The following is a 72,089-nucleotide window of genomic DNA, read 5'->3' on the forward strand; positions in this document are numbered from 1 at the left end:
TCTTGTCATCTTCTCTTATTGGCAGGAAGTGTGCTGATTTGGTGAGACGATCAACTATTACCCAAATAGTATCAAAACCACTTGCAGTCCTTGGCAATTTAGTGATGAAATCCATGGTAATGTTTTCCCATTTCCATTCTGGGATTTCGGGTTGTTGAAGTAGACCTGATGGTTTCTGATTCTCAGCTTTGACCTTAGAACACGTCAAACATTCTCTTACGTATTTAGCAACATCGGCTTTCATACCCGGCCACCAAAAATGTTTCTTGAGATCCTTGTACATCTTCCCCGTTCCAGGATGTATTGAGTATCTGGTTTTATGAGCTTCTCTAAGTACCATTTCTCTCATATCTCCAAATTTTGGTACCCAAATCCTTTCAGCCCTATACCGGGTTCCGTCTTCTCGAATATTAAGATGCTTCTCCGATCCTTTGGGTATTTCATCCTTTAAATTTCCCTCTTTTAAAACTCCTTGTTGCGCCTCCTTTATTTGAGTAGTAAGGTTATTATGAATCATTATATTCATAGATTTTACTCGAATGGGTTCTCTGTCCTTCCTGCTCAAGGCATCGGCTACCACATTTGCCTTCCCCGGGTGGTAACGAATTTCAAAGTCGTAATCATTCAATAATTCAATCCACCTACGCTGCCTCATATTCAGTTGTTTCTGATTAAATATGTGTTGAAGACTTTTGAGGTCGGTATATATAATACTTTTGACCCCATATAAGTAGTGCCTCCAAGTCTTTAATGCAAAAACAACCGCGCCTAATTCCAAATCATGCGTCGTATAATTTTGTTCGTGAATCTTCAATTGTCTAGACGCATAAGCAATCACCTTCGTTCGTTGCATTAATACACAACCGAGACCTTGCTTTGATGCGTCACAATAAATCACAAAATCATCATTCCCTTCAGGCAATGACAATATAGGTGCCGTAGTTAGCTTTTTCTTCAATAACTGAAACGCTTTCTCTTGTTCATCATTCCATTCAAATTTCTTCCCTTTATGCGTTAATGCAATCAAGGGTTTTGCTATTCTGGAAAAGTCTTGGATGAACCTTCTGTAGTAACCAGCTAGTCCTAAAAATTGGCGTATGTGTTTCGGAGTTTTCGGGGTTTCCCACTTTTCAACAGTTTCTATCTTTGCCGGATCCACCATACCTTCTTTGTTCACTATGTGACCGAGGAATTGAACTTCTTCCAACCAAAATGCACACTTTGAAAACTTAGCGTACAATTCTTCCTTCCTCAATACTTCTAACACCTTTCTCAAATGTTCATCGTGTTCTTGGTCATTCTTTGAGTAAATAAGTATGTCATCAATGAAAACAATGACAAACTTGTCAAGGTATGGTCCACACACTCGGTTCATAAGGTCCATGAACACATCTGGTGCATTAGTTAAACCAAACGGCATGACCATAAACTCGTAATGACCGTAACGTGTTCTGAAAGCAGTCTTTGGAATATCATCTTCTTTCACCCGCATTTGATGATACCCGGAACGTAAGTCAATCTTTGAATAAACAGACGAGCCTTGTAGTTGATCAAATAAGTCGTCGATTCTCGGTAGTGGGTAGCGGTTCTTGATGGTAAGTTTATTCAACTCTCGGTAGTCGATACACAACCTGAATGTACCATCTTTCTTCTTGACAAACAAAACAGGAGCTCCCCACGGTGATGTGCTTGGTCGAATGAAACCACGCTCTAAAAGTTCTTGTAATTGGCTTTGCAGTTCTTTCATCTCGCTGGGTGCGAGTCTGTAAGGAGCACGAGCTATTGGTGCAGCTCCTGGTACAAGATCTATTTGAAATTCAATGGATCGATGTGGGGGTAATCCCGGTAATTCTTTCGGAAATACATCGGGAATTTCTTTTGCAATGGGAACATCATTGATGCTCTTTTCTTCAGTTTGTACTTTCTCGACGTGTGCTAGAACAGCATAGCAACCTTTTCTTATTAGTTTTTGTGCCTTCAAATTACTAATAAGATGTAGCTTCGTGTTGCCCTTTTCTCCGTACACCATTAAGGGTTTTCCTTTTTCTCGTATAATGCGAATTGCATTTTTGTAACAAACGATCTCTGCTTTCACTTCTTTCAACCAGTCCATACCGATTATCACATCAAAACTCCCTAACTCTACTGGTATCAAATCAATCTTAAATGTTTCGCTAACCAGTTTAATTTCTCGATTCCGACATATATTATCTGCTGAAATTAATTTACCATTTGCTAATTCGAGTAAAAATTTACTATCCAAAGGCGTCAATGGACAACTTAATTTAGCACAAAAATCTCTACTCATATAGCTTCTATCCGCACCCGAATCAAATAAAACGTAAGCAGATTTATTGTCAATAAGAAACGTACCCGTAACAAGCTCCGGGTCTTCCTGTGCCTCTGCCGCATTAATATTGAAAACTCTTCCGCGGCCTTGTCCATTCGTGTTCTCCTGGTTCGGGCAATTTCTAATAATGTGGCCCGGTTTTCCACATTTATAACAAACTACATTGGCATAACTTGCTCCGACACTACTTGCTCTGCCATTACTCGTTCCAACACCATTTGTTCCTTTCGTTCTATTAACCCCTGGTCCGTAGACCTCACACTTCGCCGCGCTATGACCATTTCTTTTACACTTGTTGCAAAATTTGGTGCAGAACCCCGAGTGATACTTTTCACACCTTTGGCATAGCTGCTTCTGATTGTTGTTGTTGTTGCGGTTATTATTGTTGTTGGGATGATTGTTGTAGTTGCTGTTGTTATTGTTGTTGTTGTTGTTGTTGGGCCGTTTGTTGTAGTTGCGATTGATGTTGCGATTGCTGGGATAATTGTTGCGATTATTGTTGTAATTGCTGTTGTTGTTGTATTGGTGATTCTTATCACCGTTTTCCTCCCACTTTCTTTTGACTTGCTTCACATTGGTCTCTTCAGCAGTCTGTTCTTTAATTCTTTCTTCAATCTGGTTCACTAGTTTATGAGCCATTCTACATGCCTGTTGTATGGAGGCGGGCTCGTGTGAACTTATATCTTCTTGGATTCTTTCCGGTAATCCTTTCACAAACGCGTCGATCTTCTCTTCCTCATCTTCGAATGCTCCCGGACACAATAGGCACAATTCTGTGAATCGTCTTTCGTATGTGGTAATATCAAATCCTTGGGTTCGTAACCCTCTAAGTTCTGTCTTGAGCTTATTGACCTCGGTTCTGGGACGGTACTTCTCGTTCATCAAGTGCTTGAATGCTGACCACGGTAGTGCGTACGCATCGTCTTGTCCCACTTGCTCTAGATAGGTATTCCACCATGTTAACGCAGAACCTGTAAAGGTATGCGTAGCGTACTTCACTTTGTCCTCTTCAGTACACTTACTTATGGCAAACACCGATTCGACCTTCTCGGTCCACCGTTTCAATCCGATCGGTCCTTCGGTTCCATCAAATTCCAAAGGTTTGCAGGCAGTGAATTCTTTGTAGGTGCATCCTACACGATTTCCTGTACTGCTAGATCCAAGGTTATTGTTGGTATGTAGCGCAGCCTGTACTACGGCTATGTTTGAAGCTAGAAAAGTACGGAATTCGTCTTCATTCATATTCACGGTGTGTCGAGTAGTCGGTGCCATTTCCTTCAAAATAGTCAAATGGAACAAGTTAATCATACAGAATATTAAGAGTAGTTAATAGTATTTTGTAGCATAATATGAACTCATTTATAAAAGCTTTTTCTTCATATTAGCGTTTTATAAGTTTAAATTCGGGTAGTACCTACCCGTTAAGTTCATACTTAGTAGCTAATATACAATTCAACTACTACAATTCTATATGAAAAACTGATTATAATAATATTTCGCGTTCAAACTTTTATACAATATTTTACAAACTTACAATACCGCTTATTTTACATAAAGCATAAAATATAGCACACAATAACTTTGATACAAGATAGTTGTGAAGATAATTCTAGCTAGTACACAAGTCGTTCAGCAAAGGCAATAAAGACACGTAATTCATACGTCCAGAAACAAGTCATGCATTCTGGTTTTACTAGGACTACTTCCCATCCTTGGTCTTGTGGAACATAACCGTTATGGCCGTTGATAAGACAGCGTGTTGTAACGTCGTCAAAGGGACGAGGGTTACGTAATGTCCAACAGTCCCGTAACAATCTAAAAATCTCATTTCTTACCCCAATTACCGACTCCGTCACTTGTGGGAACGTTTTGTTTAATAGTTGTAGCCCGATGTTCTTGTTCTCACTTTGGTGAGAAGCGAACATTATTAATCCGTAAGCATAACATGCTTCTTTATGTTGCATGTTAGCAGCTTTTTCTAAATCACGAAGTCCAATATTCGGATATATTGAGTCAAAATAATTTCTTAACCCATTGCGTAAAATAGCATTTGGGTTCCCCGCAATATATGCGTCAAAGTAAACACATCGTAACTTATGGATTTCCCAATGTGATATCCCCCATCTTTCGAACGAAAGCCTTTTATAAACCAAGGCATTCTTGGAACGTTCTTCAAATGTCTTACAAACTGATCTCGCCTTAAATAGTTGTGCCGAAGAATTCTGACCGACTCTAGACAAGATTTCATCAATCATGTCTCCGGGTAGGTCTCTTAAAATATTGGGTTGTCTATCCATTTTGTGTTTTTATACTGTAAAATAGACAAGAGTTAGATTCATAAAAAAAAATACTTATTAATACAAGCAATTTTTACATATATCATAAAGCATAAGCACACTATATTACATATATTACACCACACGAATACAACTATCTTATTCCGACTCGCTTGTTTCTTCTTCTTCGGTTTTGGTTCGTTTTGCCAAGTTTCTAGGGATATATGATGTTCCCCTAATACGAGCCGTAATTTTCCACATTGGTTTAGAAAAACCTGGTGGTTTAGAGGTTCCCGGGTCATTGTTACAACTTAAGGACTTCGGGGGTTGACGATACATATAAAGTTCATCGGGGTTGGAATTAGATTTCTCTATTTTTATACCCTTTCCCTTATTATTTTCTTTTGCCTTTTTAAATTCAGTTGGGGTAATTTCTATAACATCATCAGAATTCTCGTCGGAATCCGATTCATCGGAGAATTGGTAATCCTCCCAATATTTTGCTTCCTTGGCGGAAACACCATTGACCATAATTAACCTTGGTCGGTTGGTTGAGGATTTTCTTTTACTTAATCGTTTTATTATTTCCCCCACCGGTTCTATTTCTTCATCCAGTTCCGATTCTTCTTCCGGTTCTGATTCTTCTTCCGGTTCCGACTCTTCTTCCGGTTCCTCTTCGGGAACTTGTGAATCAGTCCACGAATCATTCCAATTTATATTTGACTCTTCATTATTATTAGGTGAGTCAATGGGACTTGTTCTAGAGGTAGACATCTATCACATAATATCAAACGCGTTAAGAGATTAATATATCACATAATATTCACATGTTAAAAATATATAGTTTCCAACAAAATTTGTTAAGCAATCATTTTTCAAGTAAACACGGTCGAAGTCCAGACTCACTAATGCATCCTAACAAACTCGATAAGACACACTAATGCAAAATTCTGGTTCTCTAAGACCAACGCTCGGATACCAACTGAAATGTCCCATTCTTATTGATTAAAAACGTTCCATATTAATTGATTTCGTTGCGAGGTTTTGACCGCTATATGAGATGTTTTTCAAATACTGCATTCATTTTAAAACAAACCATAACCTTTATTTCATCAATAAAGGTTTAAAAAGCTTTACGTAGATTATCAAATAATGATAATCTAAAATATCCTGTTTACACACGACCATTACATAATGGTTTACAATACAAATATGTTACAACAAAATAAGTTTCTTGAATGCAGTTTTTACACAATATCATACAAGCATGGACTCCAAATCTCGTCCTTATTTAAGTATGCGACAGCGGAAGCTCTTAATAATCACCTGAGAATAAACATGTTTAAAACGTCAACAAAAATGTTGGTGAGTTATAGGTTTAACCTATATATATCAAATCATAATAATAGACCACAAGATTTCATATTTCAATACACATCCCATACATAGAGATAAAAATCATTCATATGGTGAACACCTGGTAACCGACATTAACAAGATGCATAAATAAGAATATCCCCATCATTCCGGGACACCCTTCGGATATGATATAAATTTCAAAGTACTAAAGCATCCGGTACTTTGGATAGGGCTTGTTGGGACCGATAGATCTATCTTTAGGATTCGCGTCAATTAGGGTGTCTGTTCCCTAATTCTTAGATTACCAGACTTAATAAAAAGGGGCATATTCGATTTCGATAATTCAACCATAGAATGTAGTTTCACGTACTTGTGTCTATTTTGTAAATCATTTATAAAACCTGCATGTATTCTCATCCCAAAAATATTAGATTTTAAAAGTGGGACTATAACTCACTTTCACAGATCTTTACTTCGTCGGGAAGTAAGACTTGGCCACTGGTTGATTCACGAACCTATAACAATATATACATATATATCAAAGTATGTTCAAAATATATTTACAACACTTTTAATATATTTTGATGTTTTAAGTTTATTAAGTCAGCTGTCCTTGTTAGTAACCTACAACTAGTTGTCCACAGTTAGATGTACAGAAATAAATCGATAAATATTATCTTGAATCAATCCACGACCCAATGTATACGTATCTCAGTATTGATCACAACTCAAACTATATATATTTTGGAATCAACCTCAACCCTGTATAGCTAACTCCAACATTCACATATAGAGTGTCTATGGTTGTTCCAAAATATATATAGATGTGTCGACATGATAGGTCGAAACATTGTATACGTGTCTATGGTATCTCAAGATTACATAATATACAATACAAGTTGATTAAGTTATGGTTGGAATAGATTTGTTACCAATTTTCACGTAGCTAAAATGAGAAAAATTATCCAATCTTGTTTTACCCATAACTTCTTCATTTTAAATCCGTTTTGAGTGAATAAAATTGCTATGGTTTCATATTGAACTCTATTTTATGAATCTAAACAGAAAAAGTATAGGTTTATAGTCGGAAAAATAAGTTACAAGTCGTTTTTGTAAAGGTAGTCATTTCAGTCGAAAGAACGACGTCTAGATGACCATTTTAGAAAACATACTTCCACTTTGAGTTTAACCATAATTTTTGGATATAGTTTCATGTTCATAATAAAAATCATTTTCTCAGAATAACAACTTTTAAATCAAAGTTTATCATAGGTTTTAATTAACTAACCCAAAACAGCCCGCGGTGTTACTACGACGGCGTAAATCCGGTTTTACGGTATTTTTCGTGTTTCCAGGTTTTAAATCATTAAGTTAGCATATCATATAGATATAGAACATGTGTTTAGTTGATTTTTAAAGTCAAGTTAGAAGGATTAACTTTTGTTTGCGAACAAGTTTAGAATTAACTAAACTATGTTCTAGTGATTACAAGTTTAAACCTTCGAATAAGATAGCTTTATATGTATGAATCGAATGATGTTATGAACATCATTACTACCTTAAGTTCCTTGGATAAACCTACTGGAAAAGAGAAAAATGGATCTAGCTTCAAAGGATCCTTGGATGGCTCGAAGTTCTTGAAGCAGAATCATGACACGAAAACAAGTTCAAGTAAGATCATCACTTGAAATAAGATTGTTATAGTTATAGAAATTGAACCAAAGTTTGAATATGATTATTACCTTATATTAGAATGATAACCTACTGTAAGAAAAAAAGATTTCTTGAGGTTGGATGATCACCTTACAAGATTGGAAGTGAGCTAGCAAACTTGAAAGTATTCTTGATTTTATGTAACTAGAACTTGTAGAATATATGAAGAACACTTAGAACTTGAAGATAGAACTTGAGAGAGATCAATTAGATGAAGAAAATTGAAGAATGAAAGTGTTTGTAGGTGTTTTTGGTCGTTGGTGTATGGATTAGATATAAAGGATATGTAATTTTGTTTTCATGTAAATAAGTCATGAATGATTACTCATATTTTTGTAATTTTATGAGATATTTCATGCTAGTTGCCAAATGATGGTTCCCACATGTGTTAGGTGACTCACATGGGCTGCTAAGAGCTGATCATTGGAGTGTATATACCAATAGTACATACATCTAAAAGCTGTGTATTGTACGAGTACGAATACGGGTGCATACGAGTAGAATTGTTGATGAAACTGAACGAGGATGTAATTGTAAGCATTTTTGTTAAGTAGAAGTATTTTTATAAGTGTATTGAAGTCTTTCAAAAGTGTATAAATACATATTAAAACACTACATGTATATACATTTTAACTGAGTCGTTAAGTCATCGTTAGTCGTTACATGTAAGTGTTGTTTTGAAACCTTTAGGTTAACGATCTTGTTAAATGTTGTTAACCCAATATTTATAATATCAAATGAGATTTTAAATTATTATATTATCATGATATTATCATGTATGAATATCTCTTAATATGATATATATACATTAAATGTCTTTACAACGATAATCGTTACATATATGTCTCGTTTAAAAATCATTAAGTTAGTAGTCTTGTTTTTACATATGTAGTTCATTGTTAATATACTTAATGATATGTTTACTTATCATAGTATCATGTTAACTATATATATATCCATATATATGTCATCATATAGTTTTTACAAGTTTTAACGTTCGTGAATCACCGGTCAACTTGGGTGGTCAATTGTCTATATGAAACATATTTCAATTAATCAAGTCTTAACAAGTTTGATTGCTTAACATGTTGGAAACATTTAATCATGTAAATATCAATCTCAATTAATATATATAAACATGGAAAAGTTCGGGTCACTACAAATATGCCCCTTTTTATTAAGTCTGGTAATCTAAGAATTAGGGAACAGACACCCTAATTGACGCGAATCCTAAAGATAGATCTATCGGGCCCAACAAGCCCCATCCAAAGTACCGGATGCTTTAGTACTTCGAAATTTATATCATATCCGAAGGGTGTCCCGGAATGATGGGGATATTCTTATATATGCATCTTGTTAATGTCGGTTACCAGGTGTTCACCATATGAATGATTTTTATCTCTATGTATGGGATGTGTATTGAAATATGAAATCTTGTGGTCTATTATTATGATTTGATATATATAGGTTAAACCTATAACTCACCAACATTTTTGTTGACGTTTTAAGCATGTTTATTCTCAGGTGATTATTAAGAGCTTCCGCTGTCGTATACTTAAATAAGGACGAGATTTGGAGTCCATGCTTGTATGATATTGTGTAAAAACTGCATTCAAGAAACTTATTTTGTTGTAACATATTTGTATTGTAAACCATTATGTAATGGTCGTGTGTAAACAGGATATTTTAGATTATCATTATTTGATAATCTACGTAAAGCTTTTTAAACCTTTATTGATGAAATAAAGGTTATGGTTTGTTTTAAAATGAATGCAGTCTTTGAAAAACGTCTCATATAGAGGTCAAAACCTCGCAACGAAATCAATTAATATGGAACGTTTTTAATCAATAAGAACGGGACATTTCAGTTGGTATCCGAGCGTTGGTCTTAGAGAACCAGAATTTTGCATTAGTGTGTCTTATCGAGTTTGTTAGGATGCATTAGTGAGTCTGGACTTCGACCGTGTTTACTTGAAAAATGATTGCTTAACAAATTTTGTTGGAAACTATATATTTTTAACATGTGAATATTATGTGATATATTAATCTCTTAACGCGTTTGATATTATGTGATAGATGTCTACCTCTAGAACAAGTCCCATTGACTCACCTAATAATAATGAAGAGTCAAATGTAAATTGGAATGATTCGTGGACTGATTCACAAGTTCCCGAAGAGGAACCGGAAGAAGAGTCGGAACCAGAAGAAGAATCGGAACCGGAAGAAGAATCGGAACCGGATGAAGAAATAGAACCGGTGGGGGAAATAATAAAACGGTTAAGTAAAAGAAAATCCTCAACTAACCGACCAAGGTTAATTATGGTCAATGGTGTTTCCGCTAAGGAAGCAAAATATTGGGAGGATTACCAATTTTCCGATGAATCGGATTCTGACGAGAATTTCGATGATGTTATAGAAATTACCCCAACTGAATTTAAAAAGGCAAAAGAAAATAATAAGGGAAAGGGCATAAAAATAGAGAAATCTAATTCCAACCCCGATGAACTTTATATGTATCGTCAACCCCCGAAGTCCTTAAGTTGTAACAATGACCCGGGAACCTCTAAACCACCAGGTTTTTCTAAACCAATGTGGAAAATAACGGCTCGTATTAGGGGAACATCATATATCCCTAGAAACTTGGCAAAACGAACCAAAACCGAAGAAGAAGAAACAAGCGAGTCGGAATAAGATAGTTGTATTCGTGTGGTGTAATATAGTGTGCTTATGCTTTATGATATATGTAAAAATTGCTTGTATTAATAAGTATTTTTTTTTTTTTATGAATCTAACTCTTGTCTATTTTACAGTATAAAAACACAAAATGGATAGACAACCCAATATTTTAAGAGACCTATCCGGAGACATGATTGATGAAATCTTGTCTAAAGTCGGTCAGAATTCTTCAGCACAACTATTTAAGGCGAGATCAGTTTGTAAGACATTCGAAGAACGTTCCAAGAATGCCTTGGTTTATAAAAGGCTTTCGTTCGAAAGATGGGGGATATCACATTGGGAAATCCATAAGTTACGATGTGTTTACTTTGACGCATATATTGCGGGGAACCCAAATGCTATTTTACGCAATGGGTTAAGAAATTATTTTGACTCAATATATCCGAATATTGGACTTCGTGATTTAGAAAAAGCGGCTAACATGCAACATAAAGAAGCATGTTATGCTTACGGATTAGTAATGTTCGCCTCTCACCAAAGTGAGAACAAGAACATCGGCCTACAACTATTAAACAAAACGTTACCACAAGTGACGGAGTCGGTAATTAGGGTAAGAAATGAGGTTTTTAGATTGTTACGGGACTGTTGGACATTACGTAACCCTCGTCCCTTTGACGGCGTTACAACACGCTGTCTTATCAACGGCCATAACGGTTATGTTCCACAAGACCAAGGATGGGAAGTAGTCCTAGTAAAACCAGAATGCATGACTTGTTTCTGGACGTATGAATTACGTGTCTTTATTGCCTTTGCTGAACGACTTGTGTACTAGCTAGAATTATCTTCACAACTATCTTGTATTAAAGTTATTGTGTGCTATATTTCATGCTTTATGTAAAATAAGCGGTATTGTAAGTTTGTAAAATATTGTATAAAAGTTTGAACGCGAAATATTATTATAATCAGTTTTTCATATAGAATTGTAGTAGTTGAATTGTATATTAGCTACTAAGTATGAACTTAACGGGTAGGTACTACCCGAATTTAAACTTATAAAACGCTAATATGAAGAAAAAGCTTTTATAAATGAGTTCATATTATGCTACGAAATACTATTAACTACTCTTAATATTCTGTATGATTAACTTGTTCCATTTGACTATTTTGAAGGAAATGGCACCGACTACTCGACACACCGTGAATATGAATGAAGAGGAATTCCGTACTTTTCTAGCTTCAAACATAGCCGCAGTACAGGCTGCTCTACATACCAACAATAACCTTGGATCTAGCAGTACAGGAAATCGTGTAGGATGCACCTACAAAGAATTCACTACCTGCAAACCTTTGGAATTTGATGGAACCGAAGTACCGATCGGATTGAAACGGTGGACCGAGAAGGTCGAATCGGTGTTTGCCATAAGTAAGTGTACTGAAGAGGACAAAGTAAAGTACGCTACGCATACCTTCACAGGTTCTGCGTTAACATGGTGGAATACTTATCTAGAGCAAGTGGGACAAGATGATGCTTACGCACTACCGTGGTCAGCATTCAAGCACTTAATGAACGAGAAGTACCGTCCCAGAACTGAGGTCAATAAGCTCAAGACAGAACTTAGAGGGTTACGAACCCAAGGATTTGATATTACCACGTACGAAATACGATTCACAGAATTATGCCTATTGTGTCCGGGAGCGTTCGAAGATGAGGAAGAGAAGATCGACGCGTTTGTGAAAGGATTACCGGAAAGAATCCAAGAAGATATAAGTTCACACGAGCCCGCCTCCATACAACAGGCATGTAGAATGGCTCACAAACTAGTGAACCAGATTGAAGAAAGAATTAAAGAACAGACTGCTGAAGAGGCCAATGTGAAGCAAGTCAAAAGAAAGTGGGAGGAAAACGGTGATAAGAATCACCAATACAACAACAACAGCAATTACAACAATAATCGCAACAATTATCCCAACAATCGCAATATCAATCGCAACTACAACAAACGGCCCAACAACAACAACAACAACAACAACAACAACAACAACAGCAACTACAACAATCATCCCAACAACAATAATAACCGCAACAACAACAACAATCAGAAGCAGCTATGCCAAAGGTGTGAAAAGTATCACTCGGGGTTCTGCACCAAATTTTGCAACAAGTGTAAAAGAAATGGTCATAGCACGGCGAAGTGTGAGGTTTACGGACCAGGGGTTAATAGAACGAAAGGAACAAATGGTGTCTGAACGAGTAATGGCGGAGCAAGTAGTGTCGGAGCAAGTTATGCCAATGTAGTTTGTTATAAATGTGGAAAATCGGGCCACATTATTAGAAATTGCCCGAACCAGGAGAACACGAATGGACAAGGCCGCGTAAGAGTTTTCAATATTAATGCGGCAGAGGCACAGGAAGACCCGGAGCTTGTTACGGGTACGTTTCTTATTGACAATAAATCTGCTTACGTTTTATTTGATTCGGGTGCGGATAGAAGCTATATGAGTAGAGATTTTTGTGCTAAATTAAGTTGTCCATTGACGCCTTTGGATAGTAAATTTTTACTCGAATTAGCAAATGGTAAATTAATTTCAGCAGATAATATATGTCGGAATCGAGAAATTAAACTGGTTAGCGAAACATTTAAGATTGACTTGATACCAGTAGAGTTAGGGAGTTTTGATTTAATAATCGGTATGGACTGGTTGAAAGAAGTGAAAGCAGAGATCGTTTGTTACAAAAATGCAATTCGCATTATACGAGAAAAAGGAAAACCCTTAATGGTGTACGGAGAAAAGGGCAACACGAAGCTACATCTTATTAGTAATTTGAAGGCACAAAAACTAATAAGAAAAGGTTGCTATGCTGTTCTAGCACACGTCGAGAAAGTACAAACTGAAGAAAAGAGCATCAATGATGTTCCTATTGCAAAAGAATTTCCCGATCTATTTCCGAAAGAATTACCGGGATTACCCCCACATCGATCCGTTGAATTTCAAATAGATCTTGTACCAGGAGCTGCACCAATAGCTCGTGCTCCTTACAGACTCGCACCCAGCGAGATGAAAGAACTGCAAAGCTAATTACAAGAACTTTTAGAGCGTGGTTTCATTCGACCAAGCACATCACCGTGGGGAGCTCCTGTTTTGTTTGTCAAGACGAAAGATGGTACATTCAGGTTGTGTATCAACTACCGAGAGTTGAACAAACTTACCATCAAGAACCGCTACCTACTACCAAGAATCGACGACTTATTTGATCAACTACAAGGCTCGACTATTTATTCAAAGATTGACTTACGTTCCGGGTATCATCAAATGCGGGTGAAAGAAGATGATATTCCAAAGACTGCTTTCAGAACACGTTACGGTCATTACGAGTTTATGGTCATGCCATTTGGTTTAACTAATGCACCAGCTGTGTTCATGGACCTTATGAACCGAGTGTGTGGACCATACCTTGACAAGTTTGTCATTGTTTTCATAGATGACATACTTATTTACTCAAAGAATGACCAAGAACACGGTGAACATTTGAGAAAGGTGTTAGAAGTATTGAGGAAGGAAGAATTGTACGCTAAATTTTCAAAGTGTGCATTTTGGTTGGAAGAAGTTCAATTCCTCGGTCACATAGTGAACAAAGAAGGTATTAAGGTGGATCCGGCAAAGATAGAAACTGTTGAAAAGTGGGAAACCCCGAAAACTCCGAAACACATACGCCAATTTTTAGGACTAGCTGGTTACTATAGAAGGTTCATCCAAGACTTTTCCAGAATAGCAAAACCCTTGACTGCATTAACGCATAAAGGGAAGAAATTTGAATGGAATGATGAACAAGAGAAAGCGTTTCAGTTATTGAAGAAAAAGCTAACTACGGCACCTATATTGTCATTGCCTGAAGGGAATGATGATTTTGTGATTTATTGTGACGCATCAAAGCAAGGTCTCGGTTGTGTATTAATGCAACGAACGAAGGTGATTGCTTATGCGTCTAGACAATTGAAGATTCACGAACAAAATTATACGACGCATGATTTGGAATTAGGCGCGGTTGTTTTTGCATTAAAGACTTGGAGGCACTACTTATATGGGGTCAAAAGTATTATATATACCGACCACAAAAGTCTTCAACACATATTTAATCAGAAACAACTGAATATGAGGCAGCGTAGGTGGATTGAATTATTGAATGATTACGACTTTGAGATTCGTTACCACCCGGGGAAGGCAAATGTGGTAGCCGATGCCTTGAGCAGGAAGGACAGAGAACCCATTCGAGTAAAATCTATGAATATAATGATTCATAATAACCTTACTACTCAAATAAGGGAGACGCAACAAGGAGTTTTAAAAGAGGGAAATTTAAAGGATGAAATACCCAAAGGATCGGAGAAGCATCTTAATATTCGGGAAGAAGGAACCCGGTATAGGGCTGAAAGGATTTGGGTACCAAAATTTGGAGATATGAGAGAAATGGTACTTAGAGAAGCTCATAAAACCAGATACTCAATACATCCTGGAACGGGGAAGATGTACAAGGATCTCAAGAAACATTTTTGGTGGCCGGGTATGAAAGCCGATGTTGCTAAATACGTAGGAGAATGTTTGACATGTTCTAAGGTCAAAGCTGAGCATCAGAAACCATCAGGTCTACTTCAACAACCCAAAATCCCAGAATGGAAATGGGAAAATATTACCATGGATTTCATCACTAAATTGCCAAGGACTGCAAGTGGTTTTGATACTATTTGGGTAATAGTTGATCGTCTCACCAAATCAGCACACTTCCTGCCAATAAGAGAAGATGACAAGATGGAGAAGTTAGCACGACTGTATTTGAAGGAAGTCGTCTCCAGACATGGAATACCAATCTCTATTATCTCTGATAGGGATGGCAGATTTATTTCAAGATTCTGGCAGACATTACAGCAAGCATTAGGAACTCGTCTAGACATGAGTACTGCCTATCATCCACAAACTGATGGGCAGAGCGAAAGGACGATACAAACGCTTGAAGACATGCTACGAGCATGTGTTATTGATTTCGGAAACAGTTGGGATCGACATCTACCGTTAGCAGAATTTTCCTACAACAACAGCTACCATTCAAGCATTGAGATGGCGCCGTTTGAAGCACTTTATGGTAGAAAGTGCAGGTCTCCGATTTGTTGGAGTGAAGTGGGGGATAGACAGATTACGGGTCCGGAGATTATACAAGAAACTACCGAGAAGATCATCCAAATTCAACAACGGTTGAAAACCGCCCAAAGTCGACAAAAGAGCTACGCTGACATTAAAAGAAAAGATATAGAATTTGAAATTGGAGAGATGGTCATGCTTAAAGTTGCACCTTGGAAAGGCGTTGTTCGATTTGGTAAACGAGGGAAATTAAATCCAAGGTATATTGGACCATTCAAGATTATTGATCGTGTCGGACCAGTAGCTTACCGACTTGAGTTACCTCAACAACTCGCGGCTGTACATAACACTTTCCACGTCTCGAATTTGAAGAAATGTTTTGCTAGAGAAGATCTCACTATTCCGTTAGATGAAATCCAAATCAACGAAAAACTTCAATTCATCGAAGAACCCGTCGAAATAATGGATCGTGAGGTTAAAAGACTTAAGCAAAACAAGATACCAATTGTTAAGGTTCGATGGAATGCTCGTAGAGGACCCGAGTTCACCTGGGAGCGTGAAGATCAGATGAAGAAGAAATACCCGCATCTATTTCCAAAAGATTCGTCAACACCTTCAACAGCTTAAAATTTCGGGACGAAATTTATTTAACGAGTAGGTACTGTAGTGACCCGAACTTTTCCATGTTTATATATATTAATTGAGATTGATATTTACATGATTAAATGTTTCCAACATGTTAAGCAATCAAACTTGTTAAGACTTGATTAATTGAAATATGTTTCATATAGACAATTGACCACCCAAGTTGACCAGTGATTCACGAACGTTAAAACTTGTAAAAACTATATGATGACATATATATGGATATATATATAGTTAACATGATACTATGATAAGTAAACATATCATTAAGTATATTAACAATGAACTACATATGTAAAAACAAGACTACTAACTTAATGATTTTTAAACGAGACATATATGTAACGATTATCGTTGTAAAGACATTTAATGTGTATATATCATATTAAGAGATATTCATACATGATAATATCATGATAATATAATAATTTAAAATCTCATTTGATATTATAAACATTGGGTTAACAACATTTAACAAGATCGTTAACCTAAAGGTTTCAAAACAACACTTACATGTAACGACTAACGATGACTTAACGACTCAGTTAAAATGTATATACATGTAGTGTTTTAATATGTATTTATACACTTTTGAAAGACTTCAATACACTTATCAAAATACTTCTACTTAACAAAAATGCTTACAATTACATCCTCGTTCAGTTTCATCAACAATTCTACTCGTATGCACCCGTATTCGTACTCGTACAATACACAGCTTTTAGATGTATGTACTATTGGTATATACACTCCAATGATCAGCTCTTAGCAGCCCATATGAGTCACCTAACACATATGGGAACCATCATTTGGCAACTAGCATGAAATATCTCATAAAATTACAAAAATATGAGTAATCATTCATGACTTATTTACATGAAAACAAAATTACATATCCTTTATATCTAATCCATACACCAACGACCAAAAACACCTACAAACACTTTCATTCTTCAATTTTATTCATCTAATTAATCTCTCTCAAGTTCTACCTTCAAGTTCTAAGTGTTCTTCATAAATTCTACAAGTTCTAGTTACATAAAATCAAGAATACTTTCAAGTTTGCTCGCTCACTTTCAATCTTGTAAGGTGATCATCCAACCTCAAGAAATCTTTGTTTCTTACAGTAGGTTATCATTCTAATACAAGGTAATAATCATATTCAAACTTTGGTTCAATTTCTATAACTATAACAATCTTATTTCAAGTGATGATCTTACTTGAACTTGTTTTCGTGTCATGATTCTGCTTCAAGAACTTCGAGCCATCCAAGGATCCGTTGAAGCTAGATCCATTTTTCTCTTTTCCAGTAGGTTTATCCAAGGAACTTAAGGTAGTAATGATGTTCATAACATCATTCAATTCATACATATAAAGCTATCTTATTCGAAGGTTTAAACTTGTAATCACTAGAACATAGTTTAGTTAATTCTAAACTTGTTCGCAAACAAAAGTTAATCCTTCGAACTTGACTTTTAAAATCAACTAAACACATGTTCTATATCTATATGATATGCTAACTTAATGATTTAAAACCTGGAAACACGAAAAATACCGTAAAACCGGATTTACGCCGTCGTAGTAACACCGCGGGCTGTTTTGGGTTAGTTAATTAAAAACTATGATAAACTTTGATTTAAAAGTTGTTATTCTGAGAAAATGATTTTTATTATGAACATGAAACTATATCCAAAAATTATGGTTAAACTCAAAGTGGAAGTATGTTTTCTAAAATGGTCATCTAGACGTCGTTCTTTCGACTAAAATGACTACCTTTACAAAAACGACTTGTAACTTATTTTTCCGACTATAAACCTATACTTTTTCTGTTTAGATTCATAAAATAGAGTTCAATATGAAACCATAGCAATTTGATTCACTCAAAATGGATTTAAAATGAAGAAGTTATGGGTAAAACAAGATTGGATAATTTTTCTCATTTTAGCTACGTGAAAATTGGTAACAAATCTATTCCAACCATAACTTAATCAACTCGTATTGTATATTATGTAATCTTGAGATACCATAGACACGTATACAATGTTTTGACCTATCATGTCGACACATCTATATATATTTTGGAACAACCATAGACACTCTATATGTGAATGTTGGAGTTAGCTATACAGGGTTGAGGTTGATTCCAAAATATATATAGTTTGAGTTGTGATCAATACTGAGATACGTATACACTGGGTCGTGGATTGATTCAAGATAATATTTATCGATTTATTTCTGTACATCTAACTGTGGACAACTAGTTGTAGGTTACTAACGAGGACAGCTGACTTAATAAACTTAAAACATCAAAATATATTAAAAGTGTTGTAAATATATTTTGAACATACTTTGATATATATGTATATATTGTTATAGGTTCGTGAATCAACCAGTGGCCAAGTCTTACTTCCCGATGAAGTAAAAATCTGTGAAAGTGAGTTATAGTCCCACTTTTAAAATCTAATATTTTTGGGATGAGAATACATGCAGGTTTTATAAAAGATTTACAAAATAGAAACAAGTACGTGAAACTACATTCTATGGTTGAATTATCGAAATCGAATATGCCTCTTTTTATTAAGTCTGGTAATCTAAGAATTAGGGAACAGACACCCTAATTGACGCGAATCCTAAAGATAGATCTATCGGGCCCAACAATCCCCATCCAAAGTACCGGATGCTTTAGTACTTCGAAATTTATATCATATCCGAAGGGTGTCCCGGAATGATGGGGATATTCTTATATATGCATCTTGTTAATGTCGGTTACCAGGTGTTTACCATATGAATGATTTTTATCTCTATGTATGGGATGTGTATTGAAATATGAAATCTTGTGGTCTATTATTATGATTTGATATATATAGGTTAAACCTATAACTCACCAACATTTTTGTTGACGTTTTAAGCATGTTTATTCTCAGGTGATTATTAAGAGCTTCCGCTGTCGCATACTTAAATAAGGACGAGATTTGGAGTCCATGCTTGTATGATATTGTGTAAAAACTGCATTCAAGAAACTTATTTTGTTGTAACATATTTGTATTGTAAACCATTATGTAATGGTCGTGTGTAAACAGGATATTTTAGATTATTATTATTTGATAATCTACGTAAAGCTTTTTAAACCTTTATTGATGAAATAAAGGTTATGGTTTGTTTTAAAATGAATGCAGTCTTTGAAAAACGTCTCATATAGAGGTCAAAACCTCGCAACGAAATCAATTAATATGGAACGTTTTTAATCAATAAGAACGGGACATTTCAGGAAGCATCATTCACACTATACTCTACAATCAGTAGCCTATGGACCCAACCTCCCCTAGGCACGGTTGACCTCATACGGACTCTAACCTCTCTTAGGCACGGTCTCGAGTCCCCAGTCTCCCTAGGCTCGACTGGTGCCATTCACACAGTGTACACATAATTCACATACAACATCATGCATACTATATTATTCTAACATGGCAATTTCTACACTATGCATGGTAAAAGAGTCAACCACAGTAGCATGATATGCTACTTAAACTCTATCCGGAGATAGACCCACTCACCAATTACCAGCAACTGCTCAGTTATTATTTCTGAGCTTCCTCCTTGTCCTTTTAACCTGAGAACAACACAAACAAAGTTAATATACATATCCAATAAATAATATAATCATTTCATACGATTAACTAGGTCATAACACCATATATTCATAATTTTATGAGTCTACATCATGACTCCATTCAATAATGGCATACAGGTGCGTGCAAAACACGACATACACACTAAAACTCTTTTTCCGGCCCAAAAATAGTTTGATCTAGTTTCTTAAAAGTTCACCATTAAAAAGTATTCTTTATTACGATTCTAACGATAGTTTATTCATCAAAAACGGAGTTACGTTTTGAAAGTTACGCCCGTTTCAATTTCATAAAAGTACTGTAGCAAATGGTAACACTGTAGCAACTCGGTACTGTAGCAAATAGTGACACTGTAGCAACTCGTGTACTGTAGCAACTCGAGCACTGTACCAACTTGGTATTGTAGCAAATAGTGACACTGTAGCAACTCGTGTACTGTAGCAACTCGAGCACTGTACCAACTCGGTACTGTAGCAAATAGTGACAATGTAGCAAATAGTGACACTGTAGCAAATAGTGACACTGTAGCAGTTCGGGTACTGTAGCAAAATACAGTAGCAAAATACTGTAGCAACTGGGTTTCGAACTTCTTACGCTGATTTTGAGCATTTTTCGCCCAAAACTCGATTTTTGAGTGTTTTTGATCCGTTTTTAAGCACATGGAAGCTACTAAACATATATACAACCTATTTCTAACATCAATTAACACATACAAACACATAATATGAAGATTCAAGCTCAAAATTCATCAAAAACCCATTTACACCCAAAACCTAATTTCTATGAATTAAAGCACGAATTCAAGCTAACAAACCTGGATAAATGATCACAAGGATGATATGAATCAATCCTTAAAGCCTCATAATCCAATTTAAGACTTAGATCAATTAGGGTTTGAGATGAGATAAGTTTGGTACGTACTTGTTTGAGAAAAGTCTAGAAATGAGAAAATAGAAGCAGTTTACACTCTTAAGTGGGTATTAAAACTCATACCCCACAACACACGGGTATTTACCAGTTATCTTATCTGATAACCTTTCGTATCTCCTTAGGCGGTCCTAACGGAGTCCAAATTAAATAAACCAACCTGTTCTGGGACCCTTGTCACAAACTGGTCACAACACAATTATAATAAAACACTAATAAAATAATTAAAATAAAAGCACTTAAGACTAAGCACAAACCCTAAGGGCAAAATAGGCAACTTACAACTAGCCCGGGTTTCAGTCTGTTACAAATCCACCCCCATTAAGAAGATTCCGTCCTCGAAATCTGGTCTTGGTCAAACAAACGAGGGTAGCGTTTTCTCATCAACTCTTCCGTTTCCCACGTAAGATTAGATCCCAAACTGTGTTTCCACTCAATCAACACCATCGGAATCTCTTTCTTTCTCAGCTTAGTCACCTTTTGGTCAACCACACGGACCAGCTCTTCCACCAATTTCTTATTCAAATCAACCCTTAAATCTTCTAAAGGAAGAATTTGTGTTTCATCGTCGACTTTACACTTACGAAGATAACAAATGTTGAATGTATTATGAATACCAGATAACTCTGACGGAAGATTTAACACCACAGTCTGATCATTCAACACTTCACTGATCGGAAACTGACCAATAAATCTCGGTGCTAACTTACCACGTTTACCGAATCTGATAACCCCTTTCCATGGCGAAACTTTCAGATACACTCGTTCACCCACATTAAAGGTTACCGGACGTCTACGCGGATCAGCATACTTTTTTTGCCTATCTCTAGCGGCTTTTAACTTTTCTCTCGCAATTGCAACTTTTTCGGCTGTCATTTGAACAATTTCGGGACCTGCAAACTGTTTCTCCCCGGCTTCTAACCAACAAGTCGGAGTTCTGCAACGGCGACCGTATAACATTTCATAGGGCAGCATCCCTATACTCGAATGATATGAATTATTATACGCGAATTCGACCAACGGCAAATATGTATCCCACAAACCACCGTATTCTAACACACAAGCCCTTAACATATCCTCCAAAGTCTGTATTGTTCTTTCACTCTATCCGTCTGTCTGAGGATGATAAGCTGTACTTAAATTCACACGTGTACCCAGATTCTGTTGAAGACTATTCCAAAAATTTGACACAAATCTGGAATCTCTGTCTGAAACGATCGATAACGGCTCACCATGACGACTAACTATTTCTTTCACATACAATTCGGCTAACTCACTTAACGAAGCTGTCTCACGAGTAGCAAGAAAATGAGCACTTTTAGTTAGACGATCCACTATTACCCAAATCATATCATGTCTTTTCTGAGTTCGAGGTAATTTGGTCACAAAATCCATCGTTATATGTTCCCATTTCCACTCTGGAATCTGTAACTGACGTAATGAACCATAAGGTTTCTGATGTTCGGCCTTCACTTGAGCACATATATGACACTTTTCGACATAACGGGCGATATCTGATTTCATTGTTGGCTACCAATACACTGTTTTCAAATCATGATACATCTTATTACTACCCGGATGTACTGTCAATCTGGATTTGTGAGCTTCCGTCATGATTAAATCCCTCAAATCTCCAAGCTTAGGCACCCAAACACGATTGTTTAAGGTCTTTAGTCCACGTGAGTCATCAATTAAGTCCACTTTTCGTTTGGTCATTTGTTCAGATTTAATATGTTCGTCCTCTAAAGCACAGGCCTGAATGGTTTTTAAGCTGTTAATCAAATCTGAAGTTATATTCAAACGAAGAAATTTCACATTTTCACTTGACTTTTTACGACTTAGCGCATCTGCAACCACATTTGCCTTACCCGGATGGTATTTAATTTCACAATCATAATCTTTGATCAACTCTTGCCATCGTCTCTGACGCATATTCAATTCTTTCTGTGAGAAGATATACTGCAAACTCTTGTGATCTGTACATATAACACAATGGGTTCCATACAAATAGTGTCTCCACAGTTTCAAAGCAAACACTACTGCAGCCATTTCAAGATCATGCACTGGATAATTCTTCTCATGAACTTTCAACTGTCGCGAGGCGTAGGCGATTACTTTATCTCTTTGCATTAATACACAACCCAACCCAGCATATGATGCATCACAGTATACCACGAAGTTGTCTGAACCTTCTGGTAAAGCTAACACTGGTGCCTGACACAGTAGCTGTTTCAAAATCTGAAAAGCCTTTTCCTGTTCATCAGTCCATCGAAAGGCTACATCTTTACGAGTCAACTTAGTCAACGGACCCGCTATTTTTGAGAAATACTTGATAAATCTGCGATAATAACCGGCTAATCCCAGAAAACTCTTAATCTCAGTCGGAGTCTTCGGAGAATTCCAATTCATTACCGCTTCTATCTTTGTCGGATCAACTTTTATACCCTCGGCACAAATCACATGACCCAAAAACTGCACTTCACGTAACCAAAATTCACACTTTGAAAATTTTGCAAATAGTTGTTCACGTTTCAACATGTTCAAAACCTGTCTCAGATGTTCAGCATGTTCACTTTCGGTCTTTGAATACACCAGTATATCATCTATAAACACTATCACAAACTTATCTAAGAACGGGCGACACACTCTATTCATTAGATCCATGAAGATTGCTGGCGCATTCGTCAACCCAAACGGCATGACAAGAAATTCATAATGACCATACCTTGTTCTGAACGCTGTTTTCGGTATATCTGATTCAGCAACACGAACCTGATGATATCCGGATCGTAAGTCTATCTTAGAAAAGAATGAAGCACCCTGTAACTGATCGAACAAATCATCTATTCGAGGTAACGGATACTTATTCTTCACTGTTCTTTTGTTCAATTCACGATAATCAATACACATACGCATTGACCCATCTTTCTTTTTAACAAACAATACCGGAGCACCCCACGGTGAAGAACTCGGTCGGATAAACCCATGATCTAATAGTTCTTGAATCTGTGACATCATTTCACGGATTTCAGACGGCGCTAATCGGTATGGAGCTTTTGCAACTGGAGTTGTTCCAGGAACCAATTCAATCTTATATTCAACTTCCCTTACCGGCGGCAGACCTATTAACTCATCTGGGAACACTTCGGGAAATTCTGATACTATCGGAATATCGGCCACTGTTTTCTTTTCTTTCTTCGCATCAATCACATATGCAAGAAATGATTTACAACCCTTTGCCATCGACTTTTTCGCTTTCATCATGGTTATCAACAGAAAATTATACCCTCCCCGCTCCCCTCGGGCCACAACACGGGTTCCATCGGTCGAACGAAAGGTAATCATTTTCCTATCACACTTAATATTAGCCCTAAGCGAGCTCAACCAATCCATTCCTAGTACTACATCAAAGCTAGGAATAGGTAACACTAAACAAGTCACCGAGAAAGACTTCCCTTCGATCTCTATACAAACCCCAGTCACATAAGTTGTGACAGGTGTGGTCTTACCATCAGCTACTTCTACACTAACCGGCTTGGGTAACACAGTAGCTGGTAAATTCAACTTAGCACAGAAATCTAGGGACATAAAACACCTATTGGCACCACAATCAAACAATACGCGAGCAGGTATTGAGTTGATTAGAAACATACCCGTGATTACTTCGTCGGTTACCACAACATTTTCCATCGACATCTGAAAAGCTCTAGCCTCTGCTGTTGGAGGGTTCTTCCTCTTCTGCCCACTCGAGGCAGTTGAACCTCCAGCTGATGCTGAACGCGCCCCTGACCCTGCCCCGGAACTACCACTCTTCGACGGACAACTAATTGCACGATGCCCTGGTTTGTGACAACTTCAACACACACTATTCGGATACGGGCATGCTGAAGACTCATGCCTAACAACACCACACTTTAAGCATCTTCTTGTAGCCTCAGAACACTAACCACTGTGAGAAGATCGACACGTGTGACACCAATTCCTTTTACCTGATCCAGATCCAGTTCTACTCTGACCACTTTTACCCTTCGATTTAAACCCACTAGACTTCTTAAATTTAGATCCTGATTGACCAGATACTTGTCCACCTTGTTGTAGCACATTACCAAACATTCTGTTTCTGGCAGCCTGAACATCACTTTCTACCATCTTAGCCATCACAACAGCTTGAGACAATGATGTAGCTGTTCTAACAAAAGTTCTGTACTCAGGCAGAATGATATTAACAAAATGCTGGATACGAGACGCTTCGTCTGGCACCCATTGTTGTACAAACCTCAGTTTATCCATAAATTTCTCTACTACCTCATCGATTGTCATTTGAGGTGTCATCTTCATTTCAAGAAACTCAGTCTTGATTCTGTTCATATCAAATGGATTACAATATTGTTCACACACCTTCCCATGAAACTGCTCCCATGTGATCATACTCACTTGCTCTTTTGGTATACTAGAAATCAAAGAATCCCACCAAATCATAGCCCTACCTTTCAACAGTCTACTAGCATATGTTACCTTCAGCTCGGGTTCACACTGACACGCTTCAAATACCCTTTCAACTTCTCGTAACCAATTGAGAGTTACAGTCGGATCAGTACTTCCAGAGAACTCGGAGGGTTTGCAATCATGGAAGTTCTTATAAGTACATCTTTTGGGTGGTTGCATGTAAGGTTGATGGAACATTTGCATTTGGTATGGATTCATCATCATGGGATTTTGGTAAGTAAAGGTGTTTTGTGGTGGCATATAATATTGGTTAGGCATTTGATTCTGAAACTGGTTCTGGGGCACATTAGGTATCGTTTGGGATTGCGCTGTTGGGTATCCAGGTGGTGTATCATCATTTCCAGAATGCCTCACCAATTCAAGCTCATTAATTTTGTCCTCAGCCTCTTTTAGCTTGCTTTCTAACTGAAGGATGTAACTACTCTGATCATCATCTGACTCAACACCTTCTTCTGGTGCTCTGAATGTTCCGGGGTTAGATGGGCCAGTTGCGTTTCTATCAGCCATACCTGTGCTACAAAACAGCTCACACAAAAGCTTAGTGGATAACAGTTAGTTCAATCACAACTAACACACGTATATCCAATTTTCACTTAGCCCCCACTCCCACAGACATGTTTGACTTGCCTCAGGGTTTGAGAACAAAATACGCGCACGTATTTGCTGCCAAACCATGCTCTGATACCAACTTGTAACACTGGCCATTTTTTTTTAAATACACTGCGGAAGACTTTATTAATAAACACAATATAAGTCACGTCATTACGTTTAAGTTTACACAACGGTGTTACGTTATCACAAAACATTATTTATACAAAAGTCCACATCAGAGTTGGGTTGTCAAACATGTCTTTTGCAATAGCACCCTTCCCGACTAGCAGTACCTAAACCTGCAAGGAGAGAATATGTGGGGGATTAGCGCACCGCTAAGTGAATGGAATCTATCTAACAGATATAGCTTAAGTCACACACAAGCTATATACTAACAACAACACATGCTAACTATCAACTAATATACAATAAGACAATACGAGGATCGGCGGCTTGTACGAGCACACGACTCCTAGCTGATCGGACTTGAGTCTACCGATAGTCCCTGCTACTCAATTCACAGTATAGTTATCCAGATGCAGGGGATGCATCATTCACACTATACTCTACAATCAGTAGCCTATGGACCCAACCTCCCCTAGGCACGGTTGACCTCATACGGACTCTAACCTCTCCTAGGCACGGTCTCGAGTCCCCAGTCTCCCTAGGCCCGACTGGTGCCATTCACACAGTGTACACATAATTCACATACAACATCAGGCATACTATATTATTCTAACATGGCAATTTCTACACTATGCATGGTAAAAGAGTCAACCACAGTAGCATGATATGCTACTTAAACTCTATCCGGAGATAGACCCACTCACCAATTACCAGCAACTGCTCAGTTATTATTTCTGAGCTTCCTCCTTGTCCTTATAACCTGAGAACAACACAAACAAAGTTAATATACATATCCAATAAATAATATAATCATTTCATACGATTAACTAGGTCATAACACCATATATTCATAATTTTATGAGTCTACATCATGACTCCATTCAATAATGGCATACAGGTGCGTGCAAAACACGACATACACACTAAAACTCCTTTTCTGGCCCAAAAATAGTTTGATCTAGTTTCTTAAAAGTACACCATTAAAAAGTATTCTTTATTACGATTCTAACGATAGTTTATTCATCAAAAACGGAGTTACGTTTTGAAAGTTACGCCCGTTTCAATTTCATAAAAGTACTGTAGCAAATGGTAATACTGTAGCAACTCGGTACTGTAGCAAATAGTGACACTGTAGCAACTCGTGTACTGTAGCAACTCGAGCACTGTACCAACTCGGTACTGTAGTTTGTTATAAATGTGGAAAATCGGGCCACATTATTAGAAATTGCCCGAACCAGGAGAACACGAATGGACAAGGCCGCGTAAGAGTTTTCAATATTAATGCGGCAGAGGCACAGGAAGACCCAGAGCTTGTTACGGGTACGTTTCTTATTGACAATAAATCTGCTTACGTTTTATTTGATTCGGGTGCGGATAGAAGCTATATGAGTAGAGATTTTTGTGCTAAATTAAGTTGTCCATTGACGCCTTTGGATAGTAAATTTTTACTCGAATTAGCAAATGGTAAATTAATTTCAGCAGATAATATATGTCGGAATCGAGAAATTAAACTGGTTAGCGAAACATTTAAGATTGACTTGATACCAGTAGAGTTAGGGAGTTTTGATGTAATAATCGGTATGGACTGGTTGAAAGAAGTGAAAGCAGAGATCGTTTGTTACAAAAATGCAATTCGCATTATACGAGAAAAAGGAAAACCCTTAATGGTGTACGGAGAAAAGGGCAACACGAAGCTACATCTTATTAGTAATTTGAAGGCACAAAAACTAATAAGAAAAGGTTGCTATGCTGTTCTAGCACACGTCGAGAAAGTACAAACTGAAGAAAAGAGCATCAATGATGTTCCTATTGCAAAAGAATTTCCCGATCTATTTCCGAAAGAATTACCGGGATTACCCCCACATCGATCCGTTGAATTTCAAATAGATCTTGTACCAGGAGCTGCACCAATAGCTCGTGCTCCTTACAGACTCGCACCCAGCGAGATGAAAGAACTGCAAAGCTAATTACAAGAACTTTTAGAGCGTGGTTTCATTCGACCAAGCACATCACCGTGGGGAGCTCCTGTTTTGTTTGTCAAGACGAAAGATGGTACATTCAGGTTGTGTATCAACTACCGAGAGTTGAACAAACTTACCATCAAGAACCGCTACCTACTACCAAGAATCGACGACTTATTTGATCAACTACAAGGCTCGACTATTTATTCAAAGATTGACTTACGTTCCGGGTATCATCAAATGCGGGTGAAAGAAGATGATATTCCAAAGACTGCTTTCAGAACACGTTACGGTCATTACGAGTTTATGGTCATGCCATTTGGTTTAACTAATGCACCAGCTGTGTTCATGGACCTTATGAACCGAGTGTGTGGACCATACCTTGACAAGTTTGTCATTGTTTTCATAGATGACATACTTATTTACTCAAAGAATGACCAAGAACACGGTGAACATTTGAGAAAGGTGTTAGAAGTATTGAGGAAGGAAGAATTGTACGCTAAATTTTCAAAGTGTGCATTTTGGTTGGAAGAAGTTCAATTCCTCGGTCACATAGTGAACAAAGAAGGTATTAAGGTGGATCCGGCAAAGATAGAAACTGTTGAAAAGTGGGAAACCCCGAAAACTCCGAAACACATACGCCAATTTTTAGGACTAGCTGGTTACTATAGAAGGTTCATCCAAGACTTTTCCAGAATAGCAAAACCCTTGACTACATTAACGCATAAAGGGAAGAAATTTGAATGGAATGATGAACAAGAGAAAGCGTTTCAGTTATTGAAGAAAAAGCTAACTACGGCACCTATATTGTCATTGCCTGAAGGGAATGATGATTTTGTGATTTATTGTGACGCATCAAAGCAAGGTCTCGGTTGTGTATTAATGCAACGAACGAAGGTGATTGCTTATGCGTCTAGACAATTGAAGATTCACGAACAAAATTATACGACGCATGATTTGGAATTAGGCGCGGTTGTTTTTGCATTAAAGACTTGGAGGCACTACTTATATGGGGTCAAAAGTATTATATATACCGACCACAAAAGTCTTCAACACATATTTAATCAGAAACAACTGAATATGAGGCAGCGTAGGTGGATTGAATTATTGAATGATTACGACTTTGAGATTCGTTACCACCCGGGGAAGGCAAATGTGGTAGCCGATGCCTTGAGCAGGAAGGACAGAGAACCCATTCGAGTAAAATCTATGAATATAATGATTCATAATAACCTTACTACTCAAATAAGGGAGGCGCAACAAGGAGTTTTAAAAGAGGGAAATTTAAAGGATGAAATACCCAAAGGATCGGAGAAGCATCTTAATATTTGGGAAGACGGAACCCGGTATAGGGCTGAAAGGATTTGGGTACCAAAATTTGGAGATATGAGAGAAATGGTACTTAGAGAAGCTCATAAAACCAGATACTCAATACATCCTGGAACGGGGAAGATGTACAAGGATCTCAAGAAACATTTTTGGTGGCCGGGTATGAAAGCCGATGTTGCTAAATACGTAGGAGAATGTTTGACATGTTCTAAGGTCAAAGCTGAGCATCAGAAACCATCAGGTCTACTTCAACAACCCAAAATCCCAGAATGGAAATGGGAAAATATTACCATGGATTTCATCACTAAATTGCCAAGGACTGCAAGTGGTTTTGATACTATTTGGGTAATAGTTGATCGTCTCACCAAATCAGCACACTTCCTGCCAATAAGAGAAGATGACAAGATGGAGAAGTTAGCACGACTGTATTTGAAGGAAGTCGTCTCCAGACATGGAATACCAATCTCTATTATCTCTGATAGGGATGGCAGATTTATTTCAAGATTCTGGCAGACATTACAGCAAGCATTAGGAACTCGTCTAGACATGAGTACTGCCTATCATCCACAAACTGATGGGCAGAGCGAAAGGACGATACAAATGCTTGAAGACATGCTACGAGCATGTGTTATTGATTTCGGAAACAGTTGGGATCGACATCTACCGTTAGCAGAATTTTCCTACAACAACAGCTACCATTCAAGCATTGAGATGGCGCCGTTTGAAGCACTTTATGGTAGAAAGTGCAGGTCTCCGATTTGTTGGAGTGAAGTGGGGGATAGACAGATTACGGGTCCGGAGATTATACAAGAAACTACCGAGAAGATCATCCAAATTCAACAACGGTTGAAAACCGCCCAAAGTCGACAAAAGAGCTACGCTGACATTAAAAGAAAAGATATAGAATTTGAAATTGGAGAGATGGTCATGCTTAAAGTTGCACCTTGGAAAGGCGTTGTTCGATTTGGTAAACGAGGGAAATTAAATCCAAGGTATATTGGACCATTCAAGATTATTGATCGTGTCGGACCAGTAGCTTACCGACTTGAGTTACCTCAACAACTCGCGGCTGTACATAACACTTTCCACGTCTCGAATTTGAAGAAATGTTTTGCTAGAGAAGATCTCACTATTCCGTTAGATGAAATCCAAATCAACGAAAAACTTCAATTCATCGAAGAACCCGTCGAAATAATGGATCGTGAGGTTAAAAGACTTAAGCAAAACAAGATACCAATTGTTAAGGTTCGATGGAATGCTCGTAGAGGACCCGAGTTCACCTGGGAGCGTGAAGATCAGATGAAGAAGAAATACCCGCATCTATTTCCAAAAGATTCGTCAACACCTTCAACAGCTTAAAATTTCGGGACGAAATTTATTTAACGAGTAGGTACTGTAGTGACCCGAACTTTTCCATGTTTATATATATTAATTGAGATTGATATTTACATGATTAAATGTTTCCAACATGTTAAGCAATCAAACTTGTTAAGACTTGATTAATTGAAATATGTTTCATATAGACAATTGACCACCCAAGTTGACCAGTGATTCACGAACGTTAAAACTTGTAAAAACTATATGATGACATATATATGGATATATATATAGTTAACATGATACTATGATAAGTAAACATATCATTAAGTATATTAACAATGAACTACATATGTAAAAACAAGACTACTAACTTAATGATTTTTAAACGAGACATATATGTAACGATTATCGTTGTAAAGACATTTAATGTGTATATATCATATTAAGAGATATTCATACATGATAATATCATGATAATATAATAATTTAAAATCTCATTTGATATTATAAACATTGGGTTAACAACATTTAACAAGATCGTTAACCTAAAGGTTTCAAAACAACACTTACATGTAACGACTAACGATGACTTAACGACTCAGTTAAAATGTATATACATGTAGTGTTTTAATATGTATTTATACACTTTTGAAAGACTTCAATACACTTATCAAAATACTTCTACTTAACAAAAATGCTTACAATTACATCCTCGTTCAGTTTCATCAACAATTCTACTCGTATGCACCCGTATTCGTACTCGTACAATACACAGCTTTTAGATGTATGTACTATTGGTATATACACTCCAATGATCAGCTCTTAGCAGCCCATATGAGTCACCTAACACATATGGGAACCATCATTTGGCAACTAGCATGAAATATCTCATAAAATTACAAAAATATGAGTAATCATTCATGACTTATTTACATGAAAACAAAATTACATATCCTTTATATCTAATCCATACACCAACGACCAAAAACACCTACAAACACTTTCATTCTTCAATTTTATTCATCTAATTAATCTTTCTCAAGTTCTACCTTCAAGTTCTAAGTGTTCTTCATAAATTCTACAAGTTCTAGTTACATAAAATCAAGAATACTTTCAAGTTTGCTCGCTCACTTTCAATCTTGTAAGGTGATCATCCAACCTCAAGAAATCTTTGTTTATTACAGTAGGTTATCATTCTAATACAAGGTAATAATCATATTCAAACTTTGGTTCAATTTCTATAACTATAACAATCTTATTTCAAGTGATGATCTTACTTGAACTTGTTTTCGTGTCATGATTCTGCTTCAAGAACTTCGAGCCATCCAAGGATCCGTTGAAGCTAGATCCATTTTTCTCTTTTCCAGTAGGTTTATCCAAGGAACTTAAGGTAGTAATGATGTTCATAACATCATTCGATTCATACATATAAAGCTATCTTATTCGAAGGTTTAAACTTGTAATCACTAGAACATAGTTTAGTTAATTCTAAACTTGTTCGCAAACAAAAGTTAATCCTTCGAACTTGACTTTTAAAATCAACTAAACACATGTTCTATATCTATATGATATGCTAACTTAATGATTTAAAACCTGGAAACACGAAAAATACCGTAAAACCGGATTTACGCCGTCGTAGTAACACCGCGGGCTGTTTTGGGTTAGTTAATTAAAAACTATGATAAACTTTGATTTAAAAGTTGTTATTCTGAGAAAATGATTTTTATTATGAACATGAAACTATATCCAAAAATTATGGTTAAACTCAAAGTGGAAGTATGTTTTCTAAAATGGTCATCTAGACGTCGTTCTTTCGACTAAAATGACTACCTTTACAAAAACGACTTGTAACTTATTTTTCCGACTATAAACCTATACTTTTTCTGTTTAGATTCATAAAATAGAGTTCAATATGAAACCATAGCAATTTGATTCACTCAAAATGGATTTAAAATGAAGAAGTTATGGGTAAAACAAGATTGGATAATTTTTCTCATTTTAGCTACGTGAAAATTGGTAACAAATCTATTCCAACCATAACTTAATCAACTCGTATTGTATATTATGTAATCTTGAGATACCATAGACACGTATACAATGTTTTGACCTATCATGTCGACACATCTATATATATTTTGGAACAACCATAGACACTCTATATGTGAATGTTGGAGTTAGCTATACAGGGTTGAGGTTGATTCCAAAATATATATAGTTTGAGTTGTGATCAATACTGAGATACGTATACACTGGGTCGTGGATTGATTCAAGATAATATTTATCGATTTATTTCTGTACATCTAACTGTGGACAACTAGTTGTAGGTTACTAACGAGGACAGCTGACTTAATAAACTTAAAACATCAAAATATATTAAAAGTGTTGTAAATATATTTTGAACATACTTTGATATATATGTATATATTGTTATAGGTTCGTGAATCAACCAGTGGCCAAGTCTTACTTCCCGACGAAGTAAAAATCTGTGAAAGTGAGTTATAGTCCCACTTTTAAAATCTAATATTTTTGGGATGAGAATACATGCAGGTTTTATAAAAGATTTACAAAATAGACACAAGTACGTGAAACTACATTCTATGGTTGAATTATCGAAATCGAATATGCCTCTTTTTATTAAGTCTGGTAATCTAAGAATTAGGGAACAGACACCCTAATTGACGCGAATCCTAAAGATAGATCTATCGGGCCCAACAAGCCCCATCCAAAGTACCGGATGCTTTAGTACTTCGAAATTTATATCATATCCGAAGGGTGTCCCGGAATGATGGGGATATTCTTATATATGCATCTTGTTAATGTCGGTTACCAGGTGTTTACCATATGAATGATTTTTATCTCTATGTATGGGATGTGTATTGAAATATGAAATCTTGTGGTCTATTATTATGATTTGATATATATAGGTTAAACCTATAACTCACCAACATTTTTGTTGACGTTTTAAGCATGTTTATTCTCAGGTGATTATTAAGAGCTTCCGATGTCGCATACTTAAATAAGGACGAGATTTGGAGTCCATGCTTGTATGATATTGTGTAAAAACTGCATTCAAGAAACTTATTTTGTTGTAACATATTTGTATTGTAAACCATTATGTAATGGTCGTGTGTAAACAGGATATTTTAGATTATCATTATTTGATAATCTACGTAAAGCTTTTTAAACCTTTATTGATGAAATAAAGGTTATGGTTTGTTTTAAAATGAATGCAGTCTTTGAAAAACGTCTCATATAGAGGTCAAAACCTCGCAACGAAATCAATTAATATGGAACGTTTTTAATCAATAAGAACGGGACATTTCAGGAAGCATCATTCACACTATACTCTACAATCAGTAGCCTATGGACCCAACCTCCCCTAGGCACGGTTGACCTCATACGGACTCTAACCTCTCCTAGGCACGGTCTCGAGTCCCCAGTCTCCCTAGGCCCGACTGGTGCCATTCACACAGTGTACACATAATTCACATACAACATCAGGCATACTATATTATTCTAACATGGCAATTTCTACACTATGCATGGTAAAAGAGTCAACCACAGTAGCATGATATGCTACTTAAACTCTATCCGGAGATAGACCCACTCACCAATTACCAGCAACTGCTCAGTTATTATTTCTGAGCTTCCTCCTTGTCCTTTTAACCTGAGAACAACACAAACAAAGTTAATATACATATCCAATAAATAATATAATCATTTCATACAATTAACTAGGTCATAACACCATATATTCATAATTTTATGAGTCTACATCATGACTCCATTCAATAATGGCATACAGGTGCGTGCAAAACACGACATACACACTAAAACTCTTTTTCCGGCCCAAAAATAGTTTGATCTAGTTTCTTAAAAGTTCACCATTAAAAAGTATTCTTTATTACGATTCTAACGATAGTTTATTCATCAAAAACGGAGTTACGCTTTGAAAGTTACGCCCGTTTCAATTTCATAAAAGTACTGTAGCAAATGGTAACACTGTAGCAACTCGGTACTGTAGCAAATAGTGACACTGTAGCAACTCGTGTACTGTAGCAACTCGAGCACTGTACCACCTTGGTACTGTAGCAAATAGTGACACTGTAGCAACTCGTGTACTGTAGCAACTCGAGCACTGTACCAACTCGGTACTGTAGCAAATAGTGACAATGTAGCAAATAGTGACACTGTAGCAAATAGTGACACTGTAGCAGTTCGGGTACTGTAGCAAAATACAATAGCAAAATACTGTAGCAACTGGGTTTCGAACTTCTTACGCTGATTTTGAGCATTTTTCGCCCAAAACTCGATTTTTGAGTGTTTTTGATCCGTTTTTAAGCACATGGAAGCTACTAAACATATATACAACCTATTTCTAACATCAATTAACACATACAAACACATAATATGAAGATTCAAGCTCAAAATTCATCAAAAACCCATTTACACCCAAAACCTAATTTCTATGAATTAAAGCACGAATTCAAGCTAACAAACCTGGATAAATGATCACAAGGATGATATGAATCAATCCTTAAAGCCTCATAATCCAATTTAAGACTTAGATCAATTAGGGTTTGAGATGAGATAAGTTTGGTACGTACTTGTTTGAGAAAAGTCTAGAAATGAGAAAATAGAAGCAGTTTACACTCTTAAGTGGGTATTAAAACTCATACCCCACAACACACGGGTATTTACCAGTTATCTTATCTGATAACCTTTCGTATCTCCTTAGGCGGTCCTAACGGAGTCCAAATTAAATAAACCAACCTGTTCTGGGACCCTTGTCACAAACTGGTCACAACACAATTATAATAAAACACTAATAAAATAATTAAAATAAAAGCACTTAAGACTAAGCACAAACCCTAAGGGCAAAATAGGCAACTTACAACTAGCCCGGGTTTCAGTCTGTTACAAATCCACCCCCCTTAAGAAGATTCCGTCCTCGAAATCTGGTCTTGGTCAAACAAACGAGGGTAGCGTTTTCTCATCAACTCTTCCGTTTCCCACGTAAGATTAGATCCCAAACTGTGTTTCCACTCAATCAACACCATCGGAATCTCTTTCTTTCTCAGCTTAGTCACCTTTTGGTCAACCACACGGACCGGCTCTTCCACCAATTTCTTATTCAAATCAACCCTTAAATCTTCTAAAGGAAGAATTTGTGTTTCATCGTCGACTTTACACTTACGAAGATAACAAATGTTGAATGTATTATGAATACCAGATAACTCTGACGGAAGATTTAACACCACAGTCTGATCATTCAACACTTCACTGATCGGAAACTGACCAATAAATCTCGGTGCTAACTTACCACGTTTACCGAATCTGATAACCCCTTTCCACGGCGAAACTTTCAGATACACTCGTTCACCCACATTAAAGGTTACCGGACGTCTACGCGGATCAGCATACTTTTTTTGCCTATCTCTAGCGGCTTTTAACTTTTCTCTCGCAATTGCAACTTTTTCGGCTGTCATTTGAACAATTTCGGGACCTGCAAACTGTTTCTCCCCGGCTTCTAACCAACAAGTCGGAGTTCTGCAACGGCGACCGTATAACATTTCATAGGGCAGCATCCCTATACTCGAATGATATGAATTATTATACGCGAATTCGACCAACGGCAAATATGTATCCCACAAACCACCGTATTCTAACACACAAGCCCTTAACATATCCTCCAAAGTCTGTATTGTTCTTTCACTCTATCCGTCTGTCTGAGGATGATAAGCTGTACTTAAATTCACACGTGTACCCAGATTCTGTTGAAGACTATTCCAAAAATTTGACACAAATCTGGAATCTCTGTCTGAAACGATCGATAACGGCTCACCATGACGACTAACTATTTCTTTCACATACAATTCGGCTAACTCACTTAACGAAGCTGTCTCACGAGTAGCAAGAAAATGAGCACTTTTAGTTAGACGATCCACTATTACCCAAATCATATCATGTCTTTTCTGAGTTCGAGGTAATTTGGTCACAAAATCCATCGTTATATGTTCCCATTTCCACTCTGGAATCTGTAACTGACGTAATGAACCATAAGGTTTCTGATGTTCGGCCTTCACTTGAGCACATATATGACACTTTTCGACATAACGGGCGATATCTGATTTCATTGTTGGCTACCAATACACTGTTTTCAAATCATGATACATCTTATTACTACCCGGATGTACTGTCAATCTGGATTTGTGAGCTTCCGTCATGATTAAATCCCTCAAATCTCCAAGCTTAGGCACCCAAACACGATTGTTTAAGGTCTTTAGTCCACGTGAGTCATCAATTAAGTCCACTTTTCGTTTGGTCATTTGTTCAGATTTAATATGTTCGTCCTCTAAAGCACAGGCCTGAATGGTTTTTAAGCTGTTAATCAAATCTGAAGTTATATTCAAACGAAGAAATTTCACATTTTCACTTGACTTTTTACGACTTAGCGCATCTGCAACCACATTTGCCTTACCCGGATGGTATTTAATTTCACAATCATAATCTTTGATCAACTCTTGCCATCGTCTCTGACGCATATTCAATTCTTTCTGTGAGAAGATATACTGCAAACTCTTGTGATCTGTACATATAACACAATGGGTTCCATACAAATAGTGTCTCCACAGTTTCAAAGCAAACACTACTGCAGCCATTTCAAGATCATGCACTGGATAATTCTTCTCATGAACTTTCAACTGTCGCGAGGCGTAGGCGATTACTTTATCTCTTTGCATTAATACACAACCCAACCCAGCATATGATGCATCACAGTATACCACGAAGTTGTCTGAACCTTCTGGTAAAGCTAACACTGGTGCCTAACACAGTAGCTGTTTCAAAATCTGAAAAGCCTTTTCCTGTTCATCAGTCCATCGAAAGGCTACATCTTTACGAGTCAACTTAGTCAACGGACCCGCTATTTTTGAGAAATACTTGATAAATCTGCGATAATAACCGGCTAATCCCAGAAAACTCTTAATCTCAGTCCGAGTCTTCGGAGAATTCCAATTCATTACCGCTTCTATCTTTGTCGGATCAACTTTTATACCCTCGGCACAAATCACATGACCCAAAAACTGCACTTCACGTAACCAAAATTCACACTTTGAAAATTTTGCAAATAGTTGTTCACGTTTCAACATGTTCAAAACCTGTCTCAGATGTTCAACATGTTCACTTTCGGTCTTTGAATACACCAGTATATCATCTATAAACACAATCACAAACTTATCTAAGAACGGGCGACACACTCTATTCATTAGATCCATGAAGATTGCTGGCGCATTCGTCAACCCAAACGGCATGACAAGAAATTCATAATGACCATACCTTGTTCTGAACGCTGTTTTCGGTATATCTGATTCAGCAACACGAACCTGATGATATCCGGATCGTAAGTCTATCTTAGAAAAGAATGAAGCACCCTGTAACTGATCGAACAAATCATCTATTCGAGGTAACGGATACTTATTCTTCACTGTTCTTTTGTTCAATTCACGATAATCATTACACATACGCATTGACCCATCTTTCTTTTTAACAAACAATACCGGAGCACCCCACGGTGAAGAACTCGGTCGGATAAACCCATGATCTAATAGTTCTTGAATCTGTGACATCATTTCACGGATTTCAGACGGCGCTAATCGGTATGGAGCTTTTGCAACTGGAGTTGTTCCAGGAACCAATTCAATCTTATATTCAACTTCCCTTACCGGCGGCAGACCTATTAACTCATCTGGGAACACTTCGGGAAATTCTGATACTATCGGAATATCGGCCACTGTTTTCTTTTCTTTCTTCGCATCAATCACATATGCAAGAAATGATTTACAACCCTTTGCCATCGACTTTTTCGCTTTCATCATGGTTATCAACAGAAAATTATACCCTCCCCGTTCCCCTCGGGCCACAACACGGGTTCCATCGGTCGAACGAAAGGTAATCATTTTCCTATCACACTTAATATTAGCCCTAAGCGAGCTCAACCAATCCATTCCTAGTACTACATCAAAGCTAGGAATAGGTAACACTAAACAAGTCACCGAGAAAGACTTCCCTTCGATCTCTATACAAACCCCAGTCACATAAGTTGTGACAGGTGTGGTCTTACCATCAGCTACTTCTACACTAACCGGCTTGGGTAACACAGTAGCTGGTAAATTCAACTTAGCACAGAAATCTAGGGACATAAAACACCTATTGGCACCACAATCAAACAATACGCGAGCACGTATTGAGTTGATTAGAAACATACCCGTGATTACTTCGTCGGTTACCACAACATTTTCCATCGACATCTGAAAAGCTCTAGCCTCTGCTGTTGGAGGGTTCTTCCTCTTCTGCCCACTCGAGGCAGTTGAACCTCCAGCTGATGCTGAACGCGCCCCTGACCCTGCCCCGGAACTACCACTCTTCGACGGACAACTAATTGCACGATGCCCTGGTTTGTGACAACTTCAACACACACTATTCGGATACGGGCATGCTGAAGACTCATGCCCAACAACACCACACTTTAAGCATCTTCTTGTAGCCTCAGAACACTGACCACTGTGAGAAGATCGACACGTGTGACACCAATTCCTTTTACCTGATCCAGATCCAGTTCTACTCTGACCACTTTTACCCTTCGATTTAAACCCACTAGACTTCTTAAATTTAGATCCTGATTGACCAGATACTTGTCCACCTTGTTGTAGCACATTACCAAACATTCTGTTTCTGGCAGCCTGAACATCACTTTCTACCATCTTAGCCATCACAACAGCTTGAGACAATGATGTAGTTGTTCTAACAAAAGTTCTGTACTCAGGCAGAATGATATTAACAAAATGCTGGATACGAGACGCTTCGTCTGGCACCCATTGTTGTACAAACCTCAGTTTATCCATAAATTTCTCTACTACCTAATCGATTGTCATTTGAGGTGTCATCTTCATTTCAAGAAACTCAGTCTTGATTCTGTTCATATCAAATGGATTACAATATTGTTCACACACCTTCCCATGAAACTGCTCCCATGTGATCATACTCACTTGCTCTTTTGGTATACTAGAAATCAAAGAATCCCACCAAATCATAGCCCTACCTTTCAACAGTCTACTAGCATATGTTACCTTTAGCTCGGGTTCACACTGACACGCTTCAAATACCCTTTCAACTTCTCGTAACCAATTGAGAGTTACAGTCGGATCAGTACTTCCAGAGAACTCGGAGGGTTTGCAATCATGGAAGTTCTTATAAGTACATCTTTTGGGTGGTTGCATGTAAGGTTGATGGAACATTTGCATTTGGTATGGATTCATCATCATGGGATTTTGGTAAGTAAAGGTGTTTTGTGGTGGCATATAATATTGGTTAGGCATTTGATTCTGAAACTGGTTCTGGGGCACATTAGGTATCGTTTGGGATTGCGCTGTTGGGTATCCAGGTGGTGTATCATCATTTCCAGAATGCCTCGCCAATTCAAGCTCATTAATTTTGTCCTCAGCCTCTTTTAGCTTGCTTTCTAACTGAAGGATGTAACTACTCTGATCATCATCTGACTCAACACCTTCTTCTGGTGCTCTGAATGTTCCGAGGTTAGATGGGCCAGTTGCGTTTCTATCAGCCATACCTGTGCTACAAAACAGCTCACACAAAAGCTTAGTGGATAACAGTTAGTTCAATCACAACTAACACACGTATATCCAATTTTCACTTAGCCCCCACTCCCACAGACATGTTTGACTTGCCTCAGGGTTTGAGAACAAAATACGCGCACGTATTTGCTGCCAAACCATGCTCTGATACCAACTTGTAACACTGGCCATTTTTTTTTAAATACACAGCGGAAGACTTTATTAATAAACACAATATAAGTCACGTCATTACGTTTAAGTTTACACAACGGTGTTACGTTATCACAAAACATTATTTATACAAAAGTCCACATCAGAGTTGGGTTGTCAAACATGTCTTTTGCAATAGCACCCTTCCCGACTAGCAGTACCTAAACCTGCAAGGGGAGAATATGTGGGGGATTAGCGCACCGCTAAGTGAATGGAATCTATCTAACAGATATAGCTTAAGTCACACACAAGCTATATACTAACAACAACACATGCTAACTATCAACTAATATACAATAAGACAATACGAGGATCGGCGGCTTGTACGAGCACACGACTCCTAGCTGATCGGACTTGAGTCTACCGATAGTCCCTGCTACTCAATTCACAGTATAGTTATCCAGATGCAGGGGATGCATCATTCACACTATACTCTACAATCAGTAGCCTATGGACCCAACCTCCCCTAGGCACGGTTGACCTCATACGGACTCTAACCTCTCCTAGGCACGGTCTCGAGTCCCCAGTCTCCCTAGGCCCGACTGGTGCCATTCACACAGTGTACACATAATTCACATACAACATCAGGCATACTATATTATTCTAACATGGCAATTTCTACACTATGCATGGTAAAAGAGTCAACCACAGTAGCATGATATGCTACTTAAACTCTATCCGGAGATAGACCCACTCACCAATTACCAGCAACTGCTCAGTTATTATTTCTGAGCTTCCTCCTTGTCCTTATAACCTGAGAACAACACAAACAAAGTTAATATACATATCCAATAAATAATATAATCATTTCATACGATTAACTAGGTCATAACACCATATATTCATAATTTTATGAGTCTACATCATGACTCCATTCAATAATGGCATACAGGTGCGTGCAAAACACGACATACACACTAAAACTCCTTTTCTGGCCCAAAAATAGTTTGATCTAGTTTCTTAAAAGTTCACCATTAAAAAGTATTCTTTATTACGATTCTAACGATAGTTTATTCATCAAAAACGGAGTTACGTTTTGAAAGTTACGCCCGTTTCAATTTCATAAAAGTACTGTAGCAAATGGTAACACTGTAGCAACTCGGTACTGTAGCAAATAGTGACACTGTAGCAACTCGTGTACTGTAGCAACTCGAGCACTGTACCAACTCGGTACTGTAGCAAATAGTGACACTGTAGCAACTCGGTACTGTAGCAAATAGTGACACTGTAGCAACTCGTGTACTGTAGCAACTCGAGCACTGTACCAACTCGGTACTGTAGCAAATAGTGACACTGTAGTAAATAGTGACACTGTAGCAGTTCGGGTACTGTAGCAAAATACTGTAGCAACTGGGTTTCGAACTTCTTACGCTGATTTTGAGCATTTTTCGCCCAAAACTCAATTTTTGAGTGTTTTTGATCCGTTTTAAGCACATGGAAGCTACTAAACATATATACAACCTATTTCTAACATCAATTAACACATACAAACACATAATATGAAGATTCAAGCACAAAATTCATCAAAAACCCATTTACACCCAAAACCCAATTTCTATGAATTAAAGCACGAATTCAAGCTAACAAACCTGGATAAATGATCACAAGGATGATATGAATCAATCCTTAAAGCCTCATAATCCAATTTAAGACTTAGATCAATTAGGGTTTGAGATGAGATAAGTTTGGTACGTACTTGTTTGAGAAAAGTCTAGAAATGAGAAAATAGAAGCAGTTTACACTCTTAAGTGGGTATTAAAACTCATACCCCACAACACACGGGTATTTACCAGTTATCTTATCTGATAACCTTTCGTATCTCCTTAGGCGGTCCTAACGGAGTCCAAATTAAATAAACCAACCTGTTCTGGGACCCTTGTCACAAACTGGTCACAACACAATTATAATAAAACACTAATAAAATAATTAAAATAAAAGCACTTAAGACTAAGCACAAACCCTAAGGGCAAAATAGGCAACTTACAACTAGCTCGGGTTTCAGTCTGTTACACTTGCTCTAGTCGATCGATCTAGGTTTTTGATTCAACAATCGGTCAATCAAAATTGAAATAGAAGTGGGTAACAGCAATAATTTTCGAACAGAGGAGTAGTAGTCCTTAACAAGTGGTGTTGGGTTTTGGTGTCTGTTCGAATTAAGAAGAAGAATTCAACAGGGATTCTATCAATTATTATCACCATCGATCTAATCATGAAATCGGTTCATCAATTGCTCAAGTAGGTAATCGGTTATTTAATTCATCAAGTATGTATTTGATTCAATAGTATTCACTTAATTTCTTTAATCCCTTTATAATTTCTGTAATATTATTTGGTTGAATAAGAGTAGTAATTTAATGATTGTTCTTGGTGGGCTTGATAATGGTAATTGAAAGAAAAAAATGGATGAGGGTTAGTGATGGTGTTATTGGGCTGAAACAAAAATAGAATATAGCAGCAGCAGTTAACAAAGTTGTAACCTGTTTTGTAAATGGGTTGATGGAAGTGTTTGCAGGTTTCCTTGTGGTCTGGTTTGGGTTTCGAAAATAGTACAAAAATTATGCAGTCGTAGGTGATGATTGAAGTGGTTTTGATGATGGTTTGACTGTTGTGGTATTCAACTAGAAACATAAAAACAAAGGTTGTAGCAGCAAATTCAAGGTGGTTCGTTAATGGTGGGTTTGGTTTATATTTGTAGCGAACAGTTGTACGTAGTAACTTAGTGGGGTTTAGGTCTGCAAAAGTGAGCAGCAACACAAGTGACTCGAGTGGTCTGTGGTTCCTGGTCAGAAATTTAGTGGGTTTTAGATGGGAGATGTTTCGATGGTGAATAGAAAATAGAAACAGTCGAGTAATTGGGTGTTTTGATTTCAAAGGATATTGTGAAGGGGTGATTAAAGACATGGCAGTTTTGGTTCAGTCCTTGTTCGATCGAAAAGGAAACAAGCAGTGGTGTTTAGTTAACGGTGGTCTTACATGGTGTTCATGGTGGTGATGTGATGGCAGTAAGGCGGCCGAAAGTGATCCTAAACCATGGTGCCCGATCAAAATTAGAGAGGCAATATGATAGTTTAGTGAAGAGGTGATTGTGGTGACATATCTCCATTTCTCAATTGTAGTATGATACATATATAATATGATAATAATTGTTTCAAATTTTGTCTTGTAGGGTTAATTGAACTTGACAAAAAACAATAGCAGACAGGGAATCAGGTTAAGAAGAAAAAAAAATAAAGTAGACAAATAGAAAAGAACAAATTCAGTTATAAGTCTCTTTTAAGTTCTTATATTTAATTAATATTATTAGTTAATAAATTTATTAATAATAATAATACTAAATGATAATAATTATACTAATAATAATAAAAATCATAATAACTAAAATTATAATTACCACTAATTATAATGATAATGATATTAATAATGATAACAAATAAAATACATCAAATTTCATACCTATGTATTATATTTAATAATATTAATAGTACTGATATTAATATTAACACTAATATTAATATTAATAATGAAATAATAATAATAACAATATTAGTATAACAACTATATTTTTAACTTGTAATTACATTTAATATATTAATATTACAATTTATTAATTATGTAGTATTTAATAATTATATCATATATTATATGATAACATTTATTGAATATTGAATATTTATACATTTTATATATTTTACACTATAATACTAATTATGAATAGAAATCATATATATATATATATATATATATATATATATATATATATATATATATATATATATATATATATATATATATATATACATATTTATTCACAACAATTGTTAGTGAATCTTCGAGAATGGTCGATGTCAAATGAATATATGAATCAGTTCAAAAAATGTTTTGAGATCCAACCTAACAGATTTCTCTTATCGTGTCAAGAATATTAAATCGTATCAAGAGTTTGGTTTAAAATTAGTCGAAATTTTCCGGGTCGTGACACGTTAGGCCCAATAGATCTATCTTTAGGATTCGCGTCAATTAGGCGTGCACTAATTCTGAAAACTTGTGATGTTCCCTAATTCTTAGGCTACCAAGAAAAAAGGGGCATATTCGGCTTCGATCATTCAATCATATAATGTAGTTTCGATTACTTGTGTCTATTTCGTAAAACATTTATAAAAATTGCGCATGTATTCTCAGCCCAAAAATATAAAGGGTAAAAAGGCAAATGAAACTCACTTTCACAGATTTTTACTCCGTCAGGAAGTAAGACTTGGCCACTGGTCGATTCACGAACCTATAACAAATATGTACATATATATCAAAGTATGTTCAAAATATATTTACAATATTTTTAATACGTTTTAATGTTTTAAGTTTATTAAGTCAGCTGTCTTCGTTAGTAACCTACAACTAGTTGTCCATAGTTAGATGTACAGAAAATAAATTGATATATATTATCTTGACCCAATCCACGACCCAGTGTATACACATCTCAGGCTAGATCGCAACTCAAAGTATATATATTTTTGAAATCAACCTCAACCCTGTATAGCTAACTCTAACATTACTGCATATAGAGTGTCTATGGGTGTTCTAAATAATATATATAGATGGGTCGATATGATATGTCAAAACATTTGCATACGTGTCTATGGTATCCCAAGATTACATAATATATTAGAATACATGTATAATATAATATAAGTTAGCTAGGATATGATTTGTATAGAATTGTTACAATATTTCCCGTAGCTACAACAATCAAAAAATATACAATCTTGTTTTACCCATAACTTCTTCGTTTTAAATCCGTTTTGAGTGAATCAAATTGCTATGGTTTCATATTGAACTCTATTTTATGAATCTAAACATAAAAAGTATAGGTTTATAGTTGAAATTATAGGTTACAAGTCGTTTTTGTAAAGGTAGTCATTTCAGTCGAAAGAACGACGTCTAGATGACCATTTTGGAAAACATACTTCCACTTTGAGTTTAACCATGATTTTTGGATATAGTTTCATGTTCATAAGAAAAATAATTTTCCCAGAACAACAACTTTTAAATCAAAGTTTATCATAGTTTTTAATTAACTAACCCAAAACAGCCCACGGTGTTACTACAACGGCGTATATCCGGTTTTACGGTGTTTTTCGTGTTTTCGGTTTTAAATCATTAAGTTAGCATATCATATAGATTTAGAACATGTGTTTAGTTTATTTTAAAAGTCAAGTTAGAAGGATTAACTTTTGTTTGCGAACAAGTTTAGAATTAACTAAACTATGTTCTAGTGATTTCAAGTTTAAACCTTCGAATAAGATAGCTTTATATGTATGAATCAAATGATGTTAAGAACATCATTACTACCTCAAGTTTTGTGGATAAACCTACTGGAAAAGAGACAAATGGATCTAGCTTCAAAGGATCCTTGGATGGCTTGAAAGTTCTTGAAGTAGAATCATGACATGAAAACAAATTCAAGTAAGATCATCACTCAAAATAAGATTGTTATAGTTATAGAAATTGAACCAAAGTTTGAATATGAGTATTACCTTGTATTAGAAAGATATCTTACTGTAAATAAGAAAGATTTCTTGAGGTTGGATGATCACTTTACAAGATTGAAAGTAAGCTAGCAAACTTGGAAGTATTCTTGATTTTATGAAACTAGAACTTATAGAATTTATGAAGAACACTTAGAACTTGAAGATAGAACTTGAGAGAGATCATTTAGATGAAGAAAATTGAAGAATGAAAGTTTTTGTAGGTGTTTTTGGTCATTGGTATATGGATTAGATATAAAGGATGTGTAATTTTGTTTTCATGTAAATAAGTCATGAATGATTTCTCATATTTTTGTAATTTTATGAGATACTTCATGCTAGTTGCCAAATGATGGTTCCCACATGTGTTAGGTGACTCAAATGGGCTACTAAGAGCTAATCATTGGAGTGTATAAACCAATAGTTCATACGTCTAAAAGCTGTGTATTGTACGAGTACGAATACGGGTGCATACAAGTAGAATTGTTGATGAAACTGAACGAGGATGTAATTGTAAGAATTTTTGTTAAGTAGAAGTATTTTGATAAGTGTCTTGAAGTCTTTCAAAAGTGTATGAATACATATTAAAACACTACATGTATATACATTTTAACTGAGTCGTTAAGTCATCGTTAGTCGTTACATGTAAATGTTGTTTTGAAACCTTTAGGCTAACGATCTTGTTAAATTTTGTTAACCCATAGTTTATTATATCTAAAGAGATGTTAGATTATTACATTATCATGATATTATGATATTTTAATATATCTTAGTATGATATATATACAGTTAAATGTTGTTACAATGATAATCGTTACATATATGTCTCGTTTCGAAAACCTTAAGTTAGTAGTCTTGTTTTTACATATGTAGTTCATTGTTAATATACATAATGACATGTTTACTTATAATTTATCATGATTAAACATAGTGTATCAATATCTTAATATGATTCATATGTATTTAGTAAGACGTTGTTATAACGATAATCGTTATATATATCGTTTCGAGTTTCTTAATTTAATAAACTCAATTTTATGTATATAACTCATTGTTAAAATAACTAATGAGATACTTACTTATCATAATACCATGTTAACTATATATGTAACCATATATATGTCATCATATAGTTTTTTACAAGTTTTAACGTTCGTGAATCACCGGTCAACTTGGGTGGTCAATTGTCTATATGAAACCTATTTCAATTAATCACGTCTTAACAAGTTTGATTGCTTAATATGTTGGAAACACTTAATCATGTAAATATCAATTTCATTTAATATATATAAACATGGAAAAGTTCGGGTCACTACAGTACCTACCCGTTAAATAAATTTCGTCCCGAAATTTTAAGTAGTTGGAGGTGTTGACGTATCTTCTGGAAATAAGTGCGGATATTTCTTCTTCATCTGATCTTCTCGTTCCCAGGTGAACTCAGGTCCTCTATAAGCATTCCATCGAACCTTAACAATTGGTATCTTGTTTTGCTTAAGTCTTTTAACCTCACGATCCATTATTTCGACGGGTTCTTCGATAAATTGAAGTTTTTCGTTAATTTGAATTTCATCTAACGAAATAGTGAGATCTTCTTTAGCAAAACATTTCTTCAAATTCGAGACATGGAAAGTGTTATGTACAGCCGCGAGTTGTTGAGGTAACTTAAGTCGGTAAGCTACTGGTCCGACACGATCAATAACCTTGAATGGTCCAATATACCTTGGGTTTAATTTCCCTCGTTTACCAAATCGAACAACGCCTTTCCAAGGTGCAACTTTAAGCATGACCATCTCTCCAATTTCAAATTCTATATCTTTTCTTTTAATGTCAGCGTAGCTCTTTTGTCTACTTTGGGCGGTTTTCAACCGTTGTTGAATTTGGATGATCTTCTCGGTAGTTTCTTATATTATTTTCGGACCCGTAATCTGTCTATCCCCCACTTCACTTCAACAAATTGAAGACCTGCACTTTCTACCATAAAGTGCTTCAAACAGCGCCATCTCAATGCTTGAATGGTAGCTATTGTTGTAGAAAAATTCTGCTAACGGTAGATGTCGATCCCAACTATTTTTGAAATCAATAACACATGCTAGTAGCATGTCTTCAAGCGTTTGTATCGTTCTTTTGCTCTGCACATCAGTTTGTGGATGATAGGTAGTACTCATATCTAGACGAGTTCCTAATGCTTGCTGTAATGTCTGCCAGAATCTTGAAATAAATCTGCCATCCCTATCAGAGATTATAGAGATTGGTATTCCATGTATGGAGACGACTTCCTTCAAATACAGTCATGCTAACTTCTCCATCTTGTCATCTTCTCTTATTGGCAGGAAGTGTGCTGATTTGGTGAGACGATCAACTATTACCCAAATAGTATCAAAACCACTTGCAGTCCTTGGCAATTTAGTGATGAAATCCATGGTAATATTTTCCCATTTCTATTCCGGGATTTCGGGTTGTTGAAGTAGACTTGATGGTTTCTGATGCTCCGCTTTGACCTTAGAACACACCAAACATTCCCCTACGTATTTAGCAACATCGGCTTTCATACCTGACCACCAAAAATGTTTCTTGAGGTCCTTGTACATCTTCCCCGTTCCAGGATGTATTGAGTATCTGGTTTTATGAGCTTCTCTAAGTACCATTTCTCTCATATCTCCAAATTTTGGTACCCAAATTCTTTCAGCCCTATACCGGGTTCTGTCTTCCCGAATATTAAGGTGCTTCTCCGATCCTTTGGGTATTTCATCCTTTAAGTTTCCTTCCTTTAAAACTCCTTGTTGCGCCTCCTTTATTTGAGTAGTAAGGTTAGTGTGAATCATTATATTCATAGATTTTACACGAATGGGTTCTCTGTCCTTTCTGCTTAAGGCGTCGGCTACCACATTTGCCTTCCCCGAGTGATAACGAATCTCAAAGTCGTAATCATTCAACAATTCAATCCATCTGCGCTGCCTCATGTTTAGTTGTTTCTGATTAAATATGTGTTGAAGACTTTTATGGTCAGTATATAAAATACTTTTGACCCCATATAAGTAGTGCCTCCAAGTCTTTAATGCAAAAACAACCGCGCCTAATTCCAAATCATGCGTCGTATAATTCTGCTCGTGAATCTTCAATTATCTAGACGCATAAGCAATTACTTTCGTTCGTTACATTAATACACAACCGAGACCTTGCTTTGAGGCATCACAATATATCACAAAATCATCATTCCCTTCAGGTAATGACAATATAGGTGCCATAGTTAACTTTTTCTTCAACAATTGAAATGCTTTTTCTTGTTCATCCTTCCATTCAAATTTCCTTCCTTTATGCGTTAATGCAGTCAAGGGTTTTGCTATTCTGGAAAAGTCTTGGATGAACCTTCTGTAGTAACCAGCTAGTCCTAAAAACTGGCGTATATGTTTCGGAGTTTTCGGGGTTTCCCTCTTTTCAACGGTTTCAATCTTTGCTGGATCCACCTGAATACCTTCTTTGTTCAATATGTGACCGTGGAATTGAACTTCTTCCAACCAAAATGCACACTTTGAAAACTTAGCGTACAGTTTTTCTTTTCTCAGCAACTCTAGCACTTTTCTCAAATGTTCTTCATGCTCTTGATCATTCTTCGAGTAAATAAGTATGTCATCGATTAAAACAATGACAAACTTGTCAAGATATGGCCCACACACTCGGTTCATGAGGTCCATGAACACAGCTGGTGCGTTAGTCAATCCAAACGGCATAACCATAAACTCGTAATGACCGTAACGCGTCCTAAAATCAGTCTTTGGAATATCATCCTCCTTCACCCGTATTTGATGATATCCAGAACGTAAATCGATCTTCGAATAAACCGACGAGCATTGTAGTTAATCAAATAAGTCGTCGATTCTCGGTAATGGGTAACGGTTCTTGATGGTAAGTTTGTTCAACTCTCGGTAGTCGATACACAACCTGAATGTACCATCTTTCTTCTTGACAAACAAAACAGGAGCTCCCCATGGTGATGTACTTGGTCGAATGAAACCACGCTCTAAAAGTTCTTGTAAATGACTTTGTAATTCTTTCATTTCGCTGGGTGCGAGTCTGTATGGAGCACGAGCTATTGGTGCAGCTCCTGGTACAAGGTCTATTTGAAATTCAACGGATCGATGTGGGGGTAATCATGGTAATTCTTTCGGAAATACATCGGGAAATTCTTTTACGACAGGAACATCACTGATGTTCTTTTCTTCAGGTTTAACTTCCTCGATGTGTGCTAGAATGACGTAACAACCTCTTCTTATTAGTTTTTGCGCCTTCAAACTACTAATAAGATTTAATTTCGCGTTGTTTCTTTTCTCCGTACACCATTAAAGGTTTTCCTTTTTCACGCATAATGCAAATCGCATTTTTGTAAAAAACGACCTCTGCTCTCACCTTTTTCAACCAGTCCATGCCAATTATTACGTCAAAACTCCCTAACTCGACTGAATTAAATCAATTTTAAATGTTTCATCCCCCAGTTTAATTTCTCTCTCCCGACTTATATTATCTGTTAAAATTAATTTATTGTTTGCTAATTCGAGTAAAAATTTACTATCCAAAGGCGTCAATGGGCAACTTAATTTAGCACAAAATTCTCTACTCATATAGCTTCTATCCGCACCCGAATCAAATAAAACATAAGCAGATTTATCGTCAATAAGAAACGTCCCCGTAACAAACTCCGGGTCTTCATGTGCTTCTGCCGCATTAATATTGAAAACTCTTCCACGGCCCTGCCCATTAGTATTCCCCTGATTCGGGCAATTTCTAATAATGTGGCCCGGTTTTCCACATTTATAACAAACAGCGTTGGTATTACTTGCTCCGACACTATTCGTTTCGGCATTACTTGTTCCGACATTATTTGTTCCTTTAGTTCTGTTAAACTTTGGTCCATAGACCTCACCTTTTGTTGCGCTATGACCATTTATTTTACACCTGTTGCAAAATGTCGTGCAAAACCCCTGATGATTTTCTTCACACCTATGACATGACTGTTTTTGTTTTTTGTTGCCGTTGTTGTTAGAATTGTTATTGTTATTGAAAAGGTTATTGTAGTTGTTGTTGTTGTTGGGATGTTTGTTGTAGTTATTGTTAGGATTGCGGTTATTGTTGCGATTGTTGTTGCGGTTGTTGGGATAGTTGTTGCGATTGTGGTTGTAATTGTTGTTGTTGTTGTACTGGTGACTCTTGTCACCGTTTTCCTCCCACTTCCTCTTGAGTTGTTTTGTGTTGGCTTCTTCGGCCGCCTGCTCTTTAATTCTTCCCTCAATCTGATTTATGAGTTTATGAGCCATTCGACTTGCCTTCTGTATAGAAGCGGGATCGTGTGAACTCACATCTTCTTGAATCCTTACTGGTAACCCTTTTACAAATGCGTCGATCTTCTCTTCTTCATCTTCAAATGCTCCCGGACACAATAGACACAACTATGTGAATCTTCGTTCATATATGGTAACTTCGAACCCTTGTGTTTGTAACTCTCTAAGTTCTGCCTTGAGTTTATTGACTTCGTTTCTAGGACGGTACTGCTCGTTTATCAATTGCTTGAATGCCGACCACGGTAGTATGTAAGCAGCATTTTGTCCTACCTGTTCAAGATAAGTGTTCCACCACGTTAACGCAGTACCTGTGAAGATATGCGTAGCGTACTTAACTTTATCTTCTTCAGTACACTTACTTATGGAAAACACCGATTCGACTTTCTCGGTCCACCGTTTCAATCCAATTGGTCCTTCGGTTCCATCAAATTCCAAAGGTTTGCAGGCAGTGAATTTTTTGTAGGAGCATCCTACACGATTTCTTAGGCCGTTAGCTGCAATGCTAGATTCAGAGTTATTGTTGGTATGTAGCGCAGCCTGTACTGCGGCTATGTTTGCAGCAAGAAAGGTACGAAATTCTTCTTCGCTCATATTCATGGTGTGTCAAGTAGTCGGTGCCATTTCCTTCAAAATAGCTAACTGAATCAAGTTAATCATACAGAATATTAAGAGTAGTCATTAGTATTTCGTAGCATAATATGAACTCATTTATAAAAGCTTTTTCTTCATATTAGCGTTTTATAAGTTTAAATTCGGGTACTACCTACCCGTTAAGTTCATACTTAGTAGCTAATATACAATTCAACTACTATAATTCCATATGAAAAACTGATTATAATAATATATCACATACAAATATTCTTCAAACTTACAACTTCGCTATATTACATATAACATGAAATATAGTACACTTTGATATAGGACAGTTTTGAAGATAAACCTAGTTAATACGCAAGTTGTTCAGCAAAGGAAATAAAGACATGTAATTCATAAGTCCAAAAACAAGTCATGCATTCTGGTTTTACTAAGACGAATTCCCATCCTTGGTCTTGTGGAAAATAACCGTTATGACCATTGGCTAGGCAGCATGTTGTAATGTCGTCAAAAGGACGAGGGTTTCGTAATGTCCAACAGCACCGTAATAATCTAAAAACCTTGTTTCTCACCCCAACTACTGAATTCGTCAATTGTGGGAAGGTTTAATTTAAAAGCTGTAATTCGATGTTCTTTTTCTCACTTTGGTAAGAAGCGAACATCACTAACCCGTAAGCATAACATGCTTCTTTATGTTGCATGTTAGAAGCTCTTTCTAATTCACGAAATCCTATGTTGGGATATGTTGAGTGAAAATAGGTTCTTAACCCGTAGCGTAAAATTGCATTTGGGTTCCCCGCATTTAATGCTTTAAAGAAAACACGGCGTAACTTACGGTCTCCCCAATGTGATATACCCCACCTATCAAAGAAAAGCCTTTTATAAACTAAGGCATTTCTGGAAAGTCTTTCAAATGTTTGACAAGTTAATTTCGCCATAACTAAATGTGCTGATGAATTTTGACCGACTCTAGACAAGATTTCCTCAATCATATCCTCTGGTAGGTCTTCTAAAATATTCGGTTGTCTACCCTTAACGTCCATTTTGTTTTTATACTGTAAAATAGACAATGATTAGATTCGTAAAAGATAATTAAAAAACAATACAAGCAATTTTTTTTACATAGAACATAAAAGTACAAGCACACTACAATACATATAATACACAAAATGATTACAACCCTCTAATCTGAATCACTGGTTTCTTCTTCTTCGGACTTGGTTCGTTTTCCTAATTTTCTAGGGATATATGGTGTTCCTCTAATACGAGCCGTCGTTTTCCACAATGGTTTAGAAAAACCTGGTGGTTTAGAGGTTCCCGGGTTATTGTTACAATTTAGGAAGTACGGACGTTGCCGATACATATAAAGTTCATCGGGGTTGGAATCAGGTTTCTCTATTTTTATACCTTTCCCCTTATTATTTTCTTTTGCTTTATTAAATTGGGTCGAGGTAATTTCTATAACATCATCGGAATCCTCGTCGGGATCCGATTCATCGGAAAATTGGTAATCTTTCCAATATTTTACTTCCTCGGCGAAAACACCATTGACCATTATTAACTTTGGTCCTTTGATTGAGGATTTTTTTTATTTAATCGATTTACTATAGGTATCAATATTTCTTCCTCCGGAACCTCTTCTTCTTCTGGTTCCTCCTCTTCCGATTCCTCCTCTTCTGGTTCCTCTTCTTCCGGTTCCTCCTCTTCCGGTTCCTCCTCTTCCGGTTCCTCTTCGGGAATTTGTGAATCTTCCCAAAATATATTCGACTATTCATTATTATTAGGTGAATCAATGGGATTTGTACTAGAGGTAGACATCTATCACACAATATCAAACACATTAAGAGGTTAATATATCACATAATTACATGTTAATAATATATAGTTTCCAACAAAAGTGTTAAGCAATCTTTTTTAAAGAAAACACGGTCGAAGTCCAGACTCACCAATGTATCCTAACAAACTCGATAAGACACACTAATGTAAATTTCTGGTTCTCTAAGACCAACACTCGGATACCAACTGAAATGTCCCGTTCATATTGATTATAAACGTTCCATAATAATTGATTTCGTTGCGAGGTTTTGACCTCTATATGAGACGTTTTTCAAAGACTGCATTCATTTTTTTTAAAACAACCATAACCTTTATTTTATCTATAAAGGTTTAAAAAACATTACGTAGATTATCAAATAATGATAATCTAAAATATACCGTTTACACACGACCATTACATAATGGTTTACAATAAGAATATATTACATCAAAAATAAGTTTCTTGAATGCAGTTTTTACATAATATCATACAAGCATGGACTCCAAATCTTGTCCTTATTTTAGTATGCAACAGCGGAAGCTTTTAATAATCACCTGAGAATAAACATGTTTAAAACGTTAATAAAAATGTTGGTGAGTTATAGGTTTAAACTATATATTATCAAATCATAATAATAGACCACAAGATTTCATATTTCAATATACATCCCATACATAGAGATAAAATTCATTCATATGGTGAACACCTAGTAACCGACATTAACAAGATACATATAAGAATATCCCCTATCATTTCGGGAAATCCTTCAGACATGATAAAACAACATCGAAGTACTAAAGCATCCGATACTTTGGATGGGGTTCGTTAGGTCCAATAGATCTATCTTTAGGATTCGCGTCAATTAGGCGTGCACTAATTCTCAAAATTAGTGATGTTCCCTAATTCTTAGGCTACCAAGCAAAAAGGGGCATATTCGGCTTCGATCATTCAACCATATAATGTAGTTTCGATTACTTGTGTCTATTTCGTAAAACATTTATAAAAATTGTGCATGTATTCTCAGCCCAAAAATATAAAGGGTAAAAAGGCAAATGAAACTCACTTTCACAGATTTTTACTTCGTCGGGAAGTAAGACTTGGCCACTGGTCGATTCACGAACCTATAACAAATATGTACATATATATCAAAGTATGTTTAAAATATATTTACAACATTTTTAATACATTATAATGTTTTAAGTTCATTAAGTCAGCTGTCCTCGTTAGTAACCTACAACTAGTTGTCCATAGTTAGGTGTACATAAAATAAATTGATATATATTATCTTGACCCAATCCACGACTCAGTGTATACACATCTCAGGATAGATCACAACTCAAAGTATATATATATATATATATTTGGAATCAACCTCAACCCTGTATAGCTAACTCCAACATTACTGCATATAGAGTGTCTATGGTTGTTCCAAATAATATATATAGATGGGTCGATATGATATGTCAAAACATTTGCATACGTGTCAATGGTATCCCAAGATTACATATTATATTAGAATACATGTATAATATAATATAAGTTAGCTAGGATATGATTAATATAGATTTGTTACCAATTTTCACGTAGCTACAACAAGTAAAAATATCCAATCTTGTTTTGCCCATAACTTCTTCGTTTTAAATCCGTTTTGAGTGATTCAAGTTGCTATGGTTTCATATTGAACTTAAGTTTATGAATATAAATAGAAAAAGTATAAGTTTATAGTCGGAAATACAGGTTACAAGTCGTTTTTGTAAAGGTAGTTATTTCAGTCGAAAGAACGACGTCTAGATGACCATTTTGGAAAACATACTTCCACTTTGAGTTTAACCATGATTTTTGGATATAGTTTCATGTTCATAAGAAAAATCATTTTCCCAAAAGGAAAACTTTTAAATCAAAGTTTATCATAGTTTTTAATTAACTAACCCAAAACAGCCCGCGGTGTTACTACGACGGCGTATATCCGGTTTTACGGTATTTTTCGTGTTTTCCGGTTTTAAATCATTAAGTTAGCATATCATATAGATATAGAACATGTGTATAGTTGATTTTAAAAGTCAAGTTAGAAGGATTAACTTTTTTTTGCGAAGATGTTTAGAATTAACTAATTATGTTCTAGTGATTACAAGTATAAACCTTCGAATAAGGTAGTTTTATATATACGAATCGAATGATGTTATGAACATCATTACTACCTCAGGTTTTGTGGATAAACCTACTGGAAATGAGAAAAATCGATCTAGCTTCAAAGGATCCTTGGATGGCTTGAAAGTTCTTGAAGCAGAATCCTGACACGAAAACAAGTTCAAGTAAGATTTCCACTCGAAATAAGATTGTTATAGTTATAGAAATTGAATCAAAGTTTGAATATGAGTATTACCTTGTATCAGAAAGATATCTTACTGTAAATAAGAAAGATTTCTTAAGGTTGAATGATCACTTTACAAGATTGGAAGTAAGCTAACAAACTTGGAAGTATTCTTGATTTTATGAAACTAGAACTTATAGAATTTATGAAGAACACTTAGTACTTGAAGATAGAACTTGAGAGAGATCAATTAGATGAAGAAAATTGAAGAATGAAAGTGTTTGTAGGTATTTTTGGTCGTTGGTATATGGATTAGATATAAAGGATGTGTAATTTTGTTTACATGTAAATAAGTCATGAATGATTACTAATATTTTTATAATTTTATGAGATATTTCATGCTAGTTGCCAAATGATGGTTCCCACATGTGTTAGGTGACTCACATGGGCTGCTAAGAGCTGATCATTGGAGTGTATATACCAATAGTACATACATCTAAAAGCTGTGTATTGTACGAGTACGAATACGGGTGCATACGAGTAGAATTGTTGATGAAACTGAACGAGGATGTAATTGTAAGCATTTTTGTTAAGTAGAAGCATTTTGATAAGTGTCTTGAAGTCTTTCAAAAGTGTATGAATACATATTAAAACACTACATGTATATACATTTTAACTGAGTTGTTAAGTCATCGTTAGTCGTTACATGTAAATGTTGTTTTGAAACCTTTAGGTTAACGATCTTGTAAAATTTTGTTAACCCATTGTTTATTATATCTAAAGAGATGTTAAATTATTACATTATCATGATATTATGATATATTAATATATCTTAGTATGATATATATACAGTTAAATGTTGTTACAACGATAATCGTTACATATATGTCTCGTTTCGAAATCCTTAAGTTAGTAGTCTTGTTTTTACATATGTAGTTCATTGTTAATATACATAATGACATGTTTACTTATCATTTATCATGATTAAACATAGTGTATCAATATCTTAATATGAGTCATATATATTTAGTAAGACGTTGTTATAACGATAATCGTTATATATATCGTTTCGAGTTTCTTAATTCAATAAACTCAATTTTATGTATATAACTCATTGTTAAAATACCTAATGAGATACTTACTTATCATAATATCATGTTAACTATATATGTAACCATATATATGTCATCATATAGTTTTTTACAAGTTTTAACGTTCGTGAATCACCGGTCAACTTGGGTGGTCAATTGTCTATATGAAACCTATTTCAATTAATCACGTCTTAACAAGTTTGATTGCTTAACATGTTGGAAACACTTAATCATGTAAATATCAATTTCATTTAATATATATATAAACATGAAAAAGTTCGGGTCACTACAAGTAGCTTCGAAATTTCTTTTGCTATAGGTGAAGTCACTCTTTCTCAGAGCAAGCGACTCAAAACCCTTAGCTATGTCAAACAACTCATCAAATGTCTTCACCGAGTTCCTACTAATCCTTTCCTGATAGTTGTCGTTCAAGGTTCAGTAAAAGTCTTCCTTCATGATGTGATCGTTCCCGACATACTCCGGCCAAAATTGGGTCTATGATAAGAAAACGGACTTGAGAGTGTTCAAATCCATTGACCCTTGCCTCAAAGCACGCAACTCATCCTTAAGCCTCAAAAGATCGACTGAAGTTCGGTACTCTTTGAAAAATTCCGCCTTAAACTCTTCCCACGTCAAACTCATGCTTTGCTCTTCGCCATAAAGTTGGATTTTCGCGTCCCACCACAACTTGGAATTACCCCTTAACATACTACTTCTGTACCTTGTCTTCTTATCAAGAGGGCATTCACTAGTACGAAAAGCCCCCTCCATATCGGAGATCCAACGGTTTCTCTTTAGTGGGTCTCGCTCACCATCAAAGGTGGGAGTTTGAGCATCCTTGAAATTCTTGTAATGGAAATCGCGCCTTCCAACATTATCGCCTTGAATGATAACATTAAATTATTCCTTGATTAGATCGGTTACTTGCTCGTCGACCGACTCTAGGAACATTTTCTTAACATCCACTAGAAAGGACGTATGATGCTTTTGTAACATGGCCTCAACCTTGGCTGTGAACTCGGGGTCCTCGCTCGTACCACCGTTATCGGTATCGTGTCCATTTCTCATCTTTATTCTATAAAATGGAATAGGTTAAACCATGAAACAAACTAAAACTACATACGTACACCACACTGCCCCATCTTGCTCAATACTCGTTGTACATTGCTTGCTTGACACGATTTGCACCCATAACAATGGTAGCTAGTCATTGTTACGCGAGCATGTCGCATCAACTTGCTAGTACAACGTCTATCTCACTTGATGATTGCAAACACAAAACAAAACAATTATCATTAAGTTAGTTCACCAAAACCTAGGCACGAACCAAAACCCAGTCTGACCCGTCTCCTACAAGTCCTGCATAAAACGCATACACAATTAAAATCTAAGTCTAGGCAACTATCTCAAGTCACCTAAATCCCTTAGACCATGCTCTGATACCACTTGTAACGACCCAACCCGATAATAACCACAAAACTTTTTAAAAAAAAAAGCATTGCTGACTGCACCTAGGTGCGGCGCGCCACTCCCTAGCCGCGGCGCGGCTCAAGCTGGGAGTTGAAGGTCAGTAGCCTTCAAAACGGTTGTCCCCAAATTACACTAAATCCCGCGGGGCGGCTTGGCCACCCGCGGCGCGGCTATGTCTGAGATTTGATTCTTATTTCAGCATAAGGCTTAAGCCTCCTCACTTCACAACTTTTAACATAATTTGACTCAAAAGGCTTTCAAAGGAATACTTAAGAAAATTACATGTTTAAACCACAATTCGAGTATTTACAAACCAACATATAAGTTTCGACCGACAAGTTTAAATACCAAACAAAACATGAGCATGGTATTTGGGGTTAAACTACCCAAACCTAGGTCGAACTTCAAAAGCAGATCTCTAACATAATCATATAGGGAGCCCGCTAGTCCAAACGAATACCCTTGCCTTTATCCACACCGGAGCCTAAAAAGGTAAACAACGAGAGGGTAAGCAAAACGCTTAGTGAATGCAATAATTATACATATACATATATAATCTACTTACTTACAATCACTTATACAATTACCGCATACACGTTAGCAATATAATTAGCATACCATCGTAAAGTATAACGCTAAATCTCCGTTATCACAAACTAGCACAACAATAGCATATAACACGAACAACATATTATGCTACACTACAACACACAACCATGGTTAACCAATAGTACATGGGAATGGTACTCGCATTTCCCATCGGTGTTCATAACGACCGTTAGTGTACAACGACATACCCTAGGTGGTATCGTACGCCCGAACTTTAATCCCACCCGCCACGTGAAATTTGGTATCGAATGTAGTGACCCGAACTTTCCCATGTTTATATATATTAATTGAGATTGATATTTACATGATTAAATGTTTCCAACATGTTAAGCAATCAAACTTGTTAAGACTTGATTAATTGAAATATGTTTCATATAGACAATTGACCACCCAAGTTGACCGGTGATTCACGAACGTTAAAACTTGTAAAAACTATATGATGACATATATATGGATATATATATAGTTAACATGATACTATGATAAGTAAACATATCATTAAGTATATTAACAATGAACTACATATGTAAAAACAAGACTACTAACTTAATGATTTTTAAACGAGACATATATGTAACGATTATCGTTGTAAAGACATTTAATGTATATATATCATATTAAGAGATATTCATACATGATAATATCATAATAATATAATAATTTAAAATCTCATTTGATATTATAAACATTGGGTTAACAACATTTAACAAGATCGTTAACCTAAAGGTTTCAAAACAACACTTACATGTAACGACTAACGATGACTTAACGACTCAGTTAAAATGTATATACATGTAGTGTTTTAATATGTATTTATACACTTTTGAAAGACTTCAATACACTTATCAAAATACTTCTACTTAACAAAAATGCTTACAACTACATCCTCGTTCAGTTTCATCAACAATTCTACTCGTATGCACCCGTATTCGTACTCGTACAATACACAGCTTTTAGATGTATGTACTATTGGTATATACACTCCAATGATCAGCTCTTAGCAGCCCATGTGAGTCACCTAACACATGTGGGAACCATCATTTGGCAACTAGCATGAAATATCTCATAAAATTACAAAAATATGAGTAATCATTCATGACTTATTTACATGAAAACAAAATTACATATCCTTTATATCTAATCCATACACCAACGACCAAAAACACCTACAAACACTTTCATTCTTCAATTTTATTCATCTAATTGATCTCTCTCAAGTTCTATCTTCAAGTTCTAAGTGTTCTTCATAAATTCTACAAGTTCTAGTTACATAAAATCAAGAATACTTTCAAGTTTGCTAGCTCACTTCCAATCTTGTAAAGTGATCATCCAACCTCAAGAAATCTTTGTTTCTTACAGTAGGTTATCATTCTAATACAAGGTAATAATCATATTCAAACTTTGGTTCAATTTCTATAACTATAACAATCTTATTTCAAGTGATGATCTTACTTGAACTTGTTTTCGTGTCATGATTCTGCTTCAAGAACTTCGAGCCATCCAAGGATCCGTTGAAGCTAGATCCATTTTTCTCTTTTCCAGTAGGTTTATCCAAGGAACTTAAGGTAGTAATGATGTTCATAACCTCATTCGATTCATACATATAAAGATATCTTATTCGAAGGTTTAAACTTGTAATCACTAGAACATAGTTTAGTTAATTCTAAACTTGTTCGCAAACAAAAGTTAATCCTTCTAACTTGACTTTTAAAATCAACTAAACACATGTTCTATATCTATATGATATGCTAACTTAATGATTTAAAACCTGGAAACACGAAAAACACCGTAAAACCGGATTTACGCCGTCGTAGTAACACCGCGGGCTGTTTTGGGTTAGTTAATTAAAAACTATGATAAACTTTGATTTAAAAGTTGTTATTCTTAGAAAATGATTTTTATTATGAACATGAAACTATATCCAAAAATTATGGTTAAACTCAAAGTGGAAGTATGTTTTCTAAAATGGTCATCTAGACGTCGTTCTTTCGACTGAAATGACAACCTTTACAAAAACGACTTGTAACTTATTTTTCCGACTATAAACCTATACTTTTTATGTTTATATTCATAAAATAGAGTTCAATATGAAACCATAGCAATTTGATTCACTCAAAACGGATTTAAAATGAAGAAGTTATGGGTAAAACAAGATTGGATAATTTTTCTCATTTTAGCTACGTGAAAATTGGTAACAAATCTATTCCAACCATAACTTAATCAACTTGTATTGTATATTATGTAATCTTGAGATACCATAGACACGTATACAATGTTTCGACCTATCATGTTGACACATCTATATATATTTCGGAACAACCATAGATACTCTATATGTGAATGTTGGAGTTAGCTATACAGGGTTGAGGTTGATTCCAAAATATATATAGTTTGAGTTGTGATCAATACTGAGATACGTATACACTGCGTCGTGGATTGATTCAAGATAATATTTATCGATTTATTTCTGTACATCTAACTGTGGACAACTAGTTATAGGTTAATAACGAGGACAGCTGACTTAATAAACTTAAAACATCAAAATATATTAAAAGTGTTGTAAATATATTTTGAACATACTTTGATATACATGTATATATTGTTATAGGTTCGTGAATCAACGGTGGCCAAGTCTTACTTCCCGACGAAGTAAAAATCTGTGAAAGTGAGTTATAGTCCCACTTTTAAAATCTAATATTTTTGGGATGAGAATACATGCAGGTTTTATAAATGATTTACAAAATAGACACAAGTACGTGAAACTACATTCTATGGTTGAATTATCGAAATCGAATATGCCCCTTTTTATTAAGTCTGGTAATCTAAGAATTAGGGAACAGACACCCTAATTGACGCGAATCCTAAAGATAGATCTATTGGGCCTAACAAACCCCATCCAAAGTACCGGATGCTTTAGTACTTCGAAATTTATATCATATCCGAAGGGTGTCCCGGAATGATGGGGATATTCTTATATATGCATCTTGTTAATGTCGGTTACCAGGTGTTCACCATATGAATGATTTTTATCTCTATGTATGGGATGTGTATTGAAATATGAAATCTTGTGGTCTATTACTATGATTTGATATATATAGGTTAAACCTATAACTCACCAACATTTTTTTTGACGTTTTAAGCATGTTTATTCTCCGGTGATTATTAAGAGCTTCTGCTGTCGCACACTTAAATAAGGACGAGATTTGGAGTCCATGCTTGTATGATATTGTGTAAAAACTGCATTCAAGAAACTTATTTTGTTGTAACATATTTGTATTGTAAACCATTATGTAATGGTCGTGTGTAAACAGGATATTTTAGATTATCATTATTTGATAATCTAAGTAAAGCTTTTTAAACCTTTATTGATGAAATAAAGGTTATGGTTTGTTTTAAAATGAATGCAGTCTTTGAAAAACGTCTCATATAGAGGTCAAAACCTCGCAACGAAATCAATTAATATGGAACGTTTTTAATCAATAAGAACGGGACATTTCAGTTGGTATCTGAGCGTTGGTCTTAGAGAACCAGAATTTTGCATTAGTGTGTCTTATCGAGTTTGTTAGGATGCATTAGTGAGTCTGGACTTCGACCGTGTTTACTTGAAAAATGATTGCTTAACAAATTTTGTTGGAAACTATATATTTTTAACATGTGAATATTATGTGATATATTAATCTCTTAACACGTTTGATATTATGTGATAGATGTCTACCTCTAGAACAAGTCCCATTGACTCACCTAATAATAATGAAGAGTCAAATGTAAATTGGAATGATTCGTGGACTGATTCACAAGTTCCCGAAGAGGAACCGGAAGAAGAGTCGGAACCGGAAGAAGAATCGGAACCGGAAGAAGAATCGGAACCGGATGAAGAAATAGAACCGGTGGGGGAAATAATAAAACGGTTAAGTAAAAGAAAATCCTCAACCAACTGACCAAGGTTAATTATGGTCAATGGTGTTTCCGCCAAGGAAGCAAAATATTGGGAGGATTACCAATTCTCCGATGAATCGGATTCCGACGAGAATTCCGATGATGTTATAGAAATTACCCCAACTGAATTTAAAAAGGCAAAAGAAAATAATAAAGGAAAGGGCATAAAAATAGAGAAATCTAATTCCAACCCCGATGAACTTTATATGTATCGTCAACCCCCGAAGTCCTTAAGTTGTAACAATGACCCGGGAACCTATAAACCACCAGGTTTTTCTAAACCAATGTGGAAAACGATGGCTTGTATTAGGGGAACATCATATATCCCTAGAAACTTGGCAAAACGAACCAAAACCGAAGAAGAAGAAGAAACAAGCGAGTCGGAATAAGATAGTTGTATTCGTGTGGTGTAATATATGTAATATAGTGTGCTTATGCTTTATGATATATGTAAAAATTGCTTGTATTAATAAGTATTTTTTTTTATGAATCTAACTCTTGTCTATTTTACAGTATAAAAACACAAAATGGATAGACAACCCAATATTTTAAGAGACCTACCCGGAGACATGATTGATGAAATCTTGTCTAGAGTCCGTCAGAATTCTTCGGCACAACTATTTAAGGCGAGATCAGTTTGTAAGACATTCGAAGAACGTTCCAAGAATGCCTTGGTTTATAAAAGGCTTTCATTCGAAAGATGGGGGATATCACATTGGGAAATCCATAAGTTACGATGTGTTTACTTTGACACATATATTGCGGGGAACCTAAATGCTATTTTACGCAATGGGTTAAGAAATTATTTTGACTCAATATATCCGAATATTGGACTTCGTGATTTAGAAAAAGCGGCTAACATGCAACATAAAGAAGCATGTTATGCTTACGGATTAGTAATGTTCACTTCTCACCAAAGTGAGAACAAGAACATCGGGCTACAACTATTAAACAAAACGTTCCCACAAGTGACGGAGTCGGTAATTGGGGTAAGAAATGAGGTTTTTAGATTGTTACGGGACTGTTGGACATTACGTAACCCTCGTCCCTTTGACGACGTTACAACACGCTGTCTTATCAACGGCCATAACGGTTATGTTCCACAAGACCAAGGATGGGAAGTAATCCTAGTAAAACCAGAATGCATGACTTGTTTCTGGACGTATGAATTAAGTGTCTTTATTGCCTTTGCTGAACGACTTGTGTACTAGCTAGAATTATCTTCACAACCATCTTGTATCAAATTTATTGTGTGCTATATTTCATGCTATATGTAAAATAAGCGGTATTGTAAGTTTGTAAAATATTGTGTAAAAGTTTGAACACGAAATATTATTATAATCAGTTTTTCATATAGAATTGTAGTAGTTGAATTGTTATATTAGCTACTAAGTATGAACTTAACGGGTAGGTACTACCCGAATTTAAACTTATAAAACGCTAATATGAAGAAAAAGCTTTTATAAATGAGTTCATATTATGCTACGAAATACTATTAACTACTCTTAATATTCTGTATGATTAACTTGTTCCATTTGACTATTTTGAAGGAAATGGCACCGACTACTCGACACACCGTGAATATGAATGAAGAGGAATTTCGTACTTTTCTAGCTTCAAACATAGCCGCAGTACAGGCTACGCTACATACCAACAATAACCTTGGATCTAGCAGTACAGGAAATCGTGTAGGATGCACCTACAAAGAATTCACTGCCTGCAAACCTTTGGAATTTGATGGAACCGAAGGACCGATCGGATTGAAACGGTGGACCGAGAAGGTCGAATCGGTGTTTGCCATAAGTAAGTGTACTGAAGAGGACAAAGTGAAGTACGCTACGCATACCTTCACAGGTTCTGCGTTAACATGGTGGAATACCTATTTAGAGCAAGTGGGACAAGACGATGCGTATGCACTACCGTGGTCAGCATTCAAGCACTTGATGAACGAGAAGTACCGTCCCAGAACCGAGGTCAATAAGCTCAAGATAGAACTTAGAGGGTTACGAACCCAAGGATTTGATATTACCACGTACGAAAGACGATTCACAGAATTGTGCCTATTGCGTCCGGGAGCATTCGAAGATGAGGAAGAGAAGATCGACGCGTTTATGAAAGGATTACCGGAAAGAATCCAAGAAGATATAAGTTCACACGAGCCCGCCTCCATACAACAGGCATGTAGAATGGCTCACAAACTAGTGAACCAGATTGAAGAAAGAATTAAAGAACAGACTGCCGAAGAGGCCAATGTGAAGCAAGTCAAAAGAAAGTGGGAAAACGGTGATAAGAATCACCAATACAACAACAACATCAATTACAACAATAATCGCAACAATTATCCCAACAATCGCAACATCAATCGCAACTACAACAAACGGCCCAACAACAACAACAACAACAACAACAACAGCAACTACAACAATCATCCCAACAACAATAACAACCGCAACAACAACAACAATCAGAAGCAGCTATGCCAAAGGTGTGAAAAGTATCACTCGGGGTTCTGCACCAAATTTTGCAACAAGTGTAAAAGAAATGGTCATAGCGCGGTGAAGTGTGAGGTCTACGGACCAGGGGTTAACAGAACGAAAGGAACAAATGGTGTCGGAACGAGTAATGGCGGAGCAAGTAGTGTCGGAGCAAGTTATGCCAATGTAGTTTGTTATAAATGTGGAAAACCGGGCCACATTATTAGAAATTGCCCGAACCAGGAGAACACGAATGGATAAGGCTGCGGAAGAGTTTTCAATATTAATGCGGCAGAGGCACAGGAAGACCCGGAGCTTGTTACGGGTACGTTTCTTTTTGACAATAAATCTGCTTACGTTTTATTTGATTCAGGTGAGGATAGAAGCTATATGAGTAGAGATTTTTGTGCTAAATTAAGTTGTCCATTGACGCCTTTGGATAGTAAATTTTTACTCGAATTAGCAAATGGTAAATTAATTTCAGCAGATAATATATGTCGGAATCGAGAAATTAAACTGGTTAGCGAAACATTTAAGATTGATTTGATACCAGTAGAGTTAGGGAGTTTTGATGTGATAATCGGTATGGACTGGTTGAAAGAAGTGAAAGCAGAGATCGTTTGTTACAAAAATGCAATTCGCATTATACGAGAAAAAGGAAAATCATTAATGGTGTACGGAGAAAAGGGCAACACGAAGCTACATCTTATTAGTAATTTGAAGGCACAAAAACTAATAAGAAAAGGTTGCTATGCTGTTCTAGCACACGTCGAGAAAGTACAAACTGAAGAAAAGAGCATCAATGATGTTCTCATTGCAAAAGAATTTTCCGATGTATTTCCGAAAGAATTACCGGGATTACCCCCACATCGATCCGTTGAATTTCAAATAGATCTTGTACCAGGAGCTGCACCAATAGCTCGTGCTCCTTATAGACTCGCACCCAGCGAGATGTAAGAACTGCAAAGCCAATTATAATAACTTTTAGAGCGTGGTTTCATTCGACCAAGCACATCACCGTGGGGAGCTCCTGTTTTGTTTGTCAAGAAGAAAGATGGTACATTCAGGTTGTGTATCGACTACCGAGAGTTGAACAAACTTACCATCAAGAACCGCTACCCACTTCCGAGAATCGATGACTTATTTGATCAACTACAAGGCTCGTCTGTTTATTCAAAGATTGACTTACGTTCCGGGTATCATCAAATGCGGGTGAAAGAAGATGATATTCCAAAGACTGCTTTCAGAACACGTTACGGTCATTACGAGTTTATGGTCATGCCGTTTGGTTTAACTAATGCACCAGCTGTGTTCATGGACCTTATGAACCGAGTGTGTGGACCATACCTTGACAAGTTTGTCATTGTTTTCATTGATGACATACTTATTTACTCAAAGAATGACCAAGAACACGGTGAACATTTGAGAAAGGTGTTAGAAGTATTGAGGAAGGAAGAATTGTACGCTAAGTTTTCAAAGTGTGCATTTTGGTTGGAAGAAGTTCAATTCCTCGGTCACATAGTGAACAAAGAAGGTATTAAGGTGGATCCAGCAAAGATAGAAACTGTTGAAAAGTGGGAAACCCCGAAAACTCCGAAACATATACGCCAGTTTTTAGGACTAGCTGGTTACTACAGAAGGTTCATCCAAGACTTTTACAGAATAGCAAAACCCTTGACTGCATTAACGCATAAAGGGAATAAATTTGAATGGAATGATGAACAAGAGAAAGCGTTTCAGTTTTTGAAGAAAAAGCTAACTACGGCACCTATATTATCATTGCCTGAAGGGAATGATGATTTTGTGATTTATTGTGACGCATCAAAGCAAGGTCTCGGTTGTGTATTAATGCAACGAACGAAGGTGATTGCTTATGCGTCTAGACAATTGAAGATTCACGAACAAAATTATACGACGCATGATTTGGAATTAGGCGCGGTTGTTTTTGCATTAAAGACTTGGAGGCACTACTTATATGGGGTCAAAAGTATTATATATACCGACCACAAAAGTCTTCAACACATATTTAATCAGAAACAACTGAATATGAGGTAGCGTAGGTGGATTGAATTGTTGAATGATTACGACTTTGAGATTCGTTACCACCTGGAGAAGGCAAATGTGGTAGCCGATGCCTTGAGCAGGAAGGACAGAGAACCCATTCGAGTAAAATCTATGAATATAATGATTCATAATAACCTTACTACTCAAATAAAGGAGGCGCAACAAGGAGTTTTAAAAGAGGGAAATTTAAAGGATGAAATACCCAAAGGATCGGAGAAGCATCTTAATATTCGGGAAGACGGAACCCGGTATAGGGCTGAAAGGATTTGGGTACCAAAATTTGGAGATATGAGAGAAATGGTACTTAGAGAAGCTCATAAAACCAGATACTCAATACATCCTGGAACGGGGAAGATGTACAAGGATCTCAAGAAACATTTTTGGTGGCCGGGTATGAAAGCCGATGTTGCTAAATACGTAGGAGAATGTTCGACGTGTTCTAAGGTCAAAGCTGAGCATCAGAAACCATCAGGTCTACTTCAACAACCCGAAATCCTGGAATGGAAATGGGAAAACATTACCATGGATTTCATCACTAAATTGCCAAGGACTGCAAGTGGTTTTGATACTATTTGGGTAATAGTTGATCGTCTCACCAAATCAGCACACTTCCTGCCAATAAGAGAAGATGACAAGATGGAGAAGTTAGCACGACTGTATTTGAAGGAAGTCGTCTCCAGACATGGAATACCAATCTCTATTATCTCTGATAGGGATGGCAGATTTATTTCAAGATTCTGGCAGACATTACAGCAAGCATTAGGAACTCGTCTAGACATGAGTACTGCCTATCATCCACAAACTGATGGGCAGAGCGAAAGGACGATACAAACACTTGAAGACATGCTACGAGCATGTGTTATTGATTTCGGAAACAGTTGGGATCGACATCTACCGTTAGCAGAATTTTCCTACAACAACAGCTACCATTCAAGCATTGAGATGGCGCCGTTTGAAGCACTTTATGGTAGAAAGTGCAGGTCTCCGATTTGTTGGAGTGAAGTGGGGGATAGACAGATTACGGGTCCGGAGATTATACAAGAAACTACCGAGAAGATCATCCAAATTCAACAACGGTTGAAAACCGCCCAAAGTCGACAAAAGAGCTACGCTGACATTAAAAGAAAAGATATAGAATTTGAAATTGGAGAGATGGTCATGCTTAAAGTTGCACCTTGGAAAGGCGTTGTTCGATTTGGTAAACGAGGGAAATTAAATCCAAGGTATATTGGACCATTCAAGATTATTGATCGTGTCGGACCAGTAGCTTACCGACTTGAGTTACCTCAACAACTTGCGGCTGTACATAACACTTTCCACGTCTCGAATTTGAAGAAATGTTTTGCTAAAGAAGATCTCACTATTCCGTTAGATGAAATCCAAATCAACAAAAAACTCCAATTCATCGAAGAACCCGTCGAAATAATGGATCGTGAGGTTAAAAGACTTAAGCAAAACAAGATACCAATTGTTAAGGTTCGATGGAATGCTCGTAGAGGACCTGAGTTCACCTGGGAGCATGAAGATCAGATGAAGAAGAAATACCCGCATCTATTTCCAGAAGATTCGTCAACACCTTCAACAGCTTAAAATTTCGGGACGAAATTTATTTAACGGGTAGGTACTGTAGTGACCCGAACTTTCCCATGTTTATATATATTAATTGAGATTGATATTTACATGATTAAATGTTTCCAACATATTAAGCAATCAAACTTGTTAAGACTTGATTAATTGAAATATGTTTCATATAGACAATTGACCACCCAAGTTGACCGGTGATTCACGAACGTTAAAACTTGTAAAAACTATATGATGACATATATATGGATATATATATAGTTAACATGATACTATGATAAGTAAACATATCATTAAGTATATTAACAATGAACTACATATGTAAAAACAAGACTACTAACTTAATGATTTTTAAACGAGACATATATGTAACGATTATCGTTGTAAAGACATTTAATGTATATATATCATATTAAGAGATATTCATACATGATAATATAATAATTTAAAATCTCATTTGATATTATAAACATTGGGTTAACAACATTTAACAAGATCGTTAACCTAAAGGTTTCAAAACAACACTTACATGTAACGACTAACGATGACTTAACGACTCAGTTAAAATGTATATACATGTAATTTTTTAATATGTATTTATACACTTTTGAAAGACTTCAATACACTTATCAAAATACTTCTACTTAACAAAAATGCTTACAATTACATCCTCGTTCAGTTTCATCAACAATTCTACTCGTATGCACCCGTATTCGTACTCGTACAATACACAGCTTTTAGATGTATATACTATTGGTATATACACTCCAATGATCAGCTTTTAGCAGCCCATGTAAGTCACCTAACACATGTGGGAACCATCATTTGGCAACTAGCATGAAATATCTCATAAAATTACAAAAATATGAGTAATCATTCATGACTTATTTACATGAAAACAAAATTACATATCCTTTATATCTAATCCATATACCAACGACCAAAAACACCTACAAACACTTTCATTCTTCAATTTTCTTCATCTAATTGATCTCTCTCAAGTTCTATCTTCAAGTTCTAAGTGTTCTTCATAAATTCTACAAGTTCTAGTTACATAAAATCAAGAATACTTTCAAGTTTGCTAGCTCACTTCCAATCTTGTAAAGTGATCATCCAACCTCAAGAAATCTTTGTTTCTTACAGTAGGTTATCATTCTAATACAAGGTAATAATCATATTCAAACTTTGGTTCAATTTCTATAACTATAACAATCTTATTTCAAGTGATGATCTTACTTGAACTTGTTTTCGTGTCATGATTCTGCTTCAAGAACTTCGAGCCATCCAAGGATCCGTTGAAGCTAGATCCATTTTTCTCTTTTCCAGTAGGTTTATCCAAGGAACTTAAGGTAGTAATGATGTTCATAACCTCATTCGATTCATACATATAAAGATATCTTATTCGAAGGTTTAAACTTGTAATCACTAGAACATAGTTTATTTAATTCTAAACTTGTTCGCAAACAAAAGTTAATCCTTCTAACTTGACTTTTAAAATCAACTAAACACATGTTCTATATCTATATGATATGCTAACTTAATGATTTAAAACCTGGAAACACGAAAAACACCGTAAAACCGGATTTACGCCGTCGTAGTAACACCGCGGGCTGTTTTGGGTTAGTTAATTAAAAACTATGATAAACTTTGATTTAAAAGTTGTTATTCTGAGAAAATAATTTTTATTATGAACATGAAACTATATCCAAAAATTATGGTTAAACTCAAAGTGGAAGTATGTTTTCTAAAATGGTCATCTAGACGTCGTTCTTTCGACTAAAATGACTACCTTTACAAAAACAACTTGTAACTTATTTTTCCGACTATAAACCTATACTTTTTCTGTTTAGATTCATAAAATAGAGTTCAATATGAAACCATAGCAATTTGATTCACTCAAAACGGATTTAAAATGAAGAAGTTATGGGTAAAACAAGATTGGATAATTTTTCTCATTTTAGCTACGTGAAAATTGGTAACAAATCTATTCCAACCATAACTTAATCAACTTGTATTGTATATTATGTAATCTTGAGATACCATAGACACGTATACAATGTTTTGACCTATCATGTCGACACATCTATATATATTTCGGAACAACCATAGACACTCTATATGTGAATGTTGGAGTTAGCTATACAGGGTTGAGGTTGATTCCAAAATATATATAGTTTGAGTTATGATCAATACTGAGATACGTATACACTGGGTCGTGGATTGATTCAAGATAATATTTATCGATTTATTTCTGTACATCTAACTGTGGACAACTAGTTGTAGGTTACTAACTAGGACAGCTGACTTAATAAACTTAAAACATCAAAATATATTAAAAGTGTTGTAAATATATTTTGAACATACTTTGATATATATGTATATATTGTTATAGGTTCGTGAATCAACAGTGGCCAAGTCTTACTTCCCGACGAAGTAAAAATCTGTGAAAGTGAGTTATAGTCCCACTTTTAAAATCTAATATTTTTGGGATGAGAATACATGCAGGTTTTATAAATGATTTACAAAATAGACATAAGTACGTGAAACTACATTCTATGGTTGAATTATCGAAATCAAATATGCCCCTTTTAATTAAGTCTGGTAATCTAAGAATTAGGGAACAGACACCCTAATTGACGCGAATCCTAAAGATAGATCTATTGGGCCTAACAAACCCCATCCAAAGTACCGGATGCTTTAGTACTTCAAAATTTATATCATATCCGAAGGGTGTCCTGGAATGATGGGGATATTCTTATATATGCATCTTGTTAATGTCGGTTACCAGGTGTTCACCATATGAATGATTTTTATCTCTATGTATGGGATGTGTATTGAAATATGAAATCTTGTGGTCTATTACTATGATTTGATATATATAGGTTAAACCTATAACTCACCAACA

The 72,089-nt window shown here is 36.1% G+C and overlaps 1 long non-coding RNA gene across 1 annotated transcript; it reads right to left on the reverse strand.

Moving 5' to 3' along the window:
- Positions 1-25,967: 25,967 nt before the first annotated feature.
- On the reverse strand, positions 25,968-34,194 carry LOC139893232 (uncharacterized). Its single transcript, XR_011774414.1, has 3 exons — positions 34,153-34,194; positions 26,636-26,691; positions 25,968-26,104 (listed from the first exon to the last, which is right to left on the reverse strand). It is a non-coding gene; the product is annotated as an uncharacterized lncRNA (long non-coding RNA).
- Positions 34,195-72,089: the final 37,895 nt, after the last annotated feature.

Source organism: Rutidosis leptorrhynchoides, chromosome 2 (assembly GCF_046630445.1).
Source record: "Rutidosis leptorrhynchoides isolate AG116_Rl617_1_P2 chromosome 2, CSIRO_AGI_Rlap_v1, whole genome shotgun sequence".
Lineage (NCBI taxonomy): Eukaryota > Viridiplantae > Streptophyta > Magnoliopsida > Asterales > Asteraceae > Rutidosis > Rutidosis leptorrhynchoides.